At 34.6% G+C, this 72,089-nt stretch overlaps 5 protein-coding genes across 8 annotated transcripts in view; 2 read left to right on the forward strand and 3 right to left on the reverse strand.

Annotated features, from left to right (window-relative positions):
- The first annotated feature begins 10,692 nt into the window (after positions 1 to 10,692).
- Positions 10,693 to 17,816, forward strand: LOC110628118 (serine/threonine-protein kinase SAPK10). The gene is made up of 9 exons (XM_021774618.2): positions 10,693 to 11,157; positions 11,712 to 11,786; positions 12,634 to 12,735; positions 12,817 to 12,870; positions 13,020 to 13,112; positions 13,957 to 14,049; positions 16,334 to 16,438; positions 16,526 to 16,624; positions 17,054 to 17,816. Exons 1-9 carry the CDS (start codon positions 10,981 to 10,983, stop codon positions 17,342 to 17,344), a joined length of 1,089 nt encoding a protein of 362 aa, XP_021630310.1. The 5' UTR covers positions 10,693 to 10,980; the 3' UTR covers positions 17,345 to 17,816.
- A 5,942-nt stretch (positions 17,817 to 23,758) lies between these two features.
- Positions 23,759 to 26,596, reverse strand: LOC110603171. 2 transcript variants are annotated; one of them, XM_043949040.1, is made up of 5 exons: positions 26,457 to 26,596; positions 25,985 to 26,339; positions 25,726 to 25,852; positions 25,230 to 25,637; positions 23,759 to 24,355 (listed from the first exon to the last, which is right to left on the reverse strand). In XM_043949040.1, exons 2-5 carry the CDS (start codon positions 26,335 to 26,337, stop codon positions 24,317 to 24,319), a joined length of 927 nt encoding a protein of 308 aa, XP_043804975.1. In that variant the 5' UTR covers positions 26,338 to 26,339; positions 26,457 to 26,596; the 3' UTR covers positions 23,759 to 24,316. The 2 variants fall into 2 exon arrangements, with proteins under 2 accessions (XP_043804975.1, XP_043804974.1); XM_043949039.1 differs by having other exon boundaries at positions 26,452 to 26,592.
- LOC110627573 lies at positions 26,470 to 33,254 on the reverse strand. Of its 2 annotated transcripts, none has more exons than XM_043949038.1 (6): positions 32,942 to 33,254; positions 31,911 to 31,969; positions 27,871 to 30,147; positions 27,467 to 27,787; positions 27,267 to 27,366; positions 26,470 to 27,183 (listed from the first exon to the last, which is right to left on the reverse strand). In XM_043949038.1, exons 3-6 carry the CDS (start codon positions 30,141 to 30,143, stop codon positions 26,470 to 26,472), a joined length of 3,408 nt encoding a protein of 1,135 aa, XP_043804973.1. In that variant the 5' UTR covers positions 30,144 to 30,147; positions 31,911 to 31,969; positions 32,942 to 33,254. The 2 variants fall into 2 exon arrangements, with proteins under 2 accessions (XP_043804973.1, XP_043804972.1); XM_043949037.1 differs by having other exon boundaries at positions 32,962 to 33,251.
- Positions 33,255 to 37,816: 4,562 nt separating this feature from the next.
- Positions 37,817 to 41,887, reverse strand: LOC110627943 (probable disease resistance protein At5g66900). The gene is made up of 5 exons (XM_021774357.2): positions 41,117 to 41,887; positions 40,474 to 40,877; positions 39,930 to 40,285; positions 39,628 to 39,830; positions 37,817 to 38,752 (listed from the first exon to the last, which is right to left on the reverse strand). Exons 1-5 carry the CDS (start codon positions 41,763 to 41,765, stop codon positions 37,908 to 37,910), a joined length of 2,457 nt encoding a protein of 818 aa, XP_021630049.1. The 5' UTR covers positions 41,766 to 41,887; the 3' UTR covers positions 37,817 to 37,907.
- A 29,400-nt stretch (positions 41,888 to 71,287) lies between these two features.
- The window catches only part of LOC110627990, a 3,317-nt gene continuing 2,515 nt past the window's right edge, over positions 71,288 to 72,089 (forward strand). Inside the window, exon 1 of one of the 2 annotated variants that reach the window (XM_043948649.1) lies at positions 71,288 to 72,089. This exon is cut by the window's right edge and continues 464 nt beyond it. The gene's annotated coding sequence lies outside the window, so the exon portion shown is untranslated. The other variant, XM_021774418.2, reaches the window with a different exon arrangement.

Genomic DNA, 72,089 nt, shown 5'->3' on the forward strand with positions numbered 1-72,089 from the left:
TCCTCACTGGGCTGTAGTAGCTCATCCCTCTCCCTTAACCCCAGTTTTGCAGGTTCCAAGATAGCTATGGGAAGTTAGAGTCAGCAAGAGTAAAGAGGAAGGATATGCATGTACAGATGTAATAGAAGAGTGGACATGATGTAATTAAATATTAGTTTGTAAAGTAATGTATAGAAATGTATTATCAGATAATGGATAGAATTGTGCTTTACCCTAGTGTTTGTTTTGTATAGTATGGTGTATGATCCATCCTTTTGTACATGGATCCTGTTTTACGTTTCTTGATGAGAAATGTGCTGAACCAGGTTTAACGTATAGCATATATATAGATTGTGATGGGAAAATAGGGTTTCATTCCCTTAACCCTGAGTGGACAGTATCCACTAGAGTAAGCCCTGAGGGCTATTTCAGATTGATATGTCTGAGTGTTGCTTTGGTTAAGCCTGGTAAGCATGTTTATGTTGGATCATGTACAGGATTTTATCAGGTACACAGAGTTCAGGATAGGCTTACTACGGGTCTAGGCGGCCTTAAGCCGTTCTGGATCCTAGTGCCGGGCGGTTCGGGCCATTACAGAGAGGTATTGGTTTCCGGGTCGTTACAAAAGAGGCTGAGTTCTGCCCTTTGGAAGAACTCAGGTTCGACAGCCGAAGGAACTTTCGGCCGCCGAACCTGCCTGTGGAGGCAAGCCTTTGGCTGCCGAACCCTGCCCCCGAAAGTGGACTTTCGACTCTGGAAGGGAGTTTCGGCCGCCGAAGGTGCCGCCGAACATGCATGAGTTTCGTCTCTAGAGGGAACCTTCGGCCGCCGAAAGTGCCGCCGAAGGTGCATGACTTTCGGCTCTGGAGGGCCTTTCAGCCGCCGAACCTGCCGCCGAAAGTGCCCTATTCAGCCTTTCTTTGCATGATTTATGTGACTGTTTTAAGGTATTTTAGGGGATTTTTGGGGAATATTTTAGAGTCATGTTTATGGATGTTTGGTCCCTCATTTGAGTCCACCTGTGTAGGTTCGGACCCGAGGAACCGAGGACCTTAGCAGTGAGATAGCTGCTTCAGAGTCATTAGAGCTTCAGCCAGAGGTGAGTGGAATAACTTTTTATGCTTTTAAGTAAATAAATAAATCAGTTCTTAACATGATTCACGCATCATGAATGCCATGAGATATATTAGGTTGTTTGCATTAGAATTCACGAATATGTTGCATTGCATTATTTAATATTGATGTGGATGGACGTTGGATGATCCTTTAGTCCTCGTATGATATGATATGATGATGATACGGTATGGAAGACCAGTGAGGCCCATTCTACGCCCCTGGCACAATGTAAGAGAAAGACCAGCGAGGCCCAGTCTACGCCCCTGGCACAGTTGGAATGTTATGTTATGTTATGTAAGAGAAAGACCAGTGAGGTCCATTCTACGCCCCTGGCACAGTTGAACTATGTAGAGGACTACTGGTGACAAGTCCATCCTTGATGTGATTTGTTTGTGATGTATTGCATTTCATGAAAGCATGAAAATTAAATTGAATGTTTTATTATTCTGCTCACTGGACTTTATAGCTCACCCCTCTCCCTTAACCCCCAGGCTTGCAGGTGCAGGGTAGACCAGGAGGTCAGCAGGAGTAGAGTCATGTTTTATGTAATAGCTAGATGTGGACATGATTATGATGAAATGTAAAAGTATAGTATAGAAATGTAATGTATTGATGCTTATGGGAGTTTAGAGTTGTGCTTGACCATAGTATGTTGTTAATCCTTTTTAGTACATGATCTTAAATGTTTAATGATGATTATGTAAACTAAGCTTAACGTATGTTATGATACCCCATTGGAGTATTTGATGAGGACTCCAGTGAGAGGTTTTATGTTATGATTTGTGCATGCACAGGTTAAGCTTGGTGAATGAATGAATGAATGAATGCGCGAATGAATGAATAAATGAGAAAGTTTTAAATTTTTATGTAATTGTTGATCATGTATGGGATTAAACAGGTATTCAGGATGTATGTTTGGCTTGCTACGGGTCCCGGCGGCCTTAAGCCGATCTGGATCCTAGCGCCGGTAGCGGTCCGGTTTTCGGGTCGTTACAGAAAGGATCGAATCCACAGGGAATTGAGAACTTAACTATTTTCCTTATCAAGACCAATAAAATAAACTGAAACAATAATAAATTGAGAACGGAATAAACTAAAAGCATAATAAATTGAAACGAGATAAAACTGAAACGAGATAAAACTGAAACGAGACAAAACTGAAACGAGATAAAACTGAAACAAAATAAAACTGAAAGCCAAATAAACTAAAAACGAGATAAACTGAAAACAAACAGACTGAAAGTAAAATGGGGGGGGAGGTTTGAGATTGATTTAATTAATCTAAAAATGAAAGCAATAAAAATAAAGCAAATAATAAAAATAAAGAGAAATAAATAATAAGAAAGCTCTAGTTGAAGAATTGGATCCACTTCAGTTGTTGGGATTGATCATTGACACTTAGTTTCTTTTGATTGATTCAATAGATTAGTTATGGAGATGGAAGACGCTTCTCACCACCATGTCTCTCCTTATGATTAAACCAATTAGGGAACGTCCTCTAATTAATTACTAATTAACAAATTGCCAAGGAATGTCCTTGGGCCTTAGGCATCAAAATAATTGTTAATTGCATGAAGAGATAGAGAGATCCAATCCTAACTACTCAAACGTATGAGATGTCGTTAGATCATAAAATTTCCTTAGTTTTTACACCAAGTGTTCTTATGTTTGAATAATCCAAGCAATTATGGACTTAAATCATCCAAACTAACATATTATTATCTTGCAATCAAGAATCAACGTAGATCTAAACAATAAAGCAATATTGAAATCAAGCATGAAATCGCATAAATATTGAACAACCAAAAGTTAAACAATGTTTGATCAAGTCTCCAAATCCATATAACAACTAAAGTATCACCTAATCTTCAACTAGAATAAAAGATTTTAGTCTCTCATGGATGAAACAAAACCAAAAATAAAAGAAAAGAAGAAAGGTAGAAGAAGAGATGTAAATCTCGTAGGTGTCTCCAAGGTGGTGTGTAAAAGCTGTGTGGAGGCTCCTTATGTGTCTTTTTATAGTTGAAAGTGTTGCCCTAGGTCTCCTTGCTGCCCAAGAGGTGCTTGCTGCCCAAGTTGCATCTGAAAAGGAAAGAATCGTGTTTGGTGTTTTAGAATAGGAAGGATGCGCCTTGGCCTTCAGAAGGCAAGTGGCGTGCACATGGACTGCAGAAGAGGAAGGAGAGCGTGCAGTCATTAATGTGCAGAAGTGGAAAGAAATCTGTCCAGTCTTTCCTTTTTAGGTGGAGCCTTCGTTTGAATTTTGAATGCTGAATGAAGAAGAGACAAGTGCATCTCCTTGAAATCTTGCTGCCTAAATAGGAAGATTTGACTGCTGCAGTGTGTGCATATCTTTGAATGAGGAAAGAAAGATCTGCAATTTGAATTTCAAATAATCTTCTGACTGAGCTTTCCTTATTTGCTTTTGCTTCTGCACTTTCCTTATTTGAGGACTTTCCTTTTCTGAAAACTTTCCATATTTGACACTTTCCATAATTGGCTTCACCTTCTGAATAAGGAAAGAAGAATATGCAATTTGAATTTCAAAGAATCTGTTGATTGCGCTTTCCTTTTCTGGCACTTTCCTTATCAGAAAACTTTCCTTATTTAGCACTTTCCATATTTGAAAACTTTCTTTTTTTAGCACTTTTCATATTTGACACTTTTTGGCAGTTTTAAGAGCATTTTCTCTAGATTGTCTCTTTACACCTAATATATACAAAACATGATTAAAATCACAAAATTAGGCAGAAAAGATATAAATAAACATCAATAAGATAATGAGAAAGTGGACTAAAATATGCTCTATCATCTACTGAGCAGTCGACTTTTTTTTCTGGCTGGGTTGAAGATAGTCTTTTTAATGCCTGTAAAAGACAAATTCTTCTCATAAGTGTTCTTACTGTTTTTCTTACTTTTGGATTTTTGGTTATTTCTTACTTGTCTTCTTGCTTTGTAGCTTCTTGTTGCTCTATTAGAGTTAGAGGATAAAAAGGCCAGTTCTCGAGAGGCTAGAAAGCTAAAGCGAGGAGGCTACTCGAGTAATTGCTGCATCGAGAAGCCAATATGAAAAGGAAATGAGTCGGCTGGAGGAGCTTCTTCAAGACAACCAGGTTTAGGGTGAGAAAATTTCCCTCTTGGAAGTGCAAATTGCTAAGGAGAGGTCTGCCGCAGAAACCAAGCTTGCTCAGGAGAAGGTTTTTGAAGATTAGAGGGGAAAAGACCTTTCAGCCCGGTCTGCCCAGCTTGAAGAAGAGATGCAAAGGCTGTCTAGGGAGTTGGGGGAGGTTAAGTTGGAGTTGAGCAAGGTTTGAGGGGACCTGAGTGCTTTTGAGGCCATGAAGAGGTAGCTTAAGAGCAAGGTCCACGATTTAACTGTAAGATGTAAGGACTATGAGAAGAAGATCGTGGATGCTAGGGAGAACGCTGAGTTGGTTGTCCGGAGCCAGGTTAATAAGTATCTGAAGTCAGATGAGTTTAAAGGCAAGGTTTTTGAATAATCCACTCGCTTCTATGCAATGGGTTTCAACGATGGCCTCCTCAAGGCTCGTGAGTCTCCAACTGTCCCTCTCAGTACTCTTCATGCCATAGATTATGATTCCGATGGTAAAAAAGTGCAGTATGGCCCCAATGACCATGCTCTCCCCAAAGTTCATCCCCCTACTCCTCAAAGGGTATTGGCCCATTTAGCAACTGAGTTTGATCAAGGTACCAGTTAGATTAATGACGGTCTACCTATTTTTGAGGCTGTAAATGCCCATTCAAATCCTCCTTTGGAAGGTGATATTATAGCAAATCTGATTATCGTGACTATTGTTGTTCCGAAGAACACCTCTAAAGTTGAGCCCAACCTAGCTAGTGATCTTGTTTCTTCTGAGGAGATTTGAAGATCTTCCCCCATTTTGAGAGTTTCCATTTGTAGATGTGCAACAATTTTATATTTACTTTTGTATTTTTGATTTCTTGTGATATATATTTTTATTTTCAATGATATGTTTCCTTTGGTTGTAACTTGATTCTTAATATGCTTACTTTTCTGTTTAGATTTTTCTTATAGGGCATACTCAACCTTGTTTTTTGTTTATACAAAATTTTAATGTATCATTAGGTGGGCATGCCATTGCCGACTTGTCTTAGTCTTGATGGCTTGCCGTCATAATTGTACTTTAAGATTTTTGTAAATAAAAGAAGTAATACATGAATTACTCAATGAAGATCATACTCAGGACTACTATAAATCGTCGTTTGTAAAAATTTCCACCCTTTGTGCGTTTCTGGGCATTTTTGCTTTGGAATATTGTCTGGTTACTTAGTTCTGAATTGGATTTTAAGCTTTTTTCTCTTAGTTTGCTTCTGAGCATTTTTATTTTGGAGTACTTTCTGGGTATTTGGCCTTGAGTATGCTTCTGGGCTCCTCTGTCCTTTGTGCGCTTCTAAACATTTTTGCTCTACATCACTGTTTGGACACTTATCCCTAGGTTTGCCTCTAGGCTTTTCTGCCCTTTGTGTGCTTCCGAGAATTTTTGCTTATATGCGTTGTCCGAGCATTTTTGCTCTCGTGTTTTCTTCCAAACTTTTATCCTTAAGTCTATTTTTGATCATTTTTGCTGTTACGCATCTTCCTATCCTTTTTGCTCTCACATGTCTTCTAGGCACTTAGCCCTGAGTTCGCTTCTGAGCATTTTTCCTTTAACGCGTCTTTGAAGCATTTTTGCTCTTATGCATCTACTGAAATTTTTTGCTTTTGAGTGTTTTTGCTCTGGAATACTTTTTGGACATTTGGTCTTGAGTAGGCTTCCGAGCTCTTCTGCCCTTTATGCGTTTCCAATCATTTTTGCTCTGGATCATTTTCTGGGCACTTATCCTTGGGTTTGCCTCTAGGCTTTTATGCTCTTTGTGTGCTTCCGAGCATTTTTTTCTTATACACGTCGTCCAAGCATTTTTGCTCGTGTGTATTCCTTCAGGCTTTTAACCTTGTATTTCGATATAATTATTTTTGTTTCTGTGCTTTCCTTTAGGCTATTTTTTTTAGGCTATATTTTTCTCTTTAGCTTTTTCTGGGCTCTTAGTCCTGATTCTTTTTTTGAATACTTCTGCTTTTCTCATTTTTTGGGCTCTTAACCTTGTTTCTTTATCCGAGCTCTTAGACTCATGGTCAGCTTTCGAGTTTTTTTAACCCTGGATATTCATTCGAGCATTTTTGCTCTATTATTTTTTATTTTCTAGGCTTTTAGCCTTGAATTTTATATGAGTGTTTTAGCCTTTATATATCTACTAGGATCTTAACCCTGAGTTTTTTTCTTAGCTTTTTGGCTCTTTGGTCGGCTTTCGGGCCTTTTTGCACTTATATTACTTCCGATTATTTTGCTCTTGCGCAACTCTCTTTTGCCTTTAGTTTGCTTCCTAGCATTTTTTTTTTGCATCTTCTATGCATTTAGCCGTGATTTTCTGTTCTAATCGTTTTTGACTTTCTGGTCGGCTTCTGGACTTTTTAGCTTTGATGGCCTACTTCCGATCATTTTGCTCTTGTGCATCTTTCATGCTTTTTTACCCTTGGTTTGCTTCTGAAAATTTAGGCTTGTAGTCTTACTGGTGATTTCATGACTCAGCCTCGTGGCCTTGCTTTTATTTGTAAAGTTTATTTGCAAAAGATAAAAACATGCACAAAGTATATATATGGCGAGAATGCTTGTTGTCAATTAAATAACATTTACTAATGGTCATTGTACAAGATACTTAGCTTTATGATTTGGGCTCTTGGCCTTTCTTGGTGTTTCCGAGATTCAAGCTCGTGGCCTTACTGGCGATTTCTGAGATTCAGGCTCGTGGTCTTACTGGCGATTTTTGGGATTCAGGCTCGTAGCCTTACTGGCGATTTTCGAGATTCAGGCTCATGGCCTTACTGGCAATCTTCCGAGATTCAAGCTCGTGGCCTTATTAGAGATTTCAAAGATTCAGGCTCATGGCCTTACTGGCGATTTCAAAGATTTAGGCTCGTGATCTTACTGCTGATTTTGAGATTCAAGCTCGTGGCCTTACTGGTGATTACCGAGATTTAAGCCCATGGCTTTACTGGCAATTTTTAAGATTCAGGCTCATGACCTTACTGGCAATTTTAAAGATTCAGATTCGTGGTCTTACTGGCGATTTTCGAGATTCAAACTCGTGGCCTTACTAGCGATTTTGAGCTTATTAGCCTTTCTCTTACTTTTGAAATTTATTTGTAAAATAACAACTTGTACTACACATATATATACGTAACGAGAACATTTGATGTTAATTGAGTAATATTTGTTAATGAATATTAGGCATACTATATACTTAGCTTCATCTTGTCCTCTTGGCTTTTTAGCTTTGACTAGCTTTTTGGTTTGCCGGTTGACTTCCAAGCTCCTTAGCTCTACTTCTCTTTCTAAGCATATTTGCTTTTGTGCATCTTTCGAGCTCTTAGCCCTAAACCTGCATATGAGCACTTTGTTCCGGTGTTTCTTTTGGGCATTTAGCCCTAAGTTCTACTTCTTTTGGACCTTTAGTTTTGATTCTCCCAAGCATTTTTGCCTTGGGTGATTTCTAGGCTCTTGGTTCTAACTCTCTAGCCTTTCTTTTACTTTTGAATTTTTCTAAAAAATAAAGAGTTGCACGAAGTATATGTAACGAGAATACTCGTTGTTAATTTGAATAGCAAGATACTTAGATTCATGGTTCGACTGAATGCAGATTTTAATTTTGTACAACCATATCATTTCATACAATTTCAAAGAATCTAATAAAAACTCTCATGCATAAATCACTTCACAAATTTTAAATCATAAAAAAATATGCTTTAAATAGATAATCTTTTTCTAAGTGGATTCCTACTATTATTAATAAGAGATGAGAGCTTTTAAGCTACTTCAGTGTATTTATCATATTCGGATTCACATACACAAGGTTTTCATCTAAGATTATAAATTTTTTGACTAGTTCATGATAGCAAAAATACTTTGAGTTAAAGAAAGTAACTGTACAAATTGGGTAATTTGTGCACGTCACTCTTTTCCATGGTTTCTCTTTCTTCTCGCATCTGTATCTTTTTCTATCTGATTTTTCGCCGTGTGACTTTTAGATGCAATTGGTGATTCTTGGATCTTTTTACAATCTCTCTTTCTTTCCATCTTTCTTGTTGTTTAGCTATTAGCTTTCCTTAGTTTATCATGTGGATCTCAATAGATTTGATTTGGAAACTCTGGCGACAAGATAGTCTCTTTCGTTTCTTACAAACGGTGCCATTTGATGAACCAAGATCCAGTGGGATGTCCAGATGATAACACTTGGACAGAGACTCGATTCAATGGGTTGACTATTGATTCATGATTGATTCCGTTAGGTCTCTTCATATTTGATCTTGAGGAAAGGAACATGTAAGATAAAAAAAAGACGGTCAGAAGTCCACCGAAAATATCCCCGGTGGAGACCTTCTGACGCTCAAGTTAGATAAAGTATTATTTGAGATTCATTAATATAAAGAAAAAATAGATAATAAAGCATTTAAAGAAATTTTCAGAGAGCCACCATTTTCAAGGTTCTTTTGTGAGTATATGAAAGAGAGAGATTAACTTCTTGGGAAATTCGTCCATGGGAGAGAAAAAGAGTGAGAGAGAGAACCTGTCGAGAGAGATTAGTTCAGGGATATTTATACATTGATTCCTACTTTATGTCCTATCAGATTGGATGATGGCATGTTGTAGTAGGTACGTAAGGCGGCTAGCAGTCGACTAATCAATGCAGAGCCATTTTACCCATATCTGTGGTAGGTGTGTCAGGCGGTTGGACAACCTTTCCACACGCGCATTTAAACTCTCGTAGAGGGCTAATGGGACCGACCATCGCGAGAGAGGTCGATGTGTTGCCCTAGTTTTATCAGGTTTGTGCCCGGCCTATCCGATCTATATGAAGGCAGGTTCCGTTCGGTCATTGAGGTCGGATATTCTAATGTTCAATTGCCTCATTTGTGGTATGAATATTTGAAGTGGTTGGTCTAGTTATCTCTCAAAATTAGTGAAGTCTGGAGAGCCGGAGATCTGATTTTTGGAGATCTGATTTTTATATTTTACTAGTCAAGTCTTTCCACTATTTGATCAAATCGAATGGTATGATTCCTAAAATTTTATCATATTTCTTGTACACATGTCACGATCTAACAAGATTTATTTATTTTTTATGTGTCATCGATAATATATTAAAAAGAAAATTTATATTGGCTTGTTCAAGTTTTTAATCATAAATTAGATAAATAATGTCTTGTAAACGGAGGTTTTTACATATTAACATATGTTAATAATTTTTGTGAATTCAAATTGAAACCAGATTAAAATGAAACAAAAAAAAAACCTTATTGAAATGAAATCGTTTTCAATGATAAAATATAGACAAATATAATTTAAAATAAATAAAAAAATAAATGGTTTTCTATTTTATAATTTTTATTCATATATTATTTTAATTGTCCTAAAATTATTATTCATCTTTCCTTTTTAGACTATAATAATATATTTTTCTATTTTATAATTTTTATTTATTTATTTAATTATTTTAAAATTATTTTCTATTTTTTTTCAAATTATATTAGCATATAAATTGATTATTATAAATTTATTTAATTTTGTTTCATTTTTAAAAAAATATTTTAAAATATTTTTTGGTATTTAATAAAATTTAATATATTTAAAATGAATATAATTAAAAAATTATATTTTTTAATTTGTAAAAAAGTAAAATGAATAGAAATTATGGAACGAAAGAAAATATAAATTGTTATTTAATTTTATTTTATTTTTAAAAAATTTTTAAAAAATTTTTAATATTTAATAAAATTTAATATATTTAAGAAGGATATAATTGAAAAGTTAATAAAAGAATTATATTTTTTAATATATATATATATATAAAATAAAATGAATAAATATTAGGAAAAGTTTAGAAAATATTTTAAAGACCAGAAAGAAAAAGTAATTTCAAAAACAACAATAAATGAACTCGCATTAAGTTCCATTTATTTGATAAAAAATATAATTTTCAGTAAAATATTTACTATTATTTTAGTTTTTATAAAAAATATTTTTTAATTAAAAAACTAAACCATTTTTACTATAATAATTTTTTTTAAAGTTATCTTAAATTTTAAAAATTTTATTAATATTATTAAAATTTTTATATATAAATTTATTAAGTATCATATATTTTATATTGCAATTGAATAATAAAAATAATTATTTTTTACACAAATTATTATTCAAGAAGTAAATCATAATTCCCTTATTCTTTATCGAACCACAAAATTACATGTTCACATTTATGGAAAAATTAAAAATCCACATTCACATGCAACTCACGTGCCAATTATCATTATCTAAAGACAGGGATAACTCAGGGATTTAGTAGTAAAGCACGGAGCTGAAGGTCAATTACAGTTGAACGAGACAAAAATACAACGAGACCCGGTGGAAGTGGAAAATCATCATTGCGACCACGAAAACGCCGTCGTTTCTTCTCTCCACGCTGCTACAACCAACACTACTGTTTTTGTCTTGTTCACCTTCTCTCTAGTAAATATCTCCTTGGCATCAACATTTTCCTCTCCTCAAAAACCCAAAATATCTTCTCTTCTTTCACCTTAGGTACAGCCACTCGGATATTAACTCGTCGCCGATAAAAAATATCTCTTCCTTACCGCCTCTTCAGCTCACCGACTTCAGGCAAACCGAGTCGCCGATCTACAATTGGTGCCTTAGTTTGTTATTGTTGACGTCTGTGTTGATTTGTGGCTGAGCAGGAAATAGTCGTCGCGTTGAAGTTGGCTAATGCGATCACTGAGTTTGGTAGAGGGGAAAATCCGGAGCGTGGAAAATGGATCGGTCGACGATAACCGTAGGGCCTGGTATGGATATGCCGATCATGCACGACAGTGACCGGTACGATCTTGTCCGGGATATCGGGTCGGGGAACTTCGGGGTTGCCAGGTTGATGAGGGATAAGGTCACCAAGGAGCTTGTTGCCGTAAAGTATATCGAGAGAGGTGATAAGGTTGGTTTTCTGATTTCATATTATTGTTGTTATTATTATTATTTTGATTTTTGTTTGCTTGTCTATTTATGGAAAGTATTAATTGTTTTTTGTTGTGGTTTTGTGGCTTGCCAAAATTTAGTATATTTGAATTAATGTTTGGTCATTTATGGATTTAATCGTGAGAATTTATGGTGTTTTGTACTTATCGTTTTATTTTCTCTTTCCTTTTCCCTCTTCCCTTTTTCCTTTTTGGCGTATGCATATTTGGAGCTTGACTGCGAGAAAGTTCTCTTCTTCTTTCTTTCTTCTTCTCTCTCTCTTTTTTTTTTTTTCTGAAAACTTTTTTCCCAAGTTTGAAAGTTCAGTGGTTATAAATTGCATATGGTTCCTGTCGGTGGTATGTGGATTGGGTAATTTTCTGTCTTCCAGAAGGACAACGAAACTTTTAAGTGTATACAAGTTTCGTTCATTAGTTTTGCCGAGTAACACGCTATATAATTAGAAACTTCATTTGTATTTTGAATGTAAATGACAGAATTCTTGCAGCAGTTCATTGTTGTACTGTGTTGCAGATTGATGAAAATGTTCAAAGAGAAATTATTAATCACAGGTCATTGAGGCATCCCAACATTGTGAGGTTTAAAGAGGTTAGTTTTTTTTGTGGCCTAACAAGCTCATCTCATTCAGAGGGGTTCTTTACATAGTGTTTGGTTTAATTCTATTTTATAAAACTATGTAGAATTCAATTGAATTCTAAATAGAATTCATTCAAAATTAATTTCATTATTTGGTGTGACAGCTTAAAATACGGAATTCAATTAAATTCCAACGTTACTCATCTTTTCATTTCCTAAACTACCCTTAAGAGTAAAATTAAAAACTTTTACTCTATCAAAAAATTTTTATATTTAATAAATTTATAATAATTAATAAGAATGCATTCACAAGTTTTGGTAAGTGCATACGAGTAAATTTGAGAGGTCTCAGCTTTTACTCCCTCAATTCCCATTTAAAAAAAAAATCCATTAAAAATATATTAATAAATTTAAAAAATAAATTTTCATGACTTAGAGATTTACATAATAAAATAAACAGTCTTATTAGTAAGAGAAAATAAACTTAGATATTATAAAATTAGAAAAATAAAGAAAATATATTATATAATTGTCTATATATAATAATAGTAGATAAATGGAAAACTAGTTTTATAGTTTTCACTTTTATGACCAACAAAGTATTAGGGATAAATTATTTGGGAAGGGCATTTTAGTCCAAAAGATGATGTTGTGCAAGTTTTGTGGAATTCATTTCAAATTCTATCAAATTTGATAGTAATTGGTTTTATTTATAACCAATCTCATGAAATTGAATTCTAATTTTTATTCAAACCAAATACACAAAATAAGGAATTCAATTGAATTTCACAAAAATTTAGGAATTGAAATTGAACCAAACATAGTGTTTAATTTGATGTATGAGTGAATTCTATTCCAGGTCATTTTAACGCCTACCCATCTGGCCATTGTGATGGAATATGCCTCTGGTGGAGAGCTTTTTGAGAAAATATGCAATGGTGGTCGTTTCAGTGAGGATGAGGTTTACATTCCACTATGCTAACTGCACTTTCCTATTACATTTACACCTTTTGTATGACTTCTTGACTTTGGTTCCGTTCAGGCACGGTTCTTTTTCCAACAACTCATATCAGGGGTTAGCTATTGCCATGCCATGGTATTCAAACTTCCTTGACTTGTTCCCTCTTAAATGTTATTGTGTGTAGGTTTTTTTTTAATTTATTTTTTTATGTGGTGTACACTATATTTTTACATTATTTATTTTTACATTATTCATTTTTCTTTTGAATATTGTCCTTGATGAAGCAAGTATGCCACCGTGATCTGAAGTTGGAGAACACTTTACTGGATGGGAGTGAGGCTCCTCGTTTGAAGATTTGTGATTTTGGGTACTCCAAGGCAAGTACTTATCATTCGTCACTTCTGATTACTCTTCTTCTTTAACTGTCGTCCTGCCTTTTTCAGTGTTTAATAATTTCTTACATATTCTACTAAATCTATGGACTATTGGATCTCCAGGTTGAGATTGGGAATTTTCACTTTGAATCAATGATAATGCACTATTGATTTAGGACGATTTGAGAATTGTGTTTCTTTATTTGTGCGACTTTCTTTATGTCAAATTGTAATGCTCAAATAAATAAGATAAAAATTCAAGTTGTAATATCTCGTTGATGAGATGGTGTATTATGTTGGAATTGAAGGGGTAGAATAGTCACTTAAATGTTCTTGTAGAAGCTGTAGGATGATTGTGCCTTACTTAGGCACCATTTGATCAACTTGCTGGATTTTGTTTTGTGGCTTATTGCATTTTAGTAGTGAAAAGCAACAATTGACGATAAACAAGCTTTGGTTGTAGACAATTAAAAAATACTAGAAAGCAAAAAAATAAGGTGCTTTAAGAAATAGTTCCTTTTCATAATTGCCTTTGCTTTCTCATGGATTTGAAATTTATATATTCTAGGAAAAAAAAAGTAAGAAGGTGAAATAAATGGAGCTAACTTTTTATTTTTTGGCATTAATCTACTCCTGTCCCAAATTTTTCTTTCATTTTCTTTATATTTTTTTTACTTTGTTACTTAACTGGAATGCATGATATCTATTTCCTTGCTTTTTATCTTTGTTTTTTTTATATGTTAGAACTATGACTTTGGATTGATTCCTATTTTGGTTATTGACAGTTTTTCTGAGTATTTAATGATAATAATTTTTATTCTTTTGTGCCTCAACGGGTGTTTTCCAGTCTTCAGTGCTTCATTCACAGCCAAAATCGACTGTAGGAACTCCTGCATACATTGCACCAGAGGTGTTGTTGAGGCAAGAATATGATGGCAAGGTACCACCATCTCTTACTTCAAATTCGACTGGGAGGATGTGTGACCATTTCAATCAATTTGGATTCTTGTGATAATTTTTTTAAGTTCAATTTAAATTTTTAATAAATTGATTGGCCGAACTAATATTTTTGTGGTCATGTTTGCAGAATATTATTTTTGTTTGTTTTGTTCTATAAATGATTGATATTAAGTTAGGTTGGTTGGAATGTGAGTTCAATGAATTTAATCTACGTCTCTCACATGGCCTTTTATTAAAGGAAAAAAAAAAAAGTTGAAATTCGTCTGTCATTTTGTATATTGCCCCGAGATGATATTAAAATTTTTTTCACCTTCAATTATTAAATAGTAATTTGAAAGCATGCCCATGATCAACACTGTGGAAGCAGTCAACTTGCTGTATGAATTGCAACCTGTTCGATTCTGACATGGCCACCTTTATGGAAAGAAACTGGTTTGCTTTGCTATTTACTACCTCTATGTGTAGATGTGGTCCTGCTCCATGATGTGACCTATGTATGCCAATTGCAGTCTATAATCCAATATTGGTCCTACTTGGACATTTATAGGGCCGGAAGTTGGTCTGACCTTTAGTATTTTGGTGTGAAGTGTGCACTTTTGAGATGGCTTGTGTCAATATCTCCTACTTGGCTGCATGGAAGAACCTTGCACGCACTTCACTTGTTGCTAGGTTTGTATGGGTGTGGTTGGTCGGGTTCAATGTATTTAGTCAAACTGAACTGATTTAGCCATTTTTGGAAATTGCTGGAACCAAGATCAGCAAATTGAATTCTCAAACCATATATTATGGGTTAGTCAGTTTCTTTATCAAGTTGGATTGAAATTGATTTGATCTTAGCAATTTTATTTTCTTAGTAGACTTGGTCTCAGCAATTTGCATGGAAGACAGACATGAGTTCGTTACCATTAGTGTAGTGTAGGTAGGGCTTGTAATGTAAACATGGGTAGAGCAGTTTGGATGCTTTGAAGGATTTGCATTTCCTTCTTCAGTTTCCATCTAAAATCATTATTTTATCAAATCAGACACCAAATATTTTTCAACATTGTAAAAATCACAAAACTTCGCATAATTGCAATATTTATCCCTTTCAAAGATCAATCAATATAAAATCACACTTCATTAAAAACTTCACAAGGAAACTTCACATCATTGTAATTTATATCTGTCAAAGATCAATTAACATAAATCACACTTAACTAATTGCAAACAAAACTATGGAACCATGATCGTACAATCTTAAGTGATGGCTTCTGATATTTATCTTCAAATTCATAGATTATTCATGCTCATTTAGTCTTTAGATTGGATACTTTGTGAAAGATTCCTGTGAAAGGTTTCAAGGGTAACTCAAAAAGATTAAAAAGAAGTTACTTGAGTAACAGTAAATGTGAGAATGGATGAAAGATGACATATCCAGACTGCTGGATTGAATTATTTTCAGAAATTTTCATTTTTGTGGTTTGCAAAAGATTGGCAGCATTGCTATTGAGAAGAAATGAGGAAGAACAAGAAATGAACTACAGCTGGTGTGATAGTTAAATAATATGCATTCAGGTTGGTTTGGGTTAATCAAGATTTTTTATGCTTTAACCTGAAACTTGAGCCAAAAATTTCAGTTATTCTTTATTTGCATCCCGCAGCTAATATTGAGATGTCTACAGGCACCAATTTTGTTCTAGATTCATTTGATGTACTCTGTTTTTTCAGTTTCACAGTTTCCTTGTATTCTTCCGACTTGTTACTGTACTCTTCTAGCCCCTTGTATGAAATCTCATGGTATGCTCCATGGAGGTAGAACTTTTTGTTCAATCGTTGACAAAAGTATTGCAAATTGGACTTGGACTAAGGCTGTGCCTTCACTGCCGGTTTAGACTGTGTGCTGACTGTTAAGAGGCAGATTATAGTATGCTCTCGGTACATAATATTGTATATATGATGTAATAACTTAAATAAATATTGACCATTAACTTACTAAAAGCCAATAAAATAAAAACAGGTTGGCCACTGGCCCATTAATTTTATTATTTAAAATTTTAATAATTTGTTTTGTTCTGTCCTTGCTCATAAATTATGCTGATATGTCTTAATTTCATTGATTGGAGTACGACATTATATATTTTGACATGGTATACCGGGTGTACTGTATAAAACTTCCTGTAACAAGTAATTGGTGTAAGTTGGAAGTTTGTGGTCATGCAGACACCCAAATCATGATAAATGTTATGAAAACATGTTGCTAGTTTGATGTTCTGCTGCAATACCAGATTGCAGATGTGTGGTCATGTGGGGTAACCTTATACGTGATGCTGGTTGGAGCGTATCCCTTTGAGGATCCTAATGAACCAAAGGACTTCAGGAAGACAATACAGGTCTTTAACTGGATCATGTTGTTATTTGATGTCGTCTTATGTTAAATTGCTTTTGTGCGAGACAATGTTCTTGTTGCTTCCTTGCAGAGAATTCTTAATGTCCAGTATTCCATCCCAGACATTGTTCAGATATCTCCCGAGTGCCGTGACCTGATTTCTCGAATTTTTGTTTTTGATCCTGCAGCTGTGAGTAATTCTCTCTTGTTAAGAATCTTAATTTTGTTATATACATAAATAACTTTGATCTCTGTTTTAGAGAACAACTTGGTATGATAGTAAAACTTGATCTTTTACCGCTAGCAAGTGATGATTGCATAAATTTCTTGCATCTCTGTGCATGACGATGAATAGAAAGAAATGAAATTAAGAACTGTACTTTGGTGAAATTAAATGGATTCCTGTATGTTATCCTTTTTTAATCCTTGATATTTTATAGATACTAATAAACCATTTATTTGATTAGATTTATCATTTTGGTTCAAAACTTGCCTCAAGAAGCTACAAAAATTTTGCTGCAATGCATACAATTGTTATGAATATTGGGCAATTTATTATGTCTAATATTTCTGCTAGTGTTATCAATTTTGCTAAGGTGCCCACTTTTGTATATCATAGAGGATTACCATTCCACAAATAAAGAACCATTTATGGTTTCTGAAGAATCTTCCAATGGACCTAATGGACGAGAACACGATGGGCAACCAGTTTGAAGAGCCAGATCAACCCATGCAGAGCATTGATACCATCATGCAAATAATTTCCGAGGCGACCATACCAGCTGCTGGAGCCCATGGTCTTAATCAGTACATGGCAGACAACCTTGACATGGATGATGACATGCTGGACTTCGATTCTGAATCTGAGCTTGATGTGGATAGCAGTGGAGAGATAGTGTATGCACTGTAATCTGTGGCATGTCTTTACGAAAGGTGGTGGTTCTTCAGTCATGTGGACATCAACATTTAGCCAAATGCGGATAGCACTGCAGAGATGGTTTATGCATCGTTGTCGCCGGATATCTGTACAAGAGGTGGTGGTTCTTCAGGCTGGTAGATGAGATCTATCCCAGAAAATGCATTGTAGAATGTGGTAAGCTAAGCATAGATATAGCTTAGGAAACTGCAATATGTGGTTTGGGTCTGTGGTGTTCCCAATATGAATGTTGTATTTCCTTTGTGTGGAGGGATTTCATCGTATTGCTATAAAAGGGTTGGTAAATGATACGAGTTGTGGAACTCGGAGGATATGCAACCGTTGCCATCCCTTTGATAGGACTGTTTATTATTTCTGCTGATCCTGTGCTGATATACATTATGTTTCTTAATGGTTAAGGTGCTTATGAGTTATAATATACGCAAAAGACATGTCTTGGTGCTTTTATGGGTTCATTGTTATACAGTTTTTATTATTATTATTTTTGTTTAAATAACTTTTTCAATTAGATGAATTAAGTTTGTTTTTAGAGAGTAGGCAAGTTATTGAAATTGTAAGAGGATTAAAAAATCTGTTTAAATAATATATATATACATGGCCATAACAATCAATACTTCAGGGTTGAAGGGGCTATCACCTAAGACAGGAAATCTGCATGCAACACCAGATCAACAACCTTTAAAGCCTAAGATTGTGAAGGGGAGCAAAGCGAGCCAACAAAAACAAAACACTTTTAGATCGGTCATGAAAAGGCGATTGATAGAGTTCTCTAGTCATCAAAGACATTAAGGTTCATCAATAATGGCTTGGAGTTTGGTATATGATCCTAAGAATCCCTAGACCTCTTCAATAAAGCATAATCAGTAAATAAAAAGAAAATAAAGATAGAGAAAAGAAAAGAGACTTTGCTTGAAGGTAATCTGAAAGGAACTTAATTTCAGTAACAATATATTATAAAATATGTTCCAAAGGGAGAAAAAGTATAAGAGTTCCAAAAAGGAGTAAGAGGTAGAAAAAAAGATATGGCTGTGATGATAGAGGAAAATATTTTTTAATTAAAATCAAGTTTTATTGAATTGTAATTAAATGGGTAGTCATTATTATGACAAAAGCCTTTTAAACGATTTAGTAAAGTACAATTTATGAATTCACTTCAATATGCCATTGGTATTCTATATGCAACAGCTAAAATTGGTATGAATGAATGGATAACTTTTATATTTAGACTTAAAAAATTTTAAAAAAATTATTTTTTCAGCTTTGACTTATAGCTGATTAACGGATCCACCTTTAGTTCTTAAAATTTAATTCCGTTAAAATTAGAGATTTTTTCATAAAAAAATATAGTTAGTGACAAGAAAAATAACTGAATTACCCATTTTAGAACTCAATACTTTAGTTTCTAAAATTTAATTCCTGCAAATTTATAGGTCTCGCTCTCAAACAATTGAATCAACAAAATTCCATTTATAAATTAAAGCAACAAATTGAAAATCTCAAACTCAATCTCCACAAACAAATAAAAATTTCAATAAATTCAACATTTTTTCATTTTTAATATATTACATAATTAACATATTTATCTTTTTATTTTTCGAACCCAACACTTTAGTTTTTATTGTTTAATTCTGTCAAAATCCAATGAAAAATATTTCAAATTCAATCTTCACAGACAAATAAATATTTCAATAAATTCAAGATTTAAACTCGATAAATATAATAAAAATAAAAATATATAAAATTTAAATTATTAGAAATAAAAAATAAAAAGTTATTTTTATAATACCACTCTCGTCGATCACTGCTCACTGTTTGAAAAATGCATTAAAAAGTTTATAACATTTTAAAAAGTCTATTAGTTAGGTTTTTTATTAATTTTAGTTGCTAAATATTATAAAAAAATTTAAAATACTCCTGATATGGAAGACTAATTAGTAAACTTTTAATAATTTGAGAGACCAACTAATAAGTTTTTTAAAATTATAGAGACTAAATAGTAAAATGTTTAACGATAAAATTAACGAAGTAAACTTTTAATAATTTGAGAGACCAACTAATAAGTTTTTTAAAATTATAGAGACTAAATAGTAAAATGTTTAACGATAAAATTAACGAAGAGAATAATTAGCAGACTTTTTAAAATATTCAGGATATTTTAATATATTTTTTAAAATTAAGAAACTAACCAGTGAGTTTCTCCATACCACAAAAACTAAATAATAATTTTTTCATTTTATTATTAATATAAGTATTTTTAGAATTACATTTATTATCTTTCATTTGATTAAAGGTAAATCGTTGATTTAACAAAATTTTTTAATGGAGGCTTTTGAACAAAATTTTTTAATGGAGGATTTTGAATTTTAACAGAATTAAATTTTAAAAGTGAAAGTATTGGATTCTAAAAATATTGTAACAAATTCGTTAATTACTAAAAAAATAAAATTTTCAATAATTTTTATGTCTATTTTAACTTAATCTATATAAATAGATGTGGGATAGGATCCACAGCTGATATATCTTTATGGACCAAAAGATTTTAGTGCTTTTATCTTCATAAATGGATTGAAATTAGGAGCAAGTTAGTTTTATTTACTTTTAAATGTTGAAATACTTATTTATCTTAGTTTAAAATTTAACAAGTCTAAGAGCACGGAAAATAATTTGAAAAATATTTTTTATGAAAAAGGAAAATATTTTTTAACAAAATAAATTATTTTTTATTATTTAATTTGAATTTGAAAAGTAAAATATATTAGTAAATTTATATAGAAGTTTTAATAAAGTTCTTAAAATGTAGAAATGACTTAATTTTTTTTAATAAAAAATATAATACCCGACTAAACTCCGAAATCAAAATTTTAATTTTTCGATGGAATCTTTATTGTAATTCGAAATCTCAAAATCGAAGACTTTAGAGGAATAAAATAAATTTTTATAAAATGAATTTGAAGTATTTTAAAATGTGTTAAAAAAATTATTTTTCAAATTATCAAGATTTGGCTGTCAAACTTCTCATATTCTGCCGTTAAACGTAAACTGGCATAGCCAACTATAAAAGGGCTTCAATCCGATTTTGAGAGAAATTCTTCTCTTTTTTTTTTCGAGAAAAGATAAATCTAGAACTCTTGATGAGTTTTACCTTTATTTTGAAGAATTACATTCTTCTCTTTAAATTTTCTAGAAATTCATGAGTTTTACCTTTATTTTGAAGAATCAAATTGAGTGTTTCAAGTTTTAGCCTTTGGGGACCCTTCAAAGATCATATTGTTCTCTTCTCTGAGTTCTTGGTTATTGTGACCATTGCATTTTCAAGAAGTAAGTTATAATCATTACCTCTTTTGTGTTGCTTGAGTTTTTTTAAAGGAATTATATGTTGTTTTAAGGGTTTGGCTGTACATGCAAAATCTTTTGGATGTGTTAGATTTAAAGTTTGAATTTAGTGCCTTAATTCATGTTTTATGAATGCATGTGGATTCTTTCCTTGTTTCTATGTTGTTTTGTGATCCTAGTTATATTTTTCAGCAGTTTTATAAGACTGCGTGTTGGTTTGTTTGCATTTGGGGGCTGGATTGTATAAGTAGAATCGAGTTTGACGAGAAGCCAAAATCCAAGTTTAGCTGCCGAAGATCCCTGCGGTAGCCAAAACTACACCTGAGGTAGCCATCTTTGGCCGCGAAAAGTGCCTCCGAAGGTTTGACCTTTAGATCTATAAAGGGACTTTAGATCGCCGAACCTGCCACTGAAAGTCCTCTGTCCAACCATTTTTAACTTGTTTTTTACATGTTCTCTTATATGTTTTTATGAATTTCTTAGAATAGTATCAAGTATTGTGATAGAGTATAAATTAGCCCATTTTATATTAATATTATTGATAAATATCTACATGATTTCTGTTTAATTTATTGCTTTTAATATTATTTTGCAGAAAATGGTGTAAAAGGACATTCTGAAGAAAATCCCCCTAAAACTGCCACATTTAAAGCCAAAGCGAGCAAGTCTATCAAGTGAGATTTGAAATTAAAACTTCAAAGTGCACAGGAGACTTCAACTTGGGCCATGCAAGTTGGACCCACGCTTGGACACACGCAGCCGACTTGCAATCCGCACAATTCCCGCACCCAGCCCATTCACGCAATGGACAGCATGGGCCCGTACCTCATCAAATCACGCGAACGGAACCAAGCGCACAGCCCAAGCTCTCTCCCTTCGCGAATGGGCCAAAACACAATCTTCACGCACCTCAGCTTTCGCACATGGCCCTCCTCCACCTTGCACGCACGCCCCCGTGCCTTCACTTGCACATGGGCTCCACCAAGGTGCTCCAGCAACTCACGCACGCACACGATGGCCCATTCCCGCACATTCAATTCACGCGGACCAAATTCAGCACATGGACCAAGCTCTCGCGGGCCCGCTTATGGCCAGCCGTCCCTGCACATGGCCCGCACACCTCATCAATTCACACCTTCCACGGACAGCCCAAGCGCTTCACGCAATCCCAGCTTCACGTGGACACTCGCGCACTCGATCCACTCCCAGGCGAGCAATTTTCCTAAACAGCAGGTTCCTCTGCACCTATTTAAAGGCTCTTCAGTGGACGAAAAAAGAGGACATCAAATCTCTTCCATTCGGCAATTCCGCAAGCTCCACCGCCTTCGGTTCTTCTTTCTTTTCTTTTCCTTTTTTTATTTATTTTATTTTTCTATTTTTAATTCAGTCTATGAGTAACTGATTTCTTTCATCTAGTTGAATATTAGTTGAAACTTTAATTGTTTAATAGGTTGTAAGACTTAATCAAATATTGTTTAATTTTAAAAATTTAATATTCATGCAATTTCATATTTAATTCTCGTATTATTTTGTTATTGAAATCTACGTTGATTTTTTATTGTAAAATAATTATTTGTTAGTTTGAATAATTTAAGTCCGTAATTACTTGGGTTATTCTTACATGAGAACACTTGGGATAAAACCCAAGGAAATTATTTGATCTAACGTTATCTCCATACGTTTGGATAGCTAGGATTGGATCTCTCTATTTTTTAATGCAATTGACAATTGTTTTGATGTCTAAGACCCAAGGACGTTACTTGACAATTTGTTAATTAGTAATTAATTAGAGGACGTTCACTAATTGATTTAATCATAAGGAGAGATAATGGTGGTGAGAAGCGTCTTCCATCCCCATAACTAATCTATTGAATGAACCCAAAAGAACAAAGTGTTTGTGATCAATCCCAATGACTAAAGTGGATCCAATACTTCAACTAGAGCATTCTTATTATTTATTTCTCTTTTATTTTATTATTCGCTTATTTTAATTGCTTTTAGTAGTTTATTAATCAAATCAATCTCAAATCCCCCTTTTACTTTTACTGCAATTTATTTTTATTCCGCTTTCAGTTTATCTCATTTTTGGTTTATCTCATTGATTCAGTTTATTTTATTGGTCTTATTGAGAAAAATAAATAGGTAATCAATTCTTTGTGGATTCGATCACTACAAAAAAATAGTGATTTAGCGACCAAAATTTTGGTCGCTAAAAAGACAGATTTGGTCGCTATTACGAAATAGCGACCATTTAGCGACCAAAAAAATTGGTCGGTGTTTGGCCAGTCGCTAATTATTTTGCGACAATCTGAAAATTGGTCGCTAAAATAGCGACCATTCAGCGACCATTTTTTGGTCGCTAATTTGGTGTCATGGTTGAAAATCAGTCGTCAAAATTTGGTCGCTAAATGGTCGCTGATTTGGTCGCTATAATTTGGTCGCTAAATAGTCGCTGATTTGGTCGCTATACGTTGGTCGCTAAATGGTCGCTGATGTGGTCGCTATAATGTGGTCGCTAAATGGTTGCTGTTTCGGTCGCTAATTTGGTCGCTATTTCGTTGTTATTTGATCGCCTCAAGGAAGACTATTTAGTCGCTGTATGGAAGTAAATTGGTCGTTAATTTTTGGTCGCGAGATGGTCGCTATTTTGGTCGCTAATTTAGTCGCTATTTCGTTGTTATTTGGTCGCCTCAAGGAAGAACATTTAGTCGCTATGTGGAAGTAAATTGGTCGTTAATTTTTGGTCGCGAAATGATCGTTGTTTTGGTCGCTAATTTGGTCGCTATTTCTTGAAAATTTAGTCGCTGTATGGAAGTAAATTGGTCGTTAATTTTTAGTCACAAAATGGTCGCTGTTTTGGTCGCTAATTTGGTCGCTATTTCATCACAGATTAATAGTAAAATCAAATATATATTTATTATTTAATTTGCTTTTGTGGCTGATTAGTCACTAATAAATGCTTTTAAATCTGATTCATATCATTTTTCCAATAAATTCATAAACCTGTTAAAATATCAATATGTACACACATTCCAATACATAAAACATCAAAGATAATATATAAACATCAACTTCATTTCATAATTCTGCAATCTAAAAATCCAAAACATTACTATAGTTCAAGACTATGAAACTTAAAATATCTCAAAATACATAATTAATCCAAATAGTATCCAATTCATATCATAAAATATATTATTAAAGTCAGTGAGAAATGATATCATGCTAATCTATATGTGAATCACCAGGGGATCTTTGAGCTGGAGGCATATCAGATGTTGATGGCATCAATGAGGAAGACTGCTGTCCCATCCTCGTTGCCTGTAGTTCATCACGCATTTGAGCTATTATCTGATTTTGGTCTTCTACAAGTTTCTGCAAACTATTATACTTCTCTTCAAACTTTGCTTCAATTTCCTTCTTCCATTCTGGTGATTGGGATGATGGAACATCTGTTGTTTTTCCCACAGTTCCTGTTTGAGAGAAGGCAGAAAAGGCAGCACTACCTAAACCATAAACTCGACTTCCTTGCCATCCTCCTGTTGCAGTAATGAACAATTGATCCTCATTAATAGTTCCTCCATCTCCTTCCACATGATCTGATCCCACATTCTAGCTTGAATGTTGTTCTTTTAGCTTCAAATAATTTTCCTAGAAAATCACAGAATAACAGTTCAATTTGAATACTAAAGTAAGAAAAAATGCTAATACCTGCAAGATATCACATTTACAATACTTGCAAGATATGATAATAGAAAAATGAATCACACAACTTAGAATCACCTAGATATCAGAATCATAGTTGCAACTGAAAATCAATAAAACAACTCAAAATCAATCACACAACTGAGAATCATAAACAATTTCCTTGTGAGAATCACCTAGATATCAGAATCATACTTGCAACTGAAAATCAATCACACAACTCAAAATCAATCAACAACTCAAAAACAATCACACAACTGAGAATCATAAACAATTTTCTTGGGATAATCACCTAAATATCAGAATCATACTTGCAACTGAAAATCAATCACACAACTCAAAATCAATCAATAACTCAAAATCAATCACACAAGTCAAAATCAATCAACAACTCAAAATCAATCACACAACTGAGAATCATAAACAATTTCCAAGTGATAATCACCTAGATTTCAGAATCATACTTGCAACTGAAAATCAATCACACAACTCAAAATCAATCAACAACTCAAAATCAATCTCACAACTGAGAATCATAAACAATTTCTTTGTGAGAATCACCTACATATCAGAATCATAATTGCAATTGAAAATCAATCACACAACTGAAAATCAATCAACAACTGAGAATCATATACAATTTCCTTGTGAGAATCACCTACATATCATAATCATACTTGCAATTGAAAATCAATAACACAATTCAATATCAATCAACAACTCAAAATCAATCACACAACTAAAAATAAATCACATAGACATCAAAATCATACTTGCAAGATATTACTTAGAAAGTCAACTTGTTTGTATAGAAACTTACATAAATAATTTCAGCTCGTTTATCAACAAATTTGTTGCGATCACTCTTTTTTGTATGGGTGTGGAGAAACAACTCAGCTGCTGTTGGAGGAACTTTGTCTGTGTTAGCATTTTGTATGCGTCTAGCATGCTCCTCATGTGTTATGGACCCACCTGTATGTGTAGAAGGACCAGCTCCTTCACCTCCCTTCTCTGTTAGGCGGTTCTTTGAGTACTTCATTGACTTTGCTACATACTCTGGAGTACTCCAATCTAAATTCCATTTATCCCAAACTTCAGTTGATATATAAGCACTCCTCTTTTTTTTCTTCTTTTCATTTGTCAGAAAGTCTTTGTATCGGGTAGCTGCTTTTTTATTCCATGCCTTCCTCACTATTGCAGCACTTCCCTCATCCCAGTGAAATTCTTTCTGTAAATTAATTTAAAAGACACATGTATAATACAACATATATTATAAGACATTTTATTTTTGTTAGAATGCATAATATATTGCGTACCTCAAACTCTCTGAAATAAAAATCTTTTGTGGATTGTTGGATATTCTTCCAGGAAGAACCCTCCTCGACATTGTACTTTTGAAAAATCTTTGTGCAGGCACCAGATGTCTTCTCAGAAGGCATAAGACTGTAATAGTTTAATAATACGAACATAATTTATAAATATTCAATATAATTATTTGTAAATAATTAAACAAAATGAAAATTGATAACAAATATATCAAATACAATGATAAGTAATGTTATACATTAAACTTACTTTCCGCTTGCATTCACATAACAGTAGGTCCTAGTAGCATATGATGAGGACGTATACGAGTGATCTCCCATGCCCGATGCAGATCGACTACCACTCGATCCAGGAATAGAACCTGAAGAATTTAGTGCAGTGGGGGTAACTGGAGCAAGTGGAGGAGCTGTAGGGGCTGAGTATGATACAGGGGCTGTTGGAGTTAGTGCAGGGGCTCTAAAGTCAACTGAAGAAGGTGCAGTGGCTATAGTGCCGCGACCACGAACAATTTCTGGATCACCTCGGCCTCGGCCTCTACCTGTACCCGTCAAAACACCACGATCAGCATTACGTGCATCTTCTTTACCTCTACCCCTGGCCATATCTGCACAAAAAAACACCATGATCACTCTATCTGCACAAAAGGAGATTAATATGTTGTAAAATTAAAAATAATCAACAATAATAAAAAAGATAATTAGAGCAAAAAAGTTTACTACACAGCTTAGAGTTGACTAATCTAAGTAATATTCGTCATTGTCTGAAGTTGAATAATGATATGTCTCTTCATCTTCTTCTTCTTCTTCAACTAATTCTGAAATAAACACTTCACCACCCGCTGGATCATTTAATGTCTCAGGTAATCCTTCCTCATTTAAGACTAAAGGCTGCAAAGTTACAGTATCTTCTTGAAATGCATCTGTTGTTGACGCTGTCGCTGGTACAACAACATTTGGTAATTCAATCACTGCCCTGGCTTTAATTTTTATCACAGATTGCCAATCAGACCTTGCTCGTCTTAAAGAAGGATAAGGAATGTAATAAACTTGTTGTGCCTGGCTAGCCAAAACAAATGGCTCATACTTATGAAATCTCCTTCTCTGATTTACATCCACAATATTATACATTAAATGAATTTTCACTCCAACATTTGGGGTAGGATCAAACCATTCACAGTGGAATAGAACTGTCCGCTTCATAGGTAAAGCCGGGTATTCTACTTCAAGAACCTCTATCAACTTACCATAGTAATCACTTGATTGATCACTATAGTTCGTTCCTTTAATGCATACACCACAATTCACCGTCATTCGATTAGCACTTCGTCCCTCAGTGTGAAATTTGTATCCATTTACATAGTATCCTGTGTACACATTCACTGTATTTAGAGGTCCTTTGGCTAAATCTTGGATTAGAGGATTGTTCACTGTATTGGTTGGTTCATGTACCTATTACAAAAAGTGAACATATAAAATTAATTTTGATTCATTCACCAAATTCAGCGTATTATTGCAAGTATTATAAAGCTTACGTATGCTCTGAACCATGTGGGAAAGTTATTCTCCAATGTGATGTCTACCTCTCCATCGGTAATGTTAGGTGATATCCTCCGTAGTTCCTCAATATATAATCTTGCATTAGGAGAAATTATACAACTTTGGTTATTTTCATGAATATATCTGCATTTTAGAAGACTATTAAATTTATAATTTGGCGGTGAATTTCACTTACTTGATAAATGGCGAAACTTCTTCACAATTTAGTAGGATATATAAATGAGCTGCATTTCTTTCATCCTTTGTCAATATCCTTTTCTTTGATTGACCTATGGGTCTACCCGGATATTTGAATATTGATAAATTTCCTTCAATCTCCTGATCTTCCACTACACCACCATCATCATTACGTGGAACCCGTCGATGTCTTGTAGAAACATGTGACTCAAAATAGTAAGCACAAAAAGAAGATGCCTCCTCTACCAAGTATGCATTAGCAATTGATCCTTCAACTTTGGCTTTATTTTTAATATTCTTCTTTAAAATTCCATTGTACCTGTATTACATAATTAATTATCAAACAAATTAAGCATATTAAATAATTGATATTTTGATGAAGCAGCAGTGATTAATTATTACCGCTCATAAGGATACATCCAACGACATTGCACTGGACCCCCAATGCGAGCTTCATATGCAAGATGAACCGGAAGATGTTCCATCGAGTCGAAGAAGCCCGGAGGAAATATTCGCTCCAATTTGCATAGTATAACCGGAATGTCCTCTTCAAGCCTTTGCATATCTTCCTCCCGTAAGATCGTACTCGTTAGTTGCTTAAAGAAAATACTTAGCTCGGTAATTGCTTCCCACACTCTGATTGGTAATAATTCACGAAAAGCAATAGGCAACAACCTTTGCATGAAAATATGACAATCATGACTTTTCATTCCAAATAATCTGTACTTGTTCATGTCGACACATCGAGCCATATTAGACACATAACCATCAGGAAATCTGAGTCCCTTCATCCATTCACAAATAACTTGTTTTGCCGGTTTGTCCAATGCATATATTGCTTTTGGATACCTACCAGTTTCTGCATTAACCTCCAACTCAGGCCGCCGACATATTTCCCTCATATCTTCTCTTGCTTTTGCATTATCTTTTGTTTTACCCTCTATATTCATAATGGTATTGAACAAGTTATCAAAAAAATTCTTTTCAATATGCATTACATCAAGGTTGTGTCTAATAAGCAAGGAACTCCAATAAGGTAAATCCCAGAATATGCTGCGTTTCCTCCATCCACATGTCTTACTAATAACAGCATTAACAACATCTGAACCTGGATCTGTCACTCTCATTAATCCCAGACTTTCTATCTCATGCAAAATTTCCTCTCCAGTCCTTACTAGAGGTGCATGTTCAGTAACAACTTTGTTTTTTCTAAACCATGATTTATTCTTCCGCCATGGATGGTTATGGTTCAAAAATTTACGATGATTGTCAAACCAACATTGTTTGCCACCTCTTGGCAAAGTAAATGCATCAGTGTTATCCATACAATATGGGCATGCAAGCCTTCCTGCAGTGCTCCAACCAGAAAGCATGGCATAAGCAGGAAAGTCACTAATGGTCCATAGCAAAGCAACCCGCATGAGAAAATTTTGCTTCTTATCCACATCATATGTCTCAACCCCCATGTTCCATAATTGTTTTAGTTCTTCGATTAAGGGTTGTAAGAATATATCAATTTTAAATTTAGGATTATTTGGGCCCGGAACTATAACAGTGAGAAACATATATTCTGACTTCATACATAGCCATGGCGGAAGATTATATGGTGTCAGAATGATGGGCCAAGATGAGTACTGTTGGCCAGATTGTCCAAATGGTTGGAATCCGTCAGTAGACAATCCAAGCATCACATTCCTTATCTCTGATCCAAATGATGGATAACATGCATTGAAGTGTTTCCATGCGGGAGAATCAGATGGATGATGCATGACCCCTTCCTCATATTCATGTTCAGCATGCCATCTCATATGGGGTGCTGTTGCGTCTGATGCATAAAGCCGTTGTAACCTTGGAGTGAGAGGAAAGTAATACATCTTCTTATATGGCTTATGAACAACTTGCTTTGTCAAGCTATTTACCGTGCGTTTATATCTAGGAAGCTGGCAAAACTTGCATTCTTGTAACTCAGCGTCACCAGACCAATATATCATGCAATTATTTCTGCAACAATCAATCTTTTCCACTGGTAGACCCAAACCCTCAATTAACTTTTTCGTTTTGTAAAAATTATCAGGAAGCACATTATCTTCGGGTAGAACTTCTTTTAAAAACTCGACAATCTGATCAAAACATTTTACAGAGAAATGATGCTCCGATTTCATGTTCATCAAACGTGCCACAGCAGACAGTTTTGTGTGCTTATTGCATCCTGGCCATAACTCTTCACTTGCTGCTTGTAACATTTCATACAACCTTTGTGCCTCGGCATTAGGTGCCTCCTCCATGAATTCAATTTGAGGCGGTAAACCAAACCCTTCAAGTACCATTTCATGGTATCGGCCATTAGCCCCAGTTTGAAAATCATTTTCCATGATAGTTTCAGACAATAGAACACTAGAGGTTCCTTGATCATCCCAACATTCACCATGTGCTGTCCACCTGTAGTAATTAGGGACGAAACCATTTTTCATCAGATGATAATGTACATCGTCCACACAGAGGAACCTCCGATTCGAACACCTTCTCATACTACAAGGACATCTTATATTCATACCATCCATACATTCAGGATGACTTGAAGCAAATTGTATGAACTCTTCTAAACCGTTTAAAAAATCAGTACTCAACAACCCATCCTTGAGCCTATTATACATCCACTGTCGATTGGCATTCATTTTCCTACACAAGATATATGTAGTAAAAATATATAAATTAAATTCATAAAAATGGGAGGAGGAATTAAAGTAAATTAAGATAATTTTGATTATGATTTTAATTACAGTCAACCAGTCAAATGTTGTTATGCAAAACAGTTGCAGAGACTGCACTTGCAGCACGTGCTGTTGTGCATAGTCCATTGGCTGCAAGTGCATTGCTGGGCAGCATGTGCACCTTGCTGCTAGGGAAAGGCTGAAAACCTTCAAAAAAATCTAGAGCCCAATGCATCCCATAAAACCAAAGAATATTTCACCAAAAGATTTTTAAGTCTAATTAATATTAAATATTAAATAAGTCTAAGTTAATAATTTGTAAATATTATATTTAAGTCCAATAAATAAGTTTTTTTTCTCTAATCATTTACTATACATATATTTTGTTTATATTTTTAATTTTAGTTTCAGGCAACCTACTTTCAAAGCAGAATCTCCACAGAAGGCAAGTATTGGCATAGCCTTCTGCACTCAAATGAATATGTTGTGCATGTGTTTGCTTTAATCAACCCTTTCTAGATGTTGTATGTTGTCATGTTTCAAATTCAATTTTGTTTAGCAATTGAGGAAGATTGATGCAATGGATTAATCATGGTTGGTGAACAATTATCCTGATTGGAAGCTCAAGGGGTTTTGATTAGTTGATTTTGTATCGGTGGAGAGGTCTTTCTCTTTATTTATGCTGCGTCAATCAAAATGTCTCTCTTGTCATACACTGGGTCTCCATGGTTTTGAAGCCCTGTGTCATGTTATTTGGATTCTTTTTATGAAGTAGAGTTATTAATGTTTTCTTTACATTTTAAGAGTAAAAAACAGTCAATTTGTTATTGTAGAGCAGTACCGTAGCATTACTGTTCTTGCTACTTTCATGCTACTGTAGTAATGTATGTGTTTGCATACATTTTAATTTGCCTTATGTAAGTAGGATTTTAAATAATTGGATGTCTCAACTCACAACACTTAATTTGTGGTATCTGTTGACATATCTTTAATGTTTGTTTTAATGCCTTCAATATGCTAGAATTAATTGAGATATTATATTTTGTCCTTTACAGATTATCCGTCAAGTATCCTATGGTGCAGTACATGTGGTGGCTTTACCAGAGGATGGCCTACTACAAGCTTGGGGTAAAGCCTATTTCATTATCTCAACTTAATCAGTTTCATGTACATATGTTTGTGCAAATTATCTTTATGCAGCATTCATAAAAATATTTGCTAATGTTTGCCTTTAGGTTTTACTTATCTATAACAAATAAAAACAACACTTGTTAAAGTTCACTTAAATATGCCTGAAGGTTACAGATACTTGGATTGTAATCTTTGCCTTTAGGTTTTACTTATCTATGTTCTATTGAGTAAACTAAATCACCAGAACCCATTCCTGATATCAGCTGAGTTTAACCAATTTATCATGAACCTGATAGCATTATCAATACAACCAACATTTGCATTCTGCACAAGTTCCCAAAGCTAAAATGTTTTTACAGACTAATAAGCGCATAAATTATATTGTTAAGCAATTTTTCTTACCTTTTCTGATCTATCAAACAGATGCTGAGCAATAAAATTTTTAACCAAATGAACCACAAATCATAAATAATAAAATAATTGGAAAGAGATTACAATTTCTATCAGAAGCAACTCAATTGCAGAGCTGAAAATTTTAATATCAGCATATAATTACACTTCAACCAATTGAAAAAGAAAATTTGGGTAAGTAAGGCATACCAGAGAAAGAGTAGCAAAAGGTCGAGTAGGATCTTTTCAAGAAATGGGCACTCAAAATCCTGGAAAAACAAAAGGTGTAGACAACAGTAGTTCAAGTGAAGGAAAAAAAAAAGCCTGAAAAAAACAAATAAACGAAAAGAATAAAAGGTGGGTGTGGAAATATGGATTGCCATGGCCCCATCACCAACCTTCTACCCTTCCAAATACACTACACAACAAATATCAAAGGTATAAAATTATTAAATATGTATCATAAAAATTAATCAAAGAATTTTCTATCTTTTATTTATTTTTTCCCTTCAATCAAGACCTCAGCCACCAGGAAAGCCAGCAAAGGGATTGTGATATAAATGATAAATTAGAAAATCAAACCCACAAACAAGAAATTAAAAAGCTGAACCTCATTAAAAAAAATTTAAGGTTCATCGATTGTAGGCAAAAAAGAGACAGATAGGGTAACCAGACTCTCCTCTCACACAGGCTACCTTTCCTTCTTCACTTATTTTTCCTTTGAATTAGTTCTAAGTTCTAACAATGGTCTAATCTTTGCAAGCCAAAAAATAAAAAAGCAAGGAATTTGCTGATATAGATGCTAAAAAAAATTATTTTATTTAAAAAAAAAAAGTATAAACGCTAAGGAAGTAAAATATAAAAAGCAAAATTTCCTCTCAAAACAGAAAGAAAAACACAGATACATGTAATGAACAATCACCCAGAAAAGGGAAGGGAAAATAAAATTTACTGTACCAGTAACACCCAATAATTTTAACAATAATTAGAATAAAACTCGGAAAAATAAATAAACAAAAACAAGATAACCAGATCAACGAGTAGTAAAAGATCTGGGTTGGAGGCAAAATCCTCATTGATTTTTACTCCCAAAAAGAGGGGGGAGGGGGGATAGCAAACCAGCCCAAAAGAAACAAACCCGTGACAAAGATCTTCCTCCATGTGATCAAACACGCTCATTATATCCAAACAAAAGAAGTTTATGCATAAAAAAAGTTAATATATAGAGCAAGAACACTAACACAGAGAAGCAGACACGTACTTGATCAAAAGTACCAGTCACAGATTCGGGGGAGAGAGGTGCCGACGGAGAGAGAAGATTTATTGGGTAGAGATAGGAGATGTCGCCGGTGCCGATTGGGTTGCCGGCACTCTTCAGTGAAGTGGGGGGGGAGAGAGGCGTTGACTGGGAATTATGGGAAGGGAATCGGGGGAGAGAGGTGCCGACGGAGAGAGGGAAGTGAGACTAGCAAAATGAAAAAATAAATGAGGGGATTAGGGTTAGTTTTGTTAGTATAGCTAATTAGGGATTAGGGATTAGGAATTAGGGATTAGGGTTAGTTTTGTTAGGGATTAGGGATTAAAGATTAGAAATTAGGGATTAGAGATTAAAATTAGGGATTAGGAATTAGGATTAGGAATTAGGGTTAATTTTATTATGAATTAGGGATTAATTAGGAATTAGGATTAGAGATTACAAATTAGGGATTATGAATTAGGGTTAATTTTATTAGAGATTAGGGATTAATTAGATATTACTAGGGATGTAAACGGATCGGGTATTTTTCGTGTACCCGATCCGACCGAACCCTAATAGAACGGATTTGAGTATTTATAATCGGGTTTGGGATGGGTTCGGGTTTTAAAAATAATACCCGTTGCGGGTTCGGATCAGATTCGGATTTTATGTACAAGGTACCCATTACCCGAACACGTTTATATAAATAATTAATTTAATATAAAAAATATATTTTACAATAATATTTATAAATTTTTTATATATTTTTATTCAAAAATTTAAATTTAAATATTCTTTAGAAATATTATATTTTTTAAATGAAAATAATTAATGAAAAATATTTTTTATATAAATTATTAATTAAAATATATAAGATTAAACGGGTTCGGATTGTATTCGGATAATAATAATTAGGGATGTAAACGGATCGAGTATTTTCGGGTACCCGATCCGACCGAACCCTAATAGGACGGATTTGAGTAGTTATAATCGGGTTTGGGATGGGTTCGGATTTTAAAAATAATACCCGTTGCGGGTTCGGATCAGATTCGAATTTTATGTACAGGATACCCATTACCCGAACACGTTTATATAAATAATTAATTTAATATAAAAAATATATTTTACAATAATATTTATAAATTTTTTTATATATTTTTATTTAAAAATTTAAATTTAAACATTTTTTAGAAATATTATATTTTTAAATGAAAATTATTAATGAAAAATATTTTTTATATAAATTATTAATTAAAATATATAAGATTAAACGGTTCGGGTTGTATTCGGATAATAATAATTAGGGATGTAAACGGATCGGGTATTTTCGGGTACCCGATCCGACCGAACCCTAATAAGACGGATTTGGGTAGTTATAATCGGGTTTGGGATGGGTTCGGGTTTTAAAAATAATACCCATTGCGGGTTCGAAGCAAATTCGGATTTTATGTACAGGGTACCCATTACCCAAACCCGTTTATATAAATAATTAATTTAATATAAAAAATATATTTTACAATAATATTTATAAATTTTTGTTTATATATTTTTATTTAAAAATTTAAATTTAAATATTCTTTAGAAATATTATATTTTTTAAATGAAAATTATTAATGAAAAATATTTTTTATATAAATTATTAATTAAAATATATAAGATTAAACGGTTCGGGTTGTATTCGGATAATAATAATTAGGGATGTAAACGGATCGGGTATTTTCGGGTACCCGATCCGACCGAACCCTAATAGGACGGATTTGGGTAGTTATAATCGGGTTTGGGATGGGTTCGGGTTTTAAAAATAATACCCATTGCGGGTTTGAATCAAATTCGGATTTTATGTACAGGGTACCCATTACCCGAACCCGTTTATATAAATAATTAATTTAATATAAAAAATATATTTTACAATAATATTTATAAATTTTTGTTTATATATTTTTATTTAAAAATTTAAATTTAAATATTCTTTAGAAATATTATATTTTTTAAATGAAAATTATTAATGAAAAATATTTTTTATATAAATTATTAATTAAAATATATAAGATTAAACGGTTCGGGTTGTATTCGGATAATAATAATTAGGGATGTAAACGGATCGGGTATTTTCGGGTACCCGATCCGACCGAACCCTAATAGGACAGATTTGGGTAGTTATAATCGAGTTTGGGATGGGTTCGGGTTTTAAAAATAATACCCATTGCGGGTTCGAATCAAATTCGGGTTTTATGAACAGGGTACCCATTACCCGAACCCGTTTATATAAATAATTAATTTAATATAAAAAATATATTTTACAATAATATTTATAAATTTTTTTTTATATATTTTTATTTAAAATTTTAAATTTAAATATTCTTTGGAAATATTATATTTTTTAAATGCAAATTATTAATGAAAAATATTTTTTATATAAATTATTAATTAAAATATATAAGATTAAACGGGTTCGGGTTGTATTCGGATAATAATAATCGGGTTTGGGACGGATTCAGATAGTTTAAATTAATTTTTAATCGGGTTCGAAACAGGTTCGGATATTACTAATATAAATCGGGTTCGGGTTCGGGTAGTTTAATTTTCACGGGTACCCTACCCGTTTATATTTTTAGATATTAGGGATTAGAGATTAGAATTAGGAATTAGGTTAAACGACGTCGTTTTATATACCAAATTGAAATTACTTAATTTAAAATTTTAAATAAAATAAAATTTAATTAAAAATTAAATTAAAATTTTAAAAATAAAATGGTCGCGGATTGGTCGCTGATTGGTCGCTATTTAGCGACCAATTATTTTAGTCGCTAAATATGGTCGCTAAATATTCCCGTCCAAAAAGTTGTCGCAATTTCGTCGCAAATATGGTCGCTAATCACACGCGCCATTAATTCCCGCCAAATTAGCGACCATTTTATATTTGGTCGCTAAATAGCGACCAATTAACGACCAAAAATTGGTCGTTAAGCTTTTTGTTAAATAAAAATAATATTTCATTCATTTAGTCGCTGAATGGTCGCTGATTGGTAGCTATATAGCGACCAAAAAATTTGGTCGCTAATTTTGGTCGCTAATTTTGGTCGCAATTTCACAGTTTTTTTTGTAGTGGATCCTTCACTACTATCTGCAGTTGTAAATTGTTGATAACCAAGAAGGTTATTTTTGACCGGCTTCGACAACCGCGAGTCATATTGTAAAAGTTATGTTTGGTCTCTCATTTAAGTTATATGTTTAGGATCGGACTTGGAAGACTGTAGAGGCTTACAGTAAGATAACTGTTTTAAAGTTAGGCTTGCGTCAGCCAGAAGTGAGTAGAACTAAACTAAACTTTTATTCTAAAGAATCAAACGTTTTAAATATACTCATGCATTTCGAATGTCATATATGTATGATTAGGTTATTTTGCATTAGAATTCACGAATATGATGCTTTGCACAATTAATTGTTGTTGTGGATGGATGTTGTATGACCCACTAGCTCTCGACCATGCTATAATATGTTATGACAGATATAGAAAGACTAGATCGTCCATTATATGCCTCTGACACTATGTTATGGAAAGATCAGAATTGCCCATTCTACGCTCCTGTCATTATGTAAAAGAAAGACAACGGTTGTCCATTCTATGCCCCTGACACTATGGATTATTATGTTATGTTATGTTTAAATGTAAGTCTTGAGAAAAACTCGTTGTAAGCCGGACACTATTGGAATTATAAAAAGTTACCGGTGACAAGTCCATCATGATGTAAATTGTTTGTGTTGTGATACATTCGTACAATCATATATTTTATTAAACTGCTTTGTTTATTTTTCTACTCACTAGACTTTTGTAGCTTATCCTTTTTCCCTAATCTCATGTTTACAGGACCAGAGTTAGTTCGGGAGGTCAGCAGAGTTGTTTGGTATAATTCTGATGTAATAGTTTAATTGTGGACATATAATTCTTATTGTAAATTAGAATTATGCGTTGCCCGAACCTTCTTTTATAATCCCTTATCTATGATTTTCTTATGTAAAAGTTTTTAAAGTTTAAGTTATGTTTGAACTAAACTCAGACATGTAATGTTGGTCATATTAGAGCATTTGATGATGACTCTAATATGAGTTTTATATTTTCAGTTATGATAAATGCATATGTTGAGTTTCGGTTCATGAAATGAAAATATTTTTATATGCTTTTATGATCATGTTTGAAAATTATATAAGGTGTAACAAAATATATAGTAGGCTTGCTATGAGATCTGGCGACTTTAAGTGGACTTGAATCCTAATACCAGTAGTGGTCCAATTTCCAAGTTATAACAAAAAAAATATTTTCCGTTGACTAAATTTTCTAGATACCTCAAACGTCAGAAAATATAAAAAATATTTTCCTAGAAAATATTTTTCATGGAACAAGAGTAATTTTTTATTTTAAAATTTTATTTTATTTTAATAGTTTAAAGGGTTATTTGGATAATATATTACCTTCTACCTATATTTTAAATTCTAAAAACTAGTTTTTCTCCTTTGCCAAGATATATACTAGTTAGAAAAGAAAAAATTATATGGTACACTATTATATCTAGATAATGCTTATATAATATGACAAACTAATATGGTAGAAATATTTGTAACGAGTATATTTTTTCATTTTAAAAATCTACTAAACAGTTACATCTTTTTTGGTTCACCCATATAATTGTAAGGTATATTTATCAATTTGTCTAATTTCTATTAGTTTGTAATTACCTAAAGAGGTTATTTATTACGGGTCCGAATTTTGAAATTTGCTTAGAACGTGCGACACTCGTTTTAAACCTTTTTAAATCAATGGATTTATCGTTTTAAGCTTTTTTAAGTCAATCGATATATTTACACATTCACACAGACAGTAAAAAATAAGACCTGCATCTCCTTTTACTACTTTGGCCACAATTTGGCATCACAATAAAAGGCTGCTGAACAATATTTAAGAGAAGAGTTTATCAAAAACCACAATTATGAAGCCAGTTTAAGTTGATTTCTTCTTTATCCACCTTAATCTCCAAATTCTTGAGATGATCAACAAAAGGCTCCCACAAGTTGGCTATTTCTTCATCACATATCACTTCTTTGAGATGCTCTAATTTCAATATTGAAGGAGGCAACTCAATTTCGTTAGAGCATCCCATCATATGAAGCTTTCTTAGATCATGCAGATCACTAATCTGTTCTGGCAATTTTCTGATTTCTGAACACTCAGATATGTCAAGAAATTTTAACTTGTTAAGGCTTCCAATTGTGCTCGGTAACTCTGCCAGTTCAATGCAGCAACTAAGCCTCACAATCTCTAAATTAACAAGCTTGCCAATTTCTTGTGGCAATGCAGCCAACTTATGACAATTGGTGATGCTCAGTTTCTGTAGCTGGGCAAGTTGACACAGTTCAGCAGGCAACTCAACCAGATCGTTGCAATAGTCGATGTTTATTTCCACCAAGCTTGGCAGTGCATCTGAGACTTGGATGGTAGATGTACTGTTAAAAGCTTGGCCAATGTTGCATAGAACCAAGGTTATCTTTTGTAGATTCTTGAAATGTGCTGACGTGAAGCCAAAGGAAGGAATTGAAACCTGCTTTAATCTGATTCTCTTCAAGTTGGATATAGCACCAAGAAATGGGAAATTTGTTATTTCAGTAGGAAAGAACCCATATTTTGTGACTATCAAAACCTTTAACTTTTTCATTTCGTTCATGAACTCAGGTAAGTTGTAGGTCTTTGTCCGGGAGTTTAGAACTAAAACCTCAACTTCAGCTGCTTGTAGGTTGCACCAATTTGATGAGAATTTTTCATCTGCAAACATTACCCAATAGTGTAGGACTTCAGTCACTACTACATTTAGGTTTATGCAGCACTATCTCAGCTGGAGTTATGAAATTATTACCTTAATATGCCATGACAATAATTTAAATTGTTGTAAAAATTTTAATTTTTTATTATATATAATAATATAATTTAATAAAAGTCAATTGACTGAAAAATACATATTGTTTACATCATTTTATATTTTTATTCAAATATTTAAATTTTAGATAAATTGTTCCAATGTTTGCATTTAATTATAATTTTGATTAATATACGAAATCAAAATTGAATATATGCAATCCAATCATTAAATATATAATTTATGCTTTCAACTTTTTATTTTGCAGAAATAATTATGAATATTTTATATTAAATATATTATTTAATTCAAAATAATATCATATACAAAATATTAAAAATAATATATCTATTATAAAATCTTTATAATTATTTATTTTACAGTTGAAATTATGAATTATATAACAGTTATTATTATATTTAAAATTAAATATATCAGTTAAATATAAATTAATATTATTTTCAAGTGTGAAATTAGTTTATATTTAAAAATTAATAAGATATTACATATCATGCTACTTGAACTCTCAGGTTTTAATTTTTAAAAATTGGTTAAGAATACTCCTAAAAAATAAAAGTTGGATTAATTTTTTCAAAATTTAAATGTTTAGATTAAAATATAAAATAAAAAAAATATTCAACTTTTTTCGGTCAATTTACGTCTGTTGCCTTATACCAGTGTTTATAATAGAGAGTGCATAAAGATAAAACTAGACAAACTGCATATCTTATAGCATGCCTGTGTGTGTGGGTGCATTATGTGCTAGACAAACGAAATGAGCAACCTGTGGAGATAGACAAGAGGCGGCTGCATACGCTAGGCTGCATTTGATCCATCCACCAGTTGGGAACATGGTTACCAGTTACCTCTAGGATTAGTCTTTTTGTTTTCTCAAAGGATTCCAAGCTACTCTGATGAATGGCTAGCTCTCTAAGAAGATCATGCTGCATCACAAAATGCTGATTATAGTAGCCACTTGCATCTTTCCTGATAAAAAAGCATCAAAATTTCAATTGCTTAGATACTAAGCCCATTATCTTCATATTCCAAGAATCCTGCGAAGTTTACAGTATAAAGCCACTGTACCTTGCAACAGAAAGATCAATTAAATTCCTGTTGGAAAGTTCATGGAGGTTGGCAATGGCAAATACGCCATTTTCATCTAGTTCGTACAATTCTGCCCACATATCAATGAGGGCAGTGACTGGGATTCTTTGGTCTTCAGGAAATGCACACAGGTCCATAAAACATTCCTTAATAATTTTGTTATCCAAGGCATTTAAGCTACTTAGAAGACAATTAAGGAGTTCATCATCTTCAAAAATAGTGCGGCCTTTTGAAAATTCCATTTCTCTTCTTTTCCAGATTTCCTCAGGCTCTCCACAGAGAGATCTACCAACCACTTTAAGGGCTAGTGGAAAACCTTTGCACCCTTTCACCATCTGTGAATTCAATGGCCACAAATTAGAAAATGAAAACCTAAGGCAAAGTAAATAAACTGATGCCTTGGACTTAACAGTAGAGCAATGATTCTCAAACAGTTGCTATTAACATATAACTACAGTTAAAATATATAAAATAATAATTTATAATCGTTGCCTTGAATCTGTGTTTGTAGTAGTGATAGTACCTTATTCACAAGATCTTCATCAATATCAGAGATATTCTTATCCTGAAGGAAAGCCGAGCTTCGGAAAATAGTCATGGCATCTTTATCATTCAGTGGTTTCAGCTTATATGTCGAACCAAATCTTCGCAATGCAGATCTTGATGTGGCTAAAATCTTGTAATCTGGGATTTGGAACTTCAATTTATCAAGAAGGGACTCGGATTCAGGCCAAATATCATCCAGGACTATCAATATAGGACTTGGTCCTAGGCTCTTCAAAAATTGTTCCAAGTTGTAGACTAATTGTTCATTGGTTTGAAAATGAGGCACCTCATATCCCTTGTGCTGGAACAGTCTCTGTACAATGCTCTCCATTGTTGTTTTTCTTGACACAATTACAAAGAAGATATTATCCTTAAATTTCTCTGCAAAGTCTCAAAATCCATATTAGTGACCTGCCTCATAAGATTAAATTTCACACAAATTATCTACCATCTTGTTAAATATATTAAAAATAAATTCATATTTAATTTACTCCTATTTAAAAATTAAAATTTTAAGATGGGCGATGGCTTTGCCTACCCTCTTAGGTCACTGACTGTCAGCAGTTGTAAATTAGTCTAAAGTTAAGAAGCTCATCTGAGTGCAAGAGAATGATATATACCTTTAACTTCTTTATCATGGCAAAGTAGTTTAGCCAAAGTAGTCTTTCCACAACCTGGAGGAGCAGACAACACAACCACAGAAGTTTTATCATTGAACAGCTCCATCTTCAATTCCCCTAATGACACCTCTAACCCTACAGGATTCACCGGAGGCTCCGGCAGCACCAACGGAGCATTATATCCATTCACATTATGAACCCTTCTACTCTTTCCATTCAAAGCCAATTGCTTCAAATCCATACGCAGATTTTTAACCTCTAACAAGGTTTCTTTACCATCTCTTGCTTGTTGAGCTTGCATCACAATCTGGAAGAACGAGTTGAGTGACTTCTCTAAGTTGACAAGCTTGTCTGCGTATCTAGCCATTTTCCACCATGCATAACATTGCACTCTTGAGCATTTAATGACGAGCTTTTCACCTTTCTTGATTTGTTCCATTATTTGATCCGTTTCCTCCTTTCGACGATCCAATAATTTGTTGAGCTCTTCGATTTCTTTAAGGACTGGAATTATGGATTTAAGTGTGGATTCCATGCTCTCCAACTCGGAGCTGAACATAAGGGCATTGTCTTTGACTCTCAAAACTACGTTCAACAACTCGCCAAATACTGCTCCCACTACAGCTCCGCTGAGAAGCTCAGCTGCCATGGCGAATTCTCTTCCTGCGCATGGGATGCTTAAATCTATCAATCTCAAGTTTAAAAGCTTACCCAGAAGATTATAATGAAATGATGGTAGTGTTTCTTGGAAGGAGAATGAGCCTGGTGCATTAATGGTGGCCTGAGATGTGCCACGTACTGGTTCAACGCGTTTTATGTAGGCAACTTCATTCTCTAACCAAGGATGACGTCATTGACTTGTTGCTTTTATATTCCACTGTTTATTTATTTATTTTCTTAGTTGGTAAGAAAGAAAGCAAGCAGCTAACGTGCTGCCTACACGTTTAGAAGATTAATGTTTTAATTTAATGACAATAATTTATAGGCTCTTAATAATTTAAAAGAATTATTTATTAATGATATGTGAGATATTTAAAAAAATTAATCAATAAAAATATTTTATTAGTTGAAAATTATATTATATAAAAAAAATTATTTCTTCAAAATAAAAAATTATTTTCTACAGCTAATTAGAATATTATTAACACTCAACATAAATTTCCTAATAGTTTTAATTTAAAATTAAAAATTAAATAATAAAAAATAAATTATTTATTAAAAAAATTTCACAAAATATTTTTAAAATATAAATTATTTTCTATAAATAAATGGAGTCATGAAAATTTTGAGGCAATTATAAGAGTGGGAGATGGGGCATTACACAACAGGGGAAGTCTTTGGATGCTTTCTTAACAAAAAGAACACAGACCTCCTCCTTAGCTCCACCGTAAATTACCGCCAGTAGATTGGCGAGAGGTAGCTTCTAAAGCACAACCCTTAACCATCGTTCCCACTTGACGGTAGAGTCAAAATCAAAACTTACAAGGTATTCATCCTCTATGAAAATCCCTCTTTATCTATCTTCCTTTTTCTCCTCTCTTTCTTTTCTTTTTTTAATTATTCTTTTCTTGTTCCCACATTTTTCCTCTGTAGGAGACATGAAAAATCCACTACATGTGCTGAAAATGAGTGAAGGGAAAGATGTCAAGCGTCAGGACTTTGAAAGTATCGTTCTTTAATTTTAAACTTCATAATTTTGTTCTTTAACTTTAAAAGTCATATTTTAATCCATTAAATAAGATTACTTTTTATTATATAAGAAATAAGATTAGTTGTTGATAATTTGTAGAATCTAAATCTAGTGATTATTGGATAATAAATTGTAATGACTAAATAGTGGATCGAGTAAATTTTTTAATTTTATTCTACCTAATCGATGTGATTAAATCATGACCACACCATCATTTTGACTCAATCAAGAAATGAGACATAAGCTATTATCATATTATCGTGAAACATATTCAAAAAATTTTTGTAACATGCAAAATATGAATCATATCAATAATATTTAAATATCTTTTCAATTTTTAAAAAATCAAATAAAATTAATCATTTCTATTTTGTATAAAATCACTATCTACTTTTATTAATTAACAAAATTATATCACTTAAAAGTAATAATATAATAAAGAAATTTTTTTATTTAATTTATATAATATCTAAAAAATTATTAATTAAATACTTAACAAATGAATTAATTAGTAAATATTTTAAAATTTTAAATACATATATATTTTTTAAATTGAATTATTGATTAATGAATTTTTTATTTATTAATTTTTTATAATAAATCATAAAAAGAAAAAAAAAATTTCATTGAAAGCAACCCGCGCAAGATATGCATAGTCGGCAAACGAGAGCTGGGGGAGCCAAAATCAACACGGTAATGTGGAAAATTCCTTGCGCCAGTTATCAATTCCTATACATGTTTGGGCCACTCGTATCATGCATGAAAGCAAGCAAAATGTTGCTAACCCTCTCTGCCTTCTATTGACTCAGGGCCTATGGAACTTTCCCAAGCCGACAAGGAAATTATTTCACTTACGGATCCACCCAGTACATTATTACCTGAGCTCGATAATGGTTCTTTTGTGTTGGATGACAATTCTTGGGCTCAGGTATCAGCAAATTCAAACACCTTATATACTCTCGTCGATCTATAAGAAATTATTATGATAAATATTTTATAATAAAATTATGATTATTGCTAAAAAAAATATTACTGTTAAAAATAGATTTTATTAATGTTTACTATATGAATTTTTTTTTTTAAAAAAAAAGTCTATTAAATTTCTATAAAGAAAATTTTTACTGCTATTTCATCAAATGGATTACACAATGTGTGAACTGAAAATGAGGACATGCAAAATAAAGAAAAGAGATCTTGAGTCTATCGGGGATGTCTCTAGTGAAAACCCTCTAACTCTTCAGTGAAATATAAAATTTTAGTATGAAGGTTTGTCCCACAAAAGTAGTAGAGAAAGGAGGAAGAGCAGAGGAAGACAAGAGGGAGAAGAAGACTCTTTTGTCAAGGTCTGTTGACAAAAAAAAAAAAGGAGTCCTCTTTTACCTCACCTGATACACTCTATGGAATGTGTAAGAATATTCATTGACATATGATTAGGTGGAGTCCTGATGCTATATAAACGATCACCCAAGATAAACCATAAGCTGTCACCACAACACTGAGTCACATTGCAGGAGTTTGATAGATGAGCAAAGCAGCTCAGCCCAAGGAAGGAAGACTCAAGCACCTTAACGCTTGAACCATCACCAAAAGACTCGTCATTCCTCCCACGAGGCAACACCGATGCGAAGTTACCATTACCAGGCACAATTTGATGTGCCTCTGTGACACCTGTGATCGCGGGTTTTCTTCTTAAAGACTGGCGGACCCGTATATCAAGCAGATGGCCACACCTCCGCTAGATTCTCAGGGCATACCATACTAATCCGCACCTTCTTACAATATAAAAAGGAAACTATCGTAAAGAAAAATGTAGGCTATTCACTTACACAAAGGCTTTAAGCAATTCATTGTGTTCCCTCTCTACTCGCTGATATACTGACTTAAGCGTCGGAATGATTGCTGTGGGCATCCATCACCACCTCATTTTCTCTTCCTTGTAGGCTTTAACCAATCACAACACAAGCTCCCTTTCGACCACGTCATTATTCTATTTTGTGCAATATCATTTGATTCCGTTATTAGAAAATCCTTTGGATTTTCCTTATTCATTTGGATTCACACAGGACTCTTGCTCTGTTCTCTCTCTCTCTAAAAAAAAAGGTGACGAAGGTTTTTCTTCTTTATCTCTAGAAATGGTCGAAAGTGTACATGTTATCACAGGAGGACCTGACAAAGGTAAAGGAAAAAATAAGAGTGTAGCAGGGGATGTCCTATCTGTCCGTCAAAAACCATGGACCAAGCAAGAGGTAAGGTTCGGTCCTATAGACGAGGCGATTGGTTTCCTCCAAAATGACCCGTTGGTCATTAAGATCCTTCTAAATCGATACGAGGTAAGGAGAGTATTGGTGCATATAGGTAATTCTGTTAATCTTCTCATCCTAAATGTTTTTAACAAGTTAGGCCTGGATAAAAACAACCTTTTCAGAATCTCCTATCCTTTAGTAGGATTAGGAGATAAGACTATAGCAGCACTGGGTACTATCAACCTTCCCCTGGTACTAGGCAACGAGAAGTATAAACGAGAGTTGTATGCAAAGTTTACGGTGGTTGATATCCCATTTGCATACAACATAATACTCGGGCGTCCCATCCTGAACTGATGGTATCATTATTAACATTGGTGCTATGTGTCTTAAGCTTCTAGCTCCAGGGGGAATAGTAGAGGTACGAGGCAATCCGAGGTTAGCAAAAGAAGATTACATACACCTAATAAAAAGCCTCAGAAAAGTAACCATTCTCATCGATTTGCTGGAAAAATTAAAATCTCACGTAAGGCCAGAGCCTGCAGACTTAGTAAAGGAGGTCCAAATAGGTAAGGAGCAAAAGGTGCAGTTCGGAATTGCGTTAACTGGAAAAACAAAGGCTCATCTAATAGAACTGCTGAAGAGCCGGCCGACCACTTTTGTGTGGTCTCCAAAAGATGTAACAGGTGTGGACCTGACTCTCATCACCCATAAGCTATCTATTGACAAGACCGTTAAACCAGTCCAACAAAAGAAAAGAAAGTTCGCACTAGAGAGACAACAAGTGATCAAAGAAGAGATAGATAAGCTTTTAAGTGCAGGGTTAATAAAGAAAGTCCAGTATCCCACATGGCTAGCCAATGCAAAGGTTTTTTAGGCATGCTTGCAGAGGCATTTGGAAGTCTAAAAACCTTTTTGTCATCCCTTCCATTGCTAAGCCCATCTGTGGAAGGTGAGGTTTTGTTTCTATACTTGTTTGTGACACAAGAAATAGTGTGCTTGGTACTCGTTTGTGAAAACAATGGGGAGAAAAGTCTCATATATTATGCCAGCCAAGTATTAAAGGGGGCAGAGTTGAATTACCCTCTTATAGAAAAGTTGCAGTTTGCAGTTTTAATGTCAGCTACAAAGTTGCGACCATACTTTGAGTCACACACCATAGAAGTCAAAATAGATTATCCTTTGTGGAAGGTTCTACACAGGCTGGAGTTGTCAGGGCGGCTATCCACATGCGCAGTAATATTGTCAGCCTACAATATTAGGTACGTTCCAAGAAAGGGAATGAAGACTTAGGTGCTAGCTGACTTTGTTGTGGAAATGACTTCGCAGATAGAACCTTCGGAGTCCCCTGAATCAAACATAGAGCAATGAAAAGTTTGAGCAGACGGAGCTTGTGGGGCTAAAGGTTCAAGAATAAGGATCATGTTGCAATCTCAGATCGGCATAAAGTTTCGGTATGCGGCAAAGCTCGCCTTCAATACTACCAACAATATGGCCAAATATGAAGCTGTAATAATGGCCTTAAGAATAATAAAGAGTTAGGTATACAAAAATCCATTATTTTTAGTGACTCGCAATTAGTTGTTAATCAGTACCAAGAACAATTTAAAGTCTAGAAACCGAATCTTATCAAGTATGAGAAAAAAAGTTTGAGCCTCGATGGATAGGATTAAGGATGGAAAGGGCCACTGCGAACTTTGCCAGGTGACCAGAGGCAACAACGAAGAAGCGAATCTTCTAGCCAAAATTGCAATAGTGGCTGAACAGCACTTAACCCAACCATTTCAATTTAAGGAATTACACGCGCCAGTAATGGAGGTGGAAGAGTCCTTTTCCATAGAGGAATGGGAGTCATGGATGAAGTCGGTATATAAATTATTGACACAAGACAAACATCTAGCCGATGAGCAATAAGTTAAATAGATAATAAGAAAGTCTTCTAAATATGCACCAATTGATGGTTGGCTGTACAGGAGGTCAAAGAACACATCCATGGTTGCGGTGTGTTATAGAGGAAGAAGGCCAAGAAATCTTAAAGTATATCCATGAAGGAAATTGCAGGAGCCATGAAGGAGCCCGAATAATCGCCCAGAAGGCATTCAGAAAAGGTACTTCCATATGATGTTTTCTTCAATGACAAGGAACGATAAGATTACCTTCTTCGAAAAGGAACACTAAAAGGCCACAAGGCAGTATTCGTTAGGCCAGGTCGCAAGGCAGTCTTTGCTAAACCATTCAAGTGTCGGGCCCACTAAAAGGCCACAAGGCAGTATTCGCCAAGCCAAGTCGCAAGACAGTTTTTGCCAAACCACTCAGGCATTGGACCTACTAAAAAGCCACAGGGTAGTATTCACCAAGGCAAGTCGCAAGGCAGCTTTTGCCATATCACTCGGGTGTTGGGCCTACTAAAGGGCCATAAGGCAGTATTCGCCAGGCCAGGTCACAATGCAGTTTTTACCAGATCATTCAGGCATTGGACCCACTAAAAGACCATAAGGCAGTATTCAGCAGGCCAGGTCACAAGGCAGTTTTTGCTAGACCACTCGGGTGTTAGACCCACTAAAAGGCCACAAAGCTGTATTCGCCATGTCACAAAGCAATTTTTGCCAGATCACTAAGGCGTTGGACCCACTAAAGGACTACAAGGCAGTATTCGCCAGGTCAAGTCACAAGGCAGTTTTTGTCAAACCACTTAGGCATTAGACTCACTAAAAGGCCACAAGGCAGTATTCGCCAAGCCAAATCGCAAGGCAGTTTTTGCCAGACCACTCGAACATTGGACCCACTAAAAGGCCATAAGGCATTGTTTGCCAGGCTAGATCGCAAGGCATTTTTCACTAGATCACTCGGGTGCTGGACTCGCTAAATAAAATCACAAAGCAGTATTAGCCCGGCCAGGTCATAAGGCACTTTTTGCCAGACCATTCGAGCGAGGGACCCATTAATCAAGGTCGCAAGAAGAGTTCCGCCAGACCAATGAATCTAGGTGCTGGTCCCACTAATTAAGACATCTACACTAGACCTCCGAAAAGGCAGGTGTAGTAGCCTCAAAATGACAAAGGATAAAGGCATCAAACCAGAGGTTAATGATTGAAGTCAATCATTGGATGAAAGTCCTTTATCACTAAATCTCCTCAAGGCACTTCACGAAACGGCGACAGTTCACCAGGCCACAGACCCAGATATTAGTTTCCATTTTTCAGACAATTCTTCAAATTATTTTATGTCTATTAAATCGGGTGTTAAAACCTTGCAAAGAAGATATACTTTAGCCCTTCTTTGGCAAAAATGGTGGTAACAAAAGGAATAGACAAAAATATACGAAATATATATTTTCATTACAAAAGATTACAAGGTGACAAAAAGAGACTTGAATAAAGTCTCTATTACATCAAAACCTATCTTATCCTACAAGATGTCACCCATCTTTGTACTACTCTCTCCAACTACCTTCCTGGTCTTGCTCTCGGAATCAATCTTGCAGAATCCAACTCCTGCTCCCGAGGTCATAATGCAGTAATGGTAGCATTAGGCTTGAAACTGGTTTGGAACCATTGGACGAATTGTTTGCAGGGCAAAACCATATACTTGCACCCTCATAAGGACCCGCCTTCAATTGCTCTTTGATCAAGCATAATTTAGCCACATTTTTATCATAATTATTATTGCTTATTTACACATTTTTCAGTTTAATTTATGGTTTTTATCTTATTTTTACAGAAAAGGAAGAAATTGGAAAATGGGAGAAAAAGTGCAGAAAATTTACAAAAGGATGATTTGCCCAGTGATTTGCCCAAGATCACCAGATAATCTGCTCCAATCACTGCCCAGATCAAGCTGAAGCAGAAACCCGGAGGCAACAGGCAGTAGTGATATGGCAAGTGATTTGCCCAAGACACTCGAAGATCACTGGCCAAATCACTCGCAGAGACATAGAGGACTGACTCACAGAGAAGTGATTGGGGCAGTGATTTGCCCAAAATACTCAAATCACCGGGCAAATCACTTTGACAGCAGAAACTTACAGCAGAGCGGGAAATTGGGCAGAAAACAGAAATCTGAATTTTCAGATGTCCAAATCCAACCCAATCACTACCAACACAAAACCAAGAGCCACGAAAGAGCTTCTCATCCAAGGAATTCCAATTGCAATTAAATTCAACATCAAAAGAGGAGTCAAACACCAAATCAAAAAGGGATTTCAAAACCCTAGATAGATAGAATTCTTCAGCTATAAAAGGAGAGCCTCCAAACCAGCAAAAGGATCACCTTCTGATCAGCAACTCAACTCGCCAGAAACTCTCCAGCATCTTCCTTTTTCCTTTCTTTTCATCTTTTTGTGTATTTAGTCCACCATGTGTGGCTAAATCCATTCTTTTCTAGTTGAAGTTGGTGAATTTCAGATTTTGTGATGAATTGGGAGATTTAAAACTCCATTGTTAAACTCTTATTTACCTTCAATATTTATGCAATTTGAGTTTTCCATAATTATTACTTTGCTTTTAGAATCAATAAGGGCCCATTGCTTTTAAATTGCTTAAGTAATATTGTTTGAATGATTTAGGTCCGTAATTGCTTAGGTTGTTCAAATACACATTTAATCAAATTGCATAATCTAAACTTGACCACGCGGTTGGCAAGGATAGAATTGGGTTTCTCTAAGTCTTAATGCAATCAACAGTTGTTCGATGCTACAATGCCCCAAGGACGTTCCTTGGCAACTTGTTGATTAGTGTTTGATTAGCGAACGTTTCCTAATCAAACTAGAACTAAGGAGGAATTTGGATTGTGAGAAGCGTCTTCCACATCCTAAACTAATTTATTGAGATAAATAGGAGTATTAAAGAATCAATGATCAATTCTAAACAATCTGAAAAAGATCCATATTTCAACTAGAAGCTTCTCTCTTATTGATTTACTCATCTTTAAATTATTGTTTTCTTTTGCTATTTAGTGTTAATCCATCAACTCAAAACCCCCTCTTTTAATTACTTGTTATTTACTTGACCTAGTCATTATTAGGAAAATCATTGGTGTCAATTCCCTGTGGTTCGACCCTATTGCCACTATCTACAAGTTTATTGTTGATTGTTTAATAGGTTTATTTTTGACGGCTTCGACAACCGCTTATCAAAAATTGGCGCCGTTGCCGGGGAATTGATTCAAACTAACGTATTTTCCCTTTATGACCAGGTCTGGCCGTAAAGACACTCTTCTTTACGACCCTGAGATTGAGAAAACCGCCAAGCACTTAAGGAAGCAAGCAAATTTGAGGAACCAAGCCTCAAAAGCATCTTCATCAGCAACACCATCTCACAGAACGGTTACTGCACCTACTGATTTTTCTGCACCAGCTGAAGCACTTGCTGTCACATCTGCCCCTGCTGCAGAATTTGTTGCACCAGCAGACATACCTGCTGTCACGCCAAACACTGCTGCGTTTGAACCAGATACCCGAATCCGGGTTACTGCAGAAATTCCTGAAATGGCAGAACAACCTGCTGCTGAAGCTGAAAATCAAGCTAGAAACTTGCCTGTCCAAGCTCCACAACAAAGGGAGAGAACCCTCGGAGAGCTAGCTATGCTAGCTGAAGACCATGCACCACTATGCATAACTTATCCTGAACTGACAGCACCTTTTGAGTTAAAGACATGTCTGATTCATCTCCTTCCTAAATTCAGAGGCCTAGAAAATGAAGATCCTCACAAGCATTTAAAGGCATTCCACGTTGTGTGCTCAACCATGAGACCCCAAGGCATTCCAGAAGACGATATCAAGCTTAGAGTCTTCCCTTTTTCCCTTGAAGACTATGCCAAAGAATGGCTATTCTACTTGCCACCCGGATCCATCACATCATGGGCTGATATGGTAAGAGCATTCTTGAGAAAATTCTTTCCAACCTCAAAAGCCATAGGCATCCGTCGAGAAATAAGTGGTATAAAGCAAAAGCACTCTGAAGGCTTGTATGAGTACTGGGAGAGGTTCAAAAAGTTGTGCACAAGCTGCCCTCGGCATGATATTTCTGACCAATCTCTCATTGAGTACTTCTATGGAGGTTTGCTACCCTCAGAGAGAAAATTTATTGACGCAGCCTGTGGAGGAACAATTGAAAAAAAATCACCTCGAGAGATGAGGGACTTAATTTCCTCCATGGCTGCAGCTTCTCAACAATTTGGAGACCAAGAGCTGCCAACAAGGAATGTAAATGAGGTGAGTAATTCCATTTTATCATCCCAACTTTCTAAACTCACCAATGCTGTCCGTAGCCTTGTTGTGAGTCAAACCCAACAAGTCCAGCAGATTCAGCAGCCCAAGACATGTGGAATATGTTCCAACAACCACCCAACTGATCTATGTCCTTCCCTTCAAGAGGAGGACCAGCAAGTCAATGCTGTTGGAGGTTTCAATGGGCAAAGAAGGTATGATCCCTATGCAAATACTTATAATCCAGGCTGGAGGGACCATCCGAATTTCAGTTATGCAAGGGGAAACCAATACCCAAGCTACCAGCAAAGGAACCAAGCTCAAGCTGCACCTCAGAACTCCAATGCATCTCTTGAAGAAATTGTGAAGAATTTAGTAAGTACTGTGCAAAATCTTGAGAAACAAGTGAGCCAAATGGCCACTTCAATGAGCAAATATGAATCTCAAGGGAAGCTACCCTCCCAAACTGAGATAAATCCAAGACAAAATGTTAGCGCCATCACATTAAGGAGTGGAAAGGAGTTGCAAGACAATAGGGCTGAAAAATTGCAAAAACAGGGCATGGAAGAAATTCTGCCAAAAAGTGATCAGGGCAGTGATTTTCCCAGTTCACTAGTAGAAACTGACCCGATCGCTGGTCAAACTGAGCTGTCCAGTAGTGATCTGCCCAAACCACCAGAGAAGGCAGAAAGTGATTTGCCCAAATCACCAGAGAAGGCAGAATCCAGTCAAAGGCAGAAATAGCAACCAGCAGAAAAATTCAAGATACCTCCTCCCTTCCCAAAGAGATTTGCAAAGTCCCAAAAGGAGAAAGAGGAAAAAGAGATATTGGAGACACTCCGCAAGGTGGAAATCAACATTCCCCTACTTGATGCTGTAAAGCAAATTCCAAGGTATGCCAAGTTTCTCAAAGAGCTATGCACCAACCGAAGGAAACTTGCTGAACGTGAAAAGGTAAGTGTGGGGGAGTGTGTTTCAGCTGTAATCCAAAGGAAACTTCCAACCAAATGCAAGGATAGAGGAATGTTCGCGGTTTCATGCAAGATAGGCAATGTGGGAATAAAGAAGGCCATGTGTGACCTTGGAGCTTCAATAAATGTCATGCCACTTTCCATTTTTAACTTGTTGAATGCAGGTACACTCAAGGGCACCAGTATTGTGATCCAATTGGCTGACCGTTCCGTCGTCCATCCCAAGGGAGTGCTAGAAGATGTGTTGGTACAAGTTGACCAACTAGTCTTCCCAGCAGATTTTTATGTGATTGACATGGAGGAGGATAAGGGCAAAATCACCTCTGACATCTTACTTGGGAGACCATTCTTGAGCACAGCAAGAACAAAAATTGATGTGCATGATGGCACATTGACTATGGAGTTTGAAGGGGAAGTTATCAAATTTAATGTTTATGATGCTATGAAATTCCCCAATGATGTTTCTCCTGTTTATGGCCTTGATATTATTGATGATTTAAGTCAAGAAATTTTTTATTTTGATCAAGAAAACTTACTTTATGAAGGTCTTTGCAGGAAAGGAGAAGTAGACAGCAACATCACTGAAGCAGAAAAAACAGCAGACTGCTGTAACTTGCTGGATGTGGGTGATTTGCCCAGTGATTTGCCCAGACCACCAGATAATCTGCTCAAATCACAAACCAAATCACTGGAGCAGACAGACTTGACAGAGAGTGATTTGCCCAGACCACCAGATAATCTGCCCAAATCACAGTCCAAATCAGACAGCAAACAGCAGAAATTAGCACAGACAGCAACTGCACCAGAACTAAAACCATTGCCAAGCCACCTCAAATATGCCTACTTGGGAGCTGGAAATTCACTTCCAGTCATTATTTCTAACCAGCTGACAGAGCGCATTTTAGGCCATATTATCATGATCTTAATGATGTTTATTTGCACAGTTTCTGCCTAATTTGGTTGTTTTGTTCATGTTCTACAGAAACTAGGTGTGAAAAGACATTCTGGAGAAAATGTGGTTAAAACTGCCAAAAAGTGCCAAATATGGAAAGTTCCAGAAAAGGAAAGTTTTCATATATGGAAAGTTCCAAATAAGGAAAGTTTCATATATGGAAAGTGCCAAACAAGGAAAGAGTCAAAGAGCGCAGCCAGCAAACTGTCCGAAATTCGAACTGCACAATCCTTCCTGCCTTGTTTAGAACGTGTGCCAAGAAAGGAAAGTCTTCAAATAAGGCAAGTTTTCAGAAAAGGAAAGTCTTCAAATGAGGAAAGTGCAGAGGCAAAAGCAAATAAGGAAAGCTCGGTCAGAGGATTATTTAAAATTCAAATCGCAGATATTTCTTTCCTTATTCAAAGATGTGCACATACTGCAGCAGTCATATCTTCCAATTTAGGCAGCGAGATCTCATGAAGGCACACTTGCCTCTTCTGCGTTCAACGTTTAAAATTCAAACGAAGGCTCCACCTAAAAAGGAAAGACTTGGCAGATCCACTTTCCCTTCTGCATTCAATGACTGCGCACCACTTGCCTCTTGCAACACAATCTGCGCGCCACTCCCTATTCAGGAAGGAGATCTCTATGCACTTGGCCTTCATACAGTCCAGATTCATAATTCAATAGAGGATCCATCTAAATAGGAAGTTTGGACAGCAAATATTTCCTATACAGTGCTGTCCGCGCGCCTACCTCTTCTGCCAAGCCTGATCCGCGCGCCTCCTTCCCTTTCAGTGCTATCCGCGCGCATGCCTCTCTCCTGCAGAGCAAGCCACGACTTTTCTTCCTCTATTGGCATCCTTGGATCGCTCTTCCTTCCTTTTCAGACACAAGGTATGCTCCTTTCCTATTCTGAAAGCCATCTGCGCGCACCTGCCTTCTGAAGTGCATGCACTACGATTCTTTCCTCTTCTGCAACAACTTGGGCAGCAAGTTGAGTTTGGGCAGCAAATTGGGCAGCCTCTACACTAATAAGGAAGACCTAGGCAGCATCAAAACTCTATAAAAAGGTACTCTCTTTGGCAGCCACGAATTTTTTTGGACACTTTCAGACTCATCTTCTCCTTCTCCATCCGAATCAAGCAAGGCCGCGCCTCCACCACCTTCGGCTTCTTCTTTTCTTCTTCTACCTTTCTTTATGGTTTTTGTTTCAGCCATGAGCGGCTGAAACCTTTCATTCTAGTTGAAGATCAAGTGAAGCTTTAGTTGTATTGTGGATTGAGAGACTTGGACATTCATTGTTTTACCTTTTGTTATTCAATATTCTTGTGATTTCATGCTTAAGGATATTATTGCTTGTTATTTAAGATCTCCATTGATTTTTGTTGCAAAGTGATATATTGTTGTTTTGAATGATTTTAAGTCCGTATTTGCTTGAATCGTTTAAACATAAGAACACTTGGTGCACAACCAAGGAAATTGCATGATCTAGTGTTGTCTCCATGCATGTGGGTGACTAGAATTGGTTCTCTCCATTACTTTACGCGATTGACTTTTGCAAAAGGCCTAAGGCTCAAAGACGTTCCTTGGCAATTGTTAATTAGTAATTGATTGGTGGACTTTCCCTAATTAATTTAATCTAAAAGAGAGACTATGGATGTGAGAAGCTTCTTCAATCTCCATGGCCAATTTATTGAATCAACAAAGGAACTTTTGAGTCAATGATCAATCCCATCAACTAAAGTGGATCTAAATCTTCAACTAGAGCTTTTATCATTATTGTTTCCTCTTTATTTTTATTTGCTTTATTTATTTGCTTTCATCATTAGATTAATTGAATCAATCTCAAAACCCCTTTTTTTACTTTACATGCACTTGCACTTTCTTTTCTTTTCTGCCCTCTTTAATTTGGTCTATTCAAGGAAGGTAAACGAGTATCAATTCCCTGTGGATACGATCCTCTTACCACTGTCTGCAATTTTAATATTGTTGGTAGTTAAACAGGTTATTTATTTTGACCGGCTTCGACAACCGTTCTGTCACCAGCTCAGCCAAGAAGAAGAGGAAAAGCTCCTTGATGTGTTAAAGAAGCACAAAAAAGCAATTGGGTGGACCTTGGAGGACATAAAAGGCACCTCAAGACCATTCGGTGGAGGCTCATCTCACCAGAATCAGAGACAGGATGCAGCACATGAAGCTATTGACATACGGAGTCCACAAACAAACAAGGTTTTCAAGGTTAATGGGCATCGTTTGAAGAGATTCTATGAAGGTTTTATTGTCCATGTTGTGGAGGAGGTTCCCTTGGATCCCCCTTCCCAAGACTGCTGAGCAAGACACTGAAGTCCAGCCCAAGACAGAAAACAGGGCGCTACTGGGAGGCAGCCCAGATGTAGTGATTTGCCCAGTGATTTGCCCACTGCTTGCCCAAATCGCCAGGCAAATCGACTGAATATACCATAGTCACAAGTGATCGGGGCAGTGATTTGCCCAATTGCCCAGATAATTTGACCAAGATCACCGGTCCAATCGCAAAATCAAGCACATCATCAGAAAAGGGCGTGAACAGTACCAGCCCAGCAACTGCAAAGGAGAAGCGGTCTGGCCAAGTGATTTGCCCACTGCTTATCCAAATCACTGGTCAAATCACCCTGTCAAGAATCCAGAGGGCCAGCATTAAATGATCAGGGCAGTTCACATACCCAAATCACTTTAAGTAGTTCTTTTCTTTTACTCTTTTACTTTTTACGCTATCTTCTATTTTTATCTCTTCTTCTTCAAGATTTCTCCTCTCCGACCCACCACTCACCCACCGGCAAACTCAAGACCACAATGGTAAGAATTAAGATGAAGGCCACCGGCGGACCGTTCATGTGGAAGAAACTAGGGCTGCCGAGACCCATCCCCTCCGACAGTGATGACGAAGCGCGGGACACCCCTCCACAGCAGCCCCTGCAGATGGGACAACACAGGAAACAGGGCAAGAACCAGCAAATACACTTCCAGCAGACCCCAGCAGGATGCTCCTCAGCCACCAGAAGACGAAGCCCTCAACCAGACAGTAGAGGCTCGTCTCAGTAGGATTGAGGACCGAATGCAAAGGATGGAGCACTTGTTGGACCTGCTGGTGGACCATTTTCTGCCCCAGCACCGTGACAGATAGCGATCTGCCCAGTGATTTGCCCAGTGCTTGCCCAAGTCACTGGTCAAATCACTCACATGCCAGGAAGTCACTTTCCCTTTTCTCCTTCATTTTTCTATATATTTATTCAAACATTGAGGACAATATTTGGGTTAGGTGTGGGGGTACTGGAGAGTATTTATTCATTGATTACACCATCTTTTTGCTTCTTGTTGTTTCTTTTTTTTTCTTTTTGCAGTGTTCTTACCCCTTTTTGCACACACCAGAATTTTTTTTTCACACTCCTAGCGCACACACACAGAATTTTGTAGCTAATTGCTTTACTCAACATAGATAACAAGGCTGAAAGAGTTTCCTTATCTCATGACCCTATTGATTTGCCACCCCTTTAAGCTTAAATTGAATCATTCACAATATGTTACTTCACTTAGGGAGTTTTTCTCTTGAATTGAATCCTCAAATTTGCTAAGGTCAAGGGAAATAAAAATACAAATACATGCAAACACAAAGTTAGTGTAACTCCCTAAGAGCTGATTTGCCCAAAATATCATGAAAAACCAGCATAAAGCACAAATCATAAACATGTTCCGATGGTCTAAGACTATGAACTGAGCCTAATAGCCACTTGGAGAAGTGACTGACTGAGTAACCGGGGGTGTATCACCCATGTACACAATCGCGTAAAAAGGTCAGTAACTTTTTCAAGCAAATAAGTTTTGATGGTCTAGACTATGAACAGAGCTAGTAGCCACTTGAACAAGTGACTAACTGAGTAACCGGGGGTGTATCACCCATGTACACAATCGCGTAAAAAGGTTAGTGACTTTTTCAAGCAAGGATAAGAATAAGTGCTGCTGAAAATAAAAAAAAAATAAAAAATAAAAAATAAAAAAAGAGAGAAGAGAAAAGGGGCAAGTCACTCCTAGGGGTTGCATTAAAACTAACATAAAGGATTAAGCATAATTGATTCAAAAACCTTTCTCTTGACCATGGTAGGTGAAAGGAAACAAGGAAAGGAGAGGATGACCTTAGTGCATGTACTCTATACTGTGATAATTCAGATTAGGAGTCTAGGGGGGGCTGATTAAGTGGTACTTAGGCTCTAAGGAAAAAGGGGGCTTGATTGGCTAAGTTATTTGTTGCTTGAGGACAAGCAAAAAGCTAGGTGTGGGGGTATTTGATCAAGCATAATTTAGCCACATTTTTATCATAATTATTATTACTTATTTACACATTTTTCAGTTTAATTTATGGTTTTTATCTTGTTTTTACAGAAAAGGAAGAAATTGGAAAATGGGAGAAAAAGTGCAGAAAATTTACAAAAGGATGATTTGCCCAGTGATTTGCCCAAGATCACCAGATAATCTGCTCCAATCACTGCCCAGATCAAGCTGAAGCAGAAACCCGGAGGCAACAGGCAGTAGTGATATGGCAAGTGATTTGCCCAAGACACTCGAAGATCACTGGCCAAATCACTCGCAGAGACATAGAGGACTGACTCACAGAGAAGTGATTGGGGCAGTGATTTGCCCAAAATACTCAAATCACCGGGCAAATCACTTTGACAGCAGAAACTTACAGCAGAGCGGGAAATTGGGCAGAAAACAGAAATCCGAATTTTCAGATGTCCAAATCCAACCCAATCACTACCAACACAAAACCAAGAGCCACGAAAGAGCTTCTCATCCAAGGAATTCCAATTGCAATTAAATTCAACATCAAAAGAGGAGTCAAACACCAAATCAAAAAGGGATTTCAAAACCCTAGATAGATAGAATTCTTCAGCTATAAAAGGAGAGCCTCCAAACCAGCAAAAGGATCACCTTCTGATCGGCAACTCAACTCGCCAGAAACTCTCCAGCATCTTCCTTTTTCCTTTCTTTTCATCTTTTTGTGTATTTAGTCCACCATGTGTGGCTAAATCCATTCTTTTCTAGTTGAAGTTGGTGAATTTCAGATTTTGTGATGAATTGGGAGATTTAAAACTCCATTGTTAAACTCTTATTTACCTTCAATATTTATGCAATTTGAGTTTTCCATAATTATTACTTTGCTTTTAGAATCAATAAGGGCCCATTGCTTTTAAATTGCTTAAGTAATATTGTTTGAATGATTTAGGTTCGTAATTGCTTAGGTTGTTCAAATACACATTTAATCAAATTGCATAATCTAAACTTGACCACGCTGTTGGCAAGGATAGAATTGGGTTTCTCTAAGTCTTAATGCAATCAACAGTTGTTCGATGCTACAATGCCCCAAGGACGTTCCTTGGCAACTTGTTGATTAGTGTTTGATTAGCGAACGTTTCCTAATCAAACTAGAACTAAGGAGGAATTTGGATTGTGAGAAGCGTCTTCCACATCCTAAACTAATTTATTGAGATAAATAGGAGTATTAAAGAATCAATGATCAATTCTAAACAATCTGAAAAAGATCCATATTTCAACTAGAAGCTTCTCTCTTATTGATTTACTCATCTTTAAATTATTGTTTTCTTTTGCTATTTAGTGTTAATCCATCAACTCAAAACCCCCTCTTTTAATTACTTGTTATTTACTTGACCTAGTCATTATTAGGAAAATCATTGGTGTCAATTCCCTGTGGTTCGACCCTATTGCCACTATCTACAAGTTTATTGTTGATTGTTTAATAGGTTTATTTTTGATGGCTTCGACAACCGCTTATCACTCTTCGAAGACCATGATGATATCCTCCATATAGATCTGGTTCCCCTTAGGGACAGAAAAGGAAAGACCCTTATCCATCTCTTCCATAGGAAATTGTTGTAAACAAAAGAAGGGAAAGAAGGATTCTTATATAATGGAGTAGCCGACAAAGCTTTGAATACAACACGAAAAATAAGGCAACTAGCATAGCCAAAGGTGAGCAAAATGACGCCCACGGCGAAAACCAACTAAAGTCATGCCACATGTCCTAAGCAAGGAAGGCAAACCGCCACTTTTGAACCTAAAGTATCGAAGATCAGCGGGGGACCTTTGATGCTACATAAACGAACACCCAAGATAAACCATGAACTGTTACCACAAGACAGGGCCACATGGCAGAAGTTTGACAGGTGAGCAAAGCAGCTCAGCCCAAGGAAAGGAAGACTCGGGCGCACCTTAACCCGAACCATCACCAGAAGACTCGCCTTTCCTCCCACGAGGCGAGCCCCGATACGAAGTTACCATTACCAAGTACAATTTGGCGTGTCTCTGTGGCGCCTATGATTGCGGGATTTCTTCTTAAAGACTGGCAGACCTTTATATCAAACAGAAGACCACATCTCCGTCGGATTCTTAGGGCATACCATACTATTCTCCACCTTCTTACAATATAAAAGGGAAACTATAGTAAAGGTAAAGATAAGCTATTCTCTTACACAAAAACTCTAAGCAATTCATAGTGTTTCCTCCATACTTGTCGATATACTGACTTGAGCATCAAAGTGACTGTCGTGGACACCCATCACTACCTCACTTTCTCTTCCTTGCAGGCTTCAATCAATCACAATACAAGCTCCCTTCCGGCCACATCATCATTCTATTTTGTGCAATATCAAGTCCATCTTTAATTTAAATAATTTTATAATTGTTTTCAAATATCCCCACTCCTTAATTCGATCAGACAAGTCTAAACGTAAATCGGACTAAGGGAGTATATTCTATATTTATATAAAGTGAAAAAGCTCTTAGTAAATTATTTTTCCAATGTAAAGTGAAATTGATTAATAAGATATGTGTAGTCTTGAATTAAGAAAAAAAATTAAAATTTCAAAAAAGATTCTAATTTATGGTGCTTGTACTCTCTTTGTTTTTTATTTTTTGTCCAAGCCTGTACTTCAATTTGAGTCCTTTATTGTTTTTCCTTACTTTTTGAGGTATTATTTTAGAGATTTTATGAAGGTCTTAACTTTGGAGATTTTACTTTTAGAGGTCTTATCTTTGTAGGCTCTACCTTTAAATGTCTTATCTCAAGAAGTCTTATATTTAAAGTCTTACTTTTTGAGATTTTACCTTTAAAGGTCTTATTTTTTGAAGTCGTACTTTTTGAGATCTTACCTTTGCAGCTTTACCCTTGTAGTCTTACCCTTGCGGTATTACCTTCTATTATTTTTATTGTTTTATTTTAAACTCTTTTATTGGGCCCTTTTAGACCTGTTGGTCTTACTTTTATTTTATAAGACCTATTGGATTTACTTTTTATTTTGAACTTTTACATTGAACTCTTTTTTAGGTTTATTGGTCTTATATTTTATGTTGTAAGACTTATATATCTTACTTTCTATTTTGAGCTCTCACATTGAGCTCTTGTAGACCTATTAGTCTTACTTTTATTTTGTAAGACATATTGGTCTTATTTTTTATTTTGTAAGACCTATTAATCTTAATTTTTATTTTGACCTCTTACATTGAGTTTTTTTAGACCTATTGGTCTTATCTTTTATTTTAGTAAAGACCTATTGGTCTTGCTTTTTATTTTGTAAAATCTATTGGTCTTGTTGAGAGTCATATGATGCCTCCTACTTCAAACACGAAATTTATTTAATGCATTAAAGTAGTTAGCTGTATTTTTTCTTTTTTTTTTCTTCCTTTTTTTTTCTTTTTATCTTAACCTAAGATCATACACTAACTAAACAACGTAGATTTACATCTTTAGACTATCTTGCATTATAGTTTTTTATATGCTGGGTCTTTCCTTTAAAGTCGAGCACTAACTATACAATATAAATTTATATCTATAAGCTATCTTGTGTTGTAATTTTTTTGTGTGGTGCCTTAGTCCTGATGTTGAGCACTAACCCAATAATGTAGATTTATGGTTGTAGACTATCTTGCATCATAATTTTTTCTGTGGGGCCTTAGTCTTAGTATCAAGCACTAACTAGACAATGTGAATTTATATCCATATAATTTTTTATGTGCTAGGGGCTAAGCTCTAATGCCATGTACTAACTAGACAGTATAGATTTATATCTTTCGACTATCTTATTTTATAGTTTTTTATATGGATTTTAACTCTAAAAATCACGTTCCTTCTTAATAAATATACTGTGATATCTCTTATTTTTAAAATTTATCTGCAAGATAAAGTTTGCACAACATTTATATAAAAATTATATTCATCTTTGACACATAACATTTATCATGGAGAAATAAATTCTAAAGTAAATTATGAGACTCATACAACTTTCTATGACTATTCTCAATCAATTATGAAATTTAATTTCGGACAGTAACTTTTGATTTAATAAAAATGAGCGGAGGTCATTGCCTAAATTTTAATAATTGTTCAATTACTGTTGTAATTCTCAACAAAATAATAATATATGCTTTGATAGTTTTAGTGGTAGAATAATTATGGTCTGGATAAAATTCAAATTCTTTTCTTGAATAATCGAAATACTCTTTCTTTTTTATAGTTTTTGTTTATTTTATATTATCACAAGTAAAATAATTTTTTTATTAACTTTTTAATTATATTCATTTTAAAACATTAAATTTTATTAAATATATTTTATGTGGAGCCAATTCTTTAATTGAATAATTTTTAATTTTTAATATATGTTATCACCCTATACTTTTTTTTCGAAAATCAAATAAATATAATTCAATCTTTTTGAGTAAATAAACGCCTAAATTTTACATTTAAGGCCAAATAAATATTAATATAATAAAATATCTTTTTAGTAATAAAATTTCATTTTTATAATTTTTAAAAATTATTTACTATTTCTATATTTTTTTAATTTTTTATGTTAATTAAAATACTAAATTTTTGATATTCCAAATACAAAAAAAAATAATTTATTAGTAAAAAATAATATTATATTAAGTAAGAATATATTTAGCCTTAAAAGTAAAATTTAATAGTTTATTTAGTTAAAAAAAAAATAAAGGCAAAAGGCTCATTTTAGCTCCTAATGAGCCATTTAAGTCATTGAATGAGGGATTATTTTTATTGTATGATGATAAAATATTAGGAGTTGTTACACCTTACCTAGGAAAGATTAAAGAAATACATATGTACTTTGAACATCCTATAGATGAACTAGATTTGAGCTATGATTTTTCTAGTTTGCCAAGTATTTTTTGTAATTTAGATATTGGTTCCACCATTGAGAAGGTACATCAAAAGGAAGGTGGTAGTTTTAGAAAAGATCAAAGTGGTGTGGGCATAGAAAATTCTAGTGAATTTGACTATTTTTGTGGCACTCAAGGTAGTGTGTGAACTTAGAGAAGAGTAATTGCCCTTCATATAATGAAACTAAATTTGCTGGGGGAATTCAATGTCATGGTATAGATAATGATAATACAGAAAATAATGAAAACATAAATTCTGACCATAATGAGGATTTGTGTTCAGAGAGCGATGCAACAGAAAGGGATAGGATTAGAAAAGGGAAGCAACCCATAAATGAGTCAGGTAAGACAGATGGAGGTGTTAATGATGGGGTTTTAATATTAATGTTTCAAGTGAAGAAGAAATAAATGAAGAATTTATAAAGGACAGTTGTGATAGTGATGAGAGTGAGAGTAATAAGAGTGTGTATGTATTTTCAGATGACCCTAGGATATTTGAATCAAATGATGAGAAATTAATGATGGGAAAGATGAATTTATTAGGAGGAAAAGTAAGATCCCTAAGTTTGATGTGGATGCAAATCAACCATGGTTCAGTCTAGGCATGGAGTTCACAAATGCTTGTGAGTTTAGGAAGGCAATTGCTCAATATGCTATTGCAAGGGTTGTGAAGATAACATTTATAAGAAATGAGCCATACAGAATTAGGACAGTTTGTCAGGAGAATTGTCCATTTCTTATCTTTGTTAGTAGGACTAATAAAGATAATCCTCTAGTTGTGAAAATATTTAATGGAGCACACAAGTGTTATAGAGTGTTTAAAAATCCTAAAGTTTCTGCTAGATACCTTGCAAACTACTTCAAGAATAGGGTTTATCAAAACATTAGTACAAGGGTTAGGGACTTTAAACACTTTGTAAAAAAAAAAAATTAAGAGCTTATGTAATACCCGGCTAGAAATCTGGCATCGGAATTCCTGTTGTCCGGTGGAATCCGGGGTGTTAGGATTCTATAAAAGGGGTAGGATTATGTTTTCTTAGTGGTATGATGTGTTTTATGGGTTTAAGTTCTATAGTTTTGAGTTTTGAAGAGAAAATAAGTTCATGGAGACTTTAGCCAAGTTCGGCCGCCGAAGGTAAGTTCGGCCGCCGAAAGTGTTCGGCTTCCGAAGGGAAGTTCGGCCCCCGAATGTTGCATGGTTTTGCATGCGATTGGGCAGCCGAAACTGAGTTGGCCAGCCAGCTTTTGGGCATCCTGAGTCAGCTTCGTGGACAGGTGTTATGTCCAACTTGTTGCCAGAAGTTTGGCCACGTCTCCCCTGATTTATTTGCTGAGTTTGAGCAGCTCATGCAAAGTTTCTGTTGGTTGGTCAAAGGTTTGAAGGTTGTGCAAGTTGAGAGAGCTAAAAGCTAAGTTTGTGAGAGTTTGAGAGTTTGAAGAGAGTTGATCCATTTTCCTTTGTTCAGAGTGTTCATCTTCTTGTTACAGGAGGTAAGTAATGCTCGTGAACATGTATTTATGTTTTCTGAAGGTTTTATGGATGTTAAGGGAGAGAGATGCATGGTTTAGGTGAAAATGGGGGTTTTGATGATATATGCATGTATACCTGTTTATGTGTTATGTTTGATTTGTTGTTTGGGGTTATTAGATAGTTTTGGACCCCTGTGAACATATACTTGAGTATATGTGTGTTGAAGAGTTGAAGTATGCATGTTTGGAGGAGTTGAAGGGCAGGAGGAGATGGTTTGCCGTTGAAACTGAGTTCTGGATGAACTCAGGTTCGGCAGCCGAAGGTTTATTCGGCCGCCGAACCTCTTGCATGGTAGCTTGGCTGCCACAGCTTGCTCCTGAGTATTTATGCATGTTCGGCTCTGTTTGGGGGATTCGGCCGCCGAAGGTGCCGCCGAAGGAAGAGACTTTCGTCTCTGGAGTGTGTTTTGGCCCCCGAAGCTTGCCCCGAAAGGGTTCGGCCGCCGAAGGTTGAGTTTCGGCCGCCGAAGGTGCTTAAGTTTCGTCTCTGGATAGGACATTCGGCCGCCGAACCTGCCGCCGAAAATGTTCTGTCCAGCTTTTCTTTTTTATGGTTTGCATGAGCTTTAGAGTGAGATTAAGGGGATTCTTGGGTAGTTCATTTAAGGTAGTTCGGTCCCTCATTTAAGTCTTTATGTGTTTATACAGACCAGAGGAACCAGAGAGAGCAGCATTGAGTACTGCTCCAGAGTTTACTGAACCTGCAGAGTCAGTCCAGAGCCAGAGGTGAGTGGAACTAAACTTAGTGTTTTTAATGAAAAATGGAATGTTTTAGCATATCTCATGCATCATGATTATGCCAATAGGTTGACTGCATTAGTATTCACGAATATGTTGCATTGCATTGTTAATTGTTGGTGTGAGTAAATGCTGAATGATCCAATAGTCTCTGAGTAAAGACCAGGAGCCTTTGACTACGCCCTGGCAGGTATAGTAAAGACCAGGAGCCTTTGACTACGCCCTGGCAATGGTAAGTACAGAGGTGTTATACACATATACATATATGACAGGAAGACCAGGTGCTCGATTCTACGCCCTGGCACGGAAGTTACTGAGGCTATGTGGTGACAGGTTTACTCTTGATGTGGCTTGTCTGTGTTATGACGCATTCCATGAGATCATATGTTATGACTGATTTTATTATTCTACTCACTGGGCTTTAGAGCTCATCCCACTCCCTTAATCCTAGTCTTGCAGGTTTTCAGTGTACAGTGTACAGGGAAAGTTCAGAAGAGTTCAGAAAAAGAGAAGAGTTTTGTAATAGTTAGTGTGGACATGTAATATTAAAGAGATGTATTAGTTATCTTGTGCTTGCCTTAGTAGTTGTGTTGTAAATCTTTAGTTTTGTGCATGTTCTGTATATGTCTATGTTTTACAGAGAATGTGAAAAACCAGGCTTAACAGGTATGAGATAACCCATCTAGAGCAAGCTCTAGTTAGGGTACAGGGTACAGAGTACTGAGCACAGTGATAGTGCATGCACAGGTTAAGCCTTGGCTCAGAAAAGAAATTTATTTTCACAAAACATGTATGATCATGTATGAGATTTACAGGTACACATAGAGTATAGCAGGCTTGCTACGGGTTCTGGCGGCCTTAACCCGACCCGAATCCTAGCGCCGGTGACGGTCCATTTTGGGGTCGTTACAGCTTATGTTTCATATGTAAAGTGTAAGAGAGCTAAAAAATTATTGTTGAAAGAGATGGATAGTAGTTATAGAAAAGAATATTTCTACATAGAAGCATATGTTGCTGTGATTAAACAATCCAATCCAAGTTCAGTGTGCAATGTGCAACTTAACAAGGATAGTTTGCTTCAAGGAAAGAGAATATTTGACAGGATTTTTGTGTATTTAAATGCTTGCAAACAAGGCTAGCTTAGTGGGTGTACGCCCATAATTGGGTTTAGATGAGAGTTTTTTGAAGGGGTTATGGAAAGATCAAATTTTATGTACAGTTGGTAAAGATGAAAACGACTACATGTTTTCTATTGCTAGGGGTGTTTATGTCACAGAAGATAAACATAACTGAAAATGGTCCTTAGAGTGGCTTGTTTCACAACTTAACTTGGGAGATGGATCAAATGCCACTTTAGCTAGTGACATGCAAAAGGTCCATTTATTTAACAATACAATATCTTTATTTTTTTAACTTTATTTGAATATAATTACATGTGTAAACATTCATTAATATGTTGTATGTATATATAGGGTTTACTCCTAGCTGTACAAGAAGTCCTACCAAATATTGAGCACATATTCTGTACTCAACATATTTATGCTAACTGGAGCAAGAGATAGAGAGGTTTGAAGTTGAAGAAGAAATTTTTTGCATACAAGGAATTAAAAGATAATCTTAAAAGGATTGTCAATCATGGAAAAGAATGTGTGGAGGACCTCTTACATTATCGACCACAGGGCTAAATTAGAGCTTATTATAGCAGTAGATGGAAGTTTAAAATAGTAGACAATAATGTGTTAGAGACCTTCAATTTATAGATCAAGAAAGCAAGAGACAAACCAATAATCTCAATGCTTGAGAAGTTTAAAATTCAAGTGATGGATAAGATTGATGATAGTATGAAGAATGTGAATAAGTGGATCAATGATTAGAGTCCAAATTGTATGAAAAAATACCAGGATTACATGAAGATTTCTTCATAATGTGTTGTTTCTTTTAATGAAGATGATGAAATTGAGATTAATCACAATGGAGATAGGCACACAATATTCTTGCAAAACAAGGTGTGTACATACAGCGTATGAGACCTAACAGGTATACCTTGTCCTCATGCTATTTATGTATTACACCATGAAAAGATTGAACCATATATCATATTAACATCATAAGGATGATTACTTGAGAAGCTATCAATTTTCAATCCAACTTGTGAGAGGCAAAACGTTTTAGAAATTAGAAGAATTTCAGCCAATTGAGCCCCCAACCTAGAAGGCCAAAGAAAAAGAGAAAGAAAAGTAAAGATGAATCCAAGAAACTCAAGAGGTAGGGAAAATTATATAAGAGAGATGAGAAGATAAAATGCAATATTTGTTCATCATGTGGACACAACAGGATCACTTGACCTTAAAAATCAGTACAGTCTAGAAATGAAGCTAATATTCTTGAGCAAAATACTTCTACTGCTATGTTGGGCAATCAGACATCTGGTGCAACTAATATGAAAAGCAAACTCTCATTGAAGAGGAAAAATATAGTATATTAATTTATCATTTGATACTTATTATTTTGAATATTTTTATTATATGATAGATTATAATAAAGATTTTTATTATTATTTAAAGGCTATTAATGAAGGTAGAGAACATAGTAGTACAATACTAATGACAAGTCTTCCTAACTCAACATCTATATAGATAATATGAGATGGTTTAAGTATGATTTTATATTATTGTCCTACAATATTCTGAAAGGTTTTATTGTTTAATAGAAGTGTGGCTACTGGTAATTATATTAATAAAAGATGTCAAACTACTGCAGGACAAAATCTGATATATTAGTTAAATTTGACTTTGGAAATATTAAACTTGATTAATTTTATTTTTAATATATTAATTCTTTTTTCACAGAGGTTAAGGGAAACTTCTACTAAGAGTTTAGATGGAAAGTAGTATAAAACTAATAGAACATCAGGTGGAATGGAATTACACATTGATGAATCAACTGACAGAATGACATTCAATGTACATATATTTTCATATTATTCTTGTTATTTAAATGTATTATAAAACCAATTATATATAACTTGATTAATATAAAAATCATTCATATTTTATATTCAATAGTCTCTCAATAGCTCAAAGGTTATACGTGAAGGAACTTAGAGTTGTCAATAAACTGATATGCAATCAAAAATAACAATTGCAAATAACCCTAGAATTATCAAGCCATTTATTGAAGATAGAGTTGGTATACCACCTATTGATTTGGGATTTAAAGCATCTAGTTTGAAATGGAAAGACAAAACTTATTTTACACAAAGGCAACTCAATGAGAAAAGGGAGAGACTGTTAGAAAAGTTATTAAAAAGTCAAGAAATGATATACAAAAAGACAACTGATTTGGAGTTTGTGAAGCATTTAATGGATTTTTTTTTTGTAATGCAGCATGTTATGTTTGGAATGTTATGTTTTTTGTGGACAGTTTGGAATGTTATATTTTTTGTGAACAATTTATAACTTATTTTGTGATGGAGCATGTTCTACATTTTATCTTTTATTTAATTTGGTGATAATTCAAATCTGACAGTATATCATGTAACCAGATTTTTTATATCGCTTATAAGATTTGTCGACACTGTAATAACATTTATCAATAAAAGTGGTTTTTGTTCAAATATTTTGATCTCTTTTTAACTATTGTGATTTCATATAATATTAAACATACACAAATTTCACACAACATACCAAAAATTCATTATAGACCAGAGTAACATAAAGTTGCATTCCAAATTTGAATTTGTTACATATCTGGTTTAACATACAAAAAGATATTAATACCATTCTTTTTCTCAATTTGTGTAAAAACATCAAAGTATAATTGATCTTTTAACACGTTAGAATACAGAGAACAATGCTTAAACTTAGTTAGTCAAACCAACATTATCAAACCCATATAAATGTTAGAAACATGACCCAAAAAATTATTAATGCCATTCTGTACATTTTCTTCTGAAAATATTTGTCTCCACCGGGCTTCAATTCAATAGGTAAATTATCCACTCTTCAACATTTGTATCATAATATTTCCTGCTGGATAATTACACTTTCTTTAGCTTCATTATTTCTTGTTGAAGGTTCTTTTTCTCAATTAGCAGGTTGTTTATAACTTCATTTGCCCAAGATGGTACCACTACATCAATCCACTTAAAACTGTACATTCTATATTAATATACTCAAGTTAATACATTGAATGCTGTATTATTTACATAACAATATATTGTATATTTATAACTATTCTTATTCGAAAGTTAGCATAACCAAAAACTTTTCTACTAGGATTTTTTTTCTTTCTATGTAGTCCATATCTTTTTAGGAGTATTACAATAATATCTTACTGATCGAAGAAAGAAGATGAATCCATTCTTTCTATTACAAATCGCCCTTTGTGTAGTTGAATCTTATCTTCTCCTGCCTTCCACCAATCCGAAGATGCTAAGAGAGTAATGAAGAAAATGGATCATTTTAATTCTTTCTGTTAGGGATTTAAATCATGATAACATATGTTAATTATATACAAAATGAACATTTATTATTTGGATATCACGTGACAGATTGTTGGATTATTTTTCTACATTTTAATAAGTTTTGGTTTGATTTATCACTTTTAAATAATTCAGGGTTCGCGTTGTACCCAAAAATATATTAGGGGCTAATGTGAACTTTTGTTATAACTTTAAGGGCTAAAATAGCTTTTTGCCAAAATTAAATTTGATTTATATAACATTTGAACAAAAAATATATGTCGTTCCTTTTATCATCACACAATTCATAGTAAAATGATAATTTTGAAGATGGCTATTCAAGCGGCTCATTAGTATACTGAATACTTCGACACTAACCTAAGCTTTAGTCCGTAGACACAATATTGAAGAGAAAAAAATTATTTTATTGATTTCTCTCTTTTAGGCTCTCTATATATGCTTTTAATGGTCATTTTTATTCGAAATTTGTTATATATTTTTAAGTATCAAATTTATTCTAATGACTTTTTTTTCCGATGGGCATTTTTTGTTATGCTGGTTTTAATTTGCAGCAGAAATACGTAAGGGTAAGTCTATAATTTTCAATGCTTTCTTTTAACTGTCAACAATAATATTTATTTTTACTTATGAATATGCAATGCGGAAATAGCTAGAGAATTGAGAATCAGTCATTTTAATGGTATTTAAGTATTGTTTAGAAATGTTAATATTTTAAAATGAAAATTATTAATGAAAAAAATATTTTTATATAAATTATTAATTAAAATATATAAATTAAACAGACGCATCTTTTATTCAAATAATAATAATGGAGTTTGAAAAAAATTCGAAGTGTTGACAATATTAAGCAGATACGATTTGGACATAATGATGCGTCCTTAATTGCAGCCTATAGGTTGATTGCTTTGGGCCGAGCATGTGGGCCCTCGTCAAAGCATTAAGGCAGAACAGTAATTAACTAAGTGATAAGAGAGACTCTCCATAGCCACACTTTCAGCCCTGAGCTCAAGGCAAAATTGGATTTATCACCTCAGTTGAAGCACTAATAATTAGCAGCAAAAATTATTAGAGCGATATTAATTTAAATGTTATAAAATTAATAAATAATAATATAAATAATTATTATTAATAATACGTAAAAAGATATAATAATAAATTATATATAATAATATTATTATTATCAATAACTTATTTTTTAAAGCACATTAATTAAAGTTTTTTATTTAGAGTAGAATTATTAAAGCTCAAAAAATTTAGGTATTTTTTCGTCATTATCTCAAAAAATTTTGGGACATTCTTGTCTCTTAATTGTTTTTTTTTTTTTTTTTTTGTTTTTTCATCTACAATTGCTAGACAGGGTCATTCTTTGCTTGATTTAAAAGCATCAAAAGAGCATCCAATCATGTTGCAAATTTATTACTGAAAATCTACTGTAACTGATTTATTTTGTAATATCTATTTTTTTTAACTTATTATCCGTCTTGCTGTTACTAAACCAGTGATAGACACAAAGGCAAAAGCTATCTAAATGTGAGTAGTATTCGATTTAAATAAAAAAATTAATCGAATTAAATTAATTTAAAAATTCAGTTTAATTTTTAATTAATTTTGATTCAGTTCGATTCAGTTTTTAATTTTAAAAATTTTAATTATTTTGATCCGGTTCAATTTTAATCAGAAAAAAATTAAAAAATCGAATCGAACTAATTAGTGATAATAGTATATTATTTTTAATAATATAGAGAGATTAGGTCATAGATTAAAATATTTCAATTAAATTTTAAAATATTAAAAATAAAGTGTAAAAAATATAAAAATTTTTTAAAATTTCAAACTGATCAAACCGAATCGAATCGAATCAATCAATTCAATTTTTGACAAAATTTTTTAATACAATGTAAAATTTTTTAATAATACCTAATCGTAAAATTTTTTAATACAATCGTATTCTCCTGTATCTTCCCAAGAAAGCTTAGATAAAGATTCCCACTAAAAATTTTTAATTTTCTTTTGCTTTTTTTAGTATTTCCTTACATTCATCCTGATTCTTTTCTTTCTTCATTTTCATACACGGAGTTCCTGTCATGCTTACTTTTTTTTTTCTTTTTTTTTTTTTTTTTTTTTTTTTGTTGAAAAAGTTATAAGAATTCATTGATGGTGGACCCTGATCCTTCACAATAGACCCGGAAAAATATAGCAGCACCTGCACAGTTGCTGTTCTCAACAACCAGCAGCCAAGGTGATCTTCCTCTGTGGCAACTCCCACAGTAGGAATTTTAGACCAGCAAGGCTTCCTTTCTATGGCCTCACAAGCCCCATAACCCCCAAGCCTTGAAAGATGATCAGTTCAGTGAATCCTTCAGAAACCTGCGACAAGGCCATGGAAAGGAGCAACAACAGATTTAAAGTAAGCAGTGAGAGGTGGAGGTAGCAGGATTCTTCGGCTATTCGCTCGAGCCGTCGGGTTAGCTAGAGGACCCAGCGAGTTACCACCAGCACATGTCACGCCGGAAATAGATGACTGGAAGGACAAGTTCTGAACTCCCCAACACCTGTAAAACACAAAATGGCATCCCAATAAACGCTTCCATTATAAGCTCAGACGCAAGAAACAGCCCAAAGACCACTATCTACGCCCTATCCAGTGGTGGGGAAGGAGACCCACGACCAGGCTTCCTGTCATGCTTTCATTGGCCAGAATACAAAAACTACGAACTTTTTTTATTCTTCTTGTCACGTAGGCAAAATGATGCAATAAATTCTTATTCCATGTCTAGGATAATGAGAAGAAGAAAGATATTAATCTATTGATTGATTCACAAGCCAAGAATTTTTTTTCCCTTCTCTACAGTATCTTATGGACAAAATGGAGGGGCCTAGGCAGTTCTAGATCAATTTCATGGAAAATTGGAGTCCAATAATTGTTTATTTTTAAAGATAAGTGAGCATTTGCT

This window comes from Manihot esculenta, chromosome 12 (assembly GCF_001659605.2).
Source record: "Manihot esculenta cultivar AM560-2 chromosome 12, M.esculenta_v8, whole genome shotgun sequence".
In the NCBI taxonomy this organism is placed as follows: Eukaryota; Viridiplantae; Streptophyta; class Magnoliopsida; order Malpighiales; family Euphorbiaceae; genus Manihot; species Manihot esculenta.

Excerpts from the sequence above, each read along its gene's own strand:
- LOC110628118 (XM_021774618.2), top strand. The coding sequence starts at position 10,981 with ATGGATCGGTCGACGATAACCGTAGGGCCTGGTATGGATATGCCGATC. Across the intron at positions 11,158-11,711 it reads ATATCGAGAGAGGTGATAAG|ATTGATGAAAATGTTCAAAG; the intron begins GTTGGTTTTCTG and ends ACTGTGTTGCAG. Across the intron at positions 11,787-12,633 it reads ACATTGTGAGGTTTAAAGAG|GTCATTTTAACGCCTACCCA; the intron begins GTTAGTTTTTTT and ends ATTCTATTCCAG.
- LOC110603171 (XM_043949040.1), bottom strand. The coding sequence starts at position 26,337 with ATGGCCAGGGGTAGAGGTAAAGAAGATGCACGTAATGCTGATCGTGGT. Across the intron at positions 25,853-25,984 it reads TATGTGAATGCAAGCGGAAA|TCTTATGCCTTCTGAGAAGA; the intron begins GTAAGTTTAATG and ends AAACTATTACAG. Across the intron at positions 25,638-25,725 it reads TTTATTTCAGAGAGTTTGAG|AAAGAATTTCACTGGGATGA; the intron begins GTACGCAATATA and ends ATTAATTTACAG.
- LOC110627573 (XM_043949038.1), bottom strand. The coding sequence starts at position 30,143 with ATGAATGCCAATCGACAGTGGATGTATAATAGGCTCAAGGATGGGTTG. Across the intron at positions 27,367-27,466 it reads GAAGTTTCGCCATTTATCAA|ATTATATATTGAGGAACTAC; the intron begins GTAAGTGAAATT and ends TCCTAATGCAAG. Across the intron at positions 27,184-27,266 it reads CCACATGGTTCAGAGCATAC|GTACATGAACCAACCAATAC; the intron begins GTAAGCTTTATA and ends TTTTTGTAATAG.
- LOC110627943 (XM_021774357.2), bottom strand. The coding sequence starts at position 41,765 with ATGGCAGCTGAGCTTCTCAGCGGAGCTGTAGTGGGAGCAGTATTTGGC. Across the intron at positions 40,878-41,116 it reads CCATGATAAAGAAGTTAAAG|AGAAATTTAAGGATAATATC; the intron begins GTATATATCATT and ends GAGACTTTGCAG. Across the intron at positions 40,286-40,473 it reads ATGAAGATCTTGTGAATAAG|ATGGTGAAAGGGTGCAAAGG; the intron begins GTACTATCACTA and ends TTGAATTCACAG.